Raw genomic sequence first — 72089 nt, forward strand, 5'->3', positions numbered from 1 at the left:
GTCTGTGTTTAATAAGCATGCCCCCCCCCCCCCCCCCCCCAAACTAAATCTAACGCGATGCCCGGTAAAAGAATCTTCTTCAATTAAATTAAAAACCTGAAAACAAGACATTCGGCCTTGTTTCTTTGACCAGGCTGATTCCACTCTGCGGTTGCTGTTGTTTGTTTGGAATATATATATTTATATATATATATATATATATATATATATATATATATATATATATATATATATTAAAAGAGTCACGTTCATGTTACATTTCGATGTTTGTCCCCGCTTTGGCATTTTCCCATGGCAATTTAGTAAATGTAACAAAATCGAAGGTAAAAAAAAGAAAGAAAAATATATATATATTGCCAAAATATTCGAATGAATATGGTAAAAAAAAAATAGGCTGATGGCTCACATGCTATTACACTTAATGCCAGAGTGCTGAGCAATTCCCTACAAAATAAATAAGGTCAAATCGATGCCAAAGGGCTCTTAAAGCTGCGTTGTCTCCCAACTGGCCTCCGGGGGGCAGGCTTGTGCACTATCAGAAGGTTATCTAACAGCCACGTTAAAGAGTCCACGGAGAGTAGGCCGTAAAACGCCCAGCGTCACGCCGTGGTTAGTGGGAGTGGCGCTGGTCTCTGCCGATTGTAACTAGGTGAGAGTGCGGGAGATAGGAAGGCATCAATATGCTCCCTGTGTAAATTGAAGAAGGTCATGATTTATTGCTCCTGGCTATAGCGTACATACATGCTGAATCTACTCTTTCCCCCTCCCTGACGCACACGCACACACACACACACACACACACACACACACACACACACACACACACAGTCCCCTGGCTCAAGGACAGGTAAGGGTGTCTCTCCCCCAGCCCCCCCTTGCAGCCCATCACTATCATGAAGTCAGTGGCACTCTATGATGGACAGCCCCGTGGAGGAGCCTGGCAGATTAAAATGAATGGGTGGGGCGCCCTCTATGGGCGGCCAGGAGCACTGCAGTCAGGCTCCCACTAATGTGATAGTGGGGAGAATGATGAGGACTCGGGAATGTAGGAATGGAAGGAAATAAGAGAAATAAAGAAATAAAGTCCTTTAGGCCAGGCCGAAAAAATGAAACTAAGCATGAGAGAGACTAAGAAAGACAGACAGAGAGACAGCATTGTCATTTATAGTTCAAGAGACAACAACGTGCGTTTCTGCGGCCCCTCGCCTTAATCTCGCATCTTGATTGCCTGTCGCATCGTAGATCAAAAATAAATCCCTGTTCTCTTCTCAGCGGACGGATTCAAAGCGAATCATCAGCCGTTTCTGCGTTTCCTCCGGGCCCCCTCCTCCGACCGCTGTGCAACAGTTGCCCCGCGCTTCGGCTCTCTGTTATGAAACAAAGCGAAACATCAGCCCGTCTGCTGTAAGAACGGTGAGGGAGGCGGTGGTCGTGGAGACGAGCCAACCGGCAGGAAACGAGCGCGGACCTGCCTGTCGTCAGGCGACAGGAAGGCGGACTTAAACGACCACTCCGGAGGAATCAGTACTTCAGCTGTTGATTCACAGGAGGTGGTGAAATGGATTCGAGGGGAGAGAATCGAGGACCTCCTCTAAGTTTCTTATTTATTTGTATGATTTATGATGTCTGGGCCGTCTCTGACGTTGTTATTTTGCCTTTTTGAAGAAGCGAGACATGACAAATGGAGCGCTCATTAGCATTTGACCTCCACATTATGCTTTGTTTACCTGCCTCAACTCACCTCTATATCTCCTCTCCGGGAAAATGGGGGCTTATACACACCCAGATACAGATACACACACAAATACAAACACACACACAGACAAAAACAAGTCACACACACGACATACACAAGATATTAACACACACACATACCCACATACACACATGCACACACACACTTACACTTGCAGAAAGACACACACACACACACACACACACACATACACACACGACATACAGAAGACATACACACACTAACGCAAACACACACACACACACACACACACACACACGACTCTGCGAGCATGACACAGTTCTGTTGCCGGGCGGCAAAGCCATCCTATTTGCATTCGGAAATTTCTCAACAACTTGAGCATGCAGGAGGAGCAGGGATGGAGGAGGGTGGTGGGGTGCAGGGTAAGTGGGTGGTGCTGGGGAGCTGGCATGCTCCGCAGGGACCCAGCCACTCCCAGACACTGTCGTCTAGAGCTCCCATGTTCTGACAGCTGCCTTAAATCCCCTTGAGATCGCGCTATGGTGTGCGTGTGTGTGTGTGTGTGTGTGTGTGTGTGTGGGGGGGGGGATACGAGTACAAGTTTAGAGTAAAGTTGCACTTAACGTATGATGGTTTTAAAGTACAAATTCGTATGCAAGGGGGCGATGTTGCGTTGAAGTTGTGTGTTGTTAAAGTGATTAATTGTCCGTATTCATTGCATCTATTGGGTGGTGCTGGTGTTATGTAACTTGATATTCCGTTGTGGATGTCGCCATTGTCGGGCGTGCGGTCGGTCGGTGTGTGAGAATGTATTGTAAGGATTAAATATAACTTGGGGAAACATGGCCTAGAAAGCCCAGCTAACAAATGTTGTGTGAGGTGTCGACCGAATTTGTGCCTGCCTCCAACTGATCTGTTCTCAGATGTGGGGAGATGAAATATGAATTAAAGTTTGTTTTCGTGATCTCTGAAAGGTAAATGCGGTAGAAAAAAATAGAACAAACTTTATTTTGGTAGCATTTTTACTTTATATAATCAATCTCAATGGGAAATTGTGCAATTTGTAATATCTTTGGTCTCAGAGACCTATCGTGTGAGACTGAATATAGAAACCAGGGGAAATAACGCTACGTAAACACAAAATAAAACTACATTTAAATCCTCAAACTTGTAGTCCTTTTTAACTACTGACGTTAGTTAGAAGGCCTGCTCACTATTACCCTCGAGCCTTTAAGAAAAATTGACAAATGTTTAATCAAAACATCGACATTGGAATCAACATCGAAACTGCCCGATACAACATAGGAAATATGATCATTGTGGGTTTATGGTAATCGGACTCAATCATTGATTCAGTCATTTATTGGAAACCCCCCACCAAGGGCGTAGGAACCAGGGGGGGCGGAGGGGACGTGTCCCCTCCAATATCGGAGACAGGCGCATTTGTCCCACCTAAAAATTATACCGGATCTGTGCGGTTTCCGATATGTGTCCCCCCCAATGTTAAACTCATTCCTACGCCCCTGCCCCCCACAATATCACAACTTCTAAATCAAACGTGGGGACGAAACCTGCGGTCAAATAGTCCTGACTCCTCTTCCTCTCCACATCCATATCCCTCCGCCTAACCCTAATGACCTAGGCCGGGATCAATAGCACAGTTTAAAGCGGATGAACTGTGTAAATAAAGAAGGTAGCTCTTTTTCCGATGAGGCAGCTTCGACCGTTGGGGCTGTCCGAAGCTATCGATGGGATTTGATCACGTCCAACCTGGCTGGAGCTGTCGATAGAGGGGATAAAGTGGTGAGCTACTCTTGTTTGAGGATTTGATGTTTTGGATACTTTATAGGTGCTTTAGGTAAGTTAAGAGCTAAGATTTGAGTGTAATTTGTCACTCATTTTTGATGATTCTGTTCTGGCTGAGAGTAATTTACCATCATCGAAAATCAGGATGGACACTTTCATGTGTGATGTCACTGTAGCGTAGATTTGAAATGGCTTGTAATGGCTGATCAACATCACACCTGCTGGTAATTAAAACTGGGGTAGGCAATTTATTTTAGAGGCCTTTTTTTTCAATATTCGTCTAATTTCTATTAACATCCCAACAGCAATCTATAAATCATATCATTCGGACCGAATGAAATGATTGGCTAGCCGACCTGTCTGACTGCCTACAGACACACACTCTGCCCGTGCGCTCATTTTTGGGGGAGGGCTTTGGAGGGAGGCCGACAGGGGGGGCTGGGATGTTTTCAATAGGATACTTTTAAAACCCTTACTCAGGCTGGTTTCTCCAGATTGCCTACCCCAGCTTTAATAGGGACCCTTTAAGATGCAGAATTGGGCCGTTGCAGTGTAACGCATCTAACATGTTCTGTGAATTTCTATGTACTTGTGGTGAGTCGATGCATACACACAGGTGTATATTAGGGCTGAACGATTAATTGAATTCAAATCGAAATCGCGATGTAATAGAACGTGGTATGCAAATCGCAAAGGCTGCGATAAAAAAAAAAGTGATTTGTTACCGTTACTGACTGGAAATATTATTATTTATTTTTATTTTACAATTAAATAGTTAAATAAAGAAGTTTATAATATAAATTAATCTCAACACATCGGCCTGGCCTAAAGGAAAGAGCAGTTTTTATGTTGACTGCTTCCAATGTTGTGTTGGTCATACTAAAGAATGATTCATTTCTTTTTTAGTGGATAATACACAACATAAGGAACTTAATAAATTATAAAAATCGCACATTAAATTGCAATTGCAATCGCAATATTGGTAAAAATAATCGCAATTAGATTATTTCCCCAAATCGTTCAGCCCTAGTGTATATGCATTGCTTCATGTGTATCTGCATCTTTGTGTGTGTGTCTGTGTGTGTGTAAGTGCGTGTGCTTTTTTGAACTTTTGCACGTGTGTGTCAGCGGGTTGTGACGCTGCATTTTACCATGTGACAGGTGTTCTGTACCTCCGCAATTATTTTTCAATTAGCGCCGGTGAACATCTTTCGCGAACGCCTCTGCCGCTGCCAGTGCCGCTGCCCAATGCTCGCGGTACCCTACAGCTCTCCAGCCTCAGTCCATTAGCCACCGAGAGCCCATAAACCATCTGGCCAAGCTCCTGCTGAACACTATTGCCCACCCACCACCACCCCCCTACTTAATGGGAGTAAAAAAAGCAAAGCAATTAATGTCACATTGGCACATCGCTAATAAGTCCTGCCCTCCAGTATGGCTACTGCTGGAATAATCACTTGGTTAGCAAGTGCTAGAATAATCAGTTGGTTGGTGACTACCACAATAATCAGTTGGTTAGCAAGTGCTAAAATAACTGTTTGTTAGCAGCACTCAGAATAATCAGTTGGTTAGAAAGTACTAGAAGAATCAGATGGTCAGCAAGTTGGGGCCAATATTGAACGCTATTTGTGAACTTTAAGGCTACTCTACTCATTGTCACATGGCTCTCACAAACCCAATTGAATTAGTCAACAAAAACATAATTCAACATTTTTGATCAAAATTTAAAATCTTTGTCCTGGAAAGAACTCAATAACAGAGCAGACCATTTATATAAAAACCTAGCCACACAATGATACTGAATGGATTCCAGACATTTCTAGACCAGAAGTAAACTCTTCAATATGTCTGCATTGTTGGTTGTTGATATCCCTAGAAAGATAAAACCACCCAAGTTTTAGGTCGCTACTTATGGCTTTAACGGTCACAAAGTAATCGCGACTGTAAACTTTGATACGCTCAATAAATGCCATGCATCTTTCTCTCCCTCTCTCTCTCTCTCCCTTCTCTCTCTCCCTCTCTCCCTCCCCCTTCTCTCTCTCTCTCTGACCTCCTCCCAAACATGCAGTTCTTCAGTCTTTGAACTGTGATTTAGCCTCTCTACGACAACAGTGGTCTCCAGAGCTGTGGCAGAACAATGCATGCCCTTTCTGCCGTGACTGCCGTCGAAGCTTTAGGATTGTGGCTTAATTGTTGTCTTTCGCGGGGGTTTAATTATACAGCACCAAAGTGCCAATCGTTGTCGGTGCTGCCTAATTCCGCCATGTTCCGCTAATTATATCGTGTTAATTGGGGTTTTTCTATTATGGCGTCACGCTTATTAGCTCAGCGGTGACACCGGCCTTGATAGGGCAGAAGAGGGCGTTGAGGCACTTTTCCCTGATTAAACTTATTATTTTGTCACAAACATTGACTCAGTTACTTGCCAGTGAGATGTTAATAAATGCAAATAACAGAAATGTCCATTCTGCGCTCTGAGTTATGCAGAATATATTCAGTGGGACCGGAAAAAAATTGTACAGAGAGAAAAAAAACGAGTTTCTAACAACAGACATTAATACATGATTAAGTGAAAACCGAGTTCTTGCTGTAAAACCACTGTTCTACTGCCCTACTTCTCATCGTTTACAGAGTCCTCGACTGATGAACTTCCGCCTTCTTAGCACAGAAAACCACCGCCTCTTCTATCCCAACACGCAAGCCACCACACCACACGGTGCAACACAGTGGCACGTTCTCCATCATGGGATTCGTGTCACCGCTGGTGAGCGCCAACACAACTCTGTAGGTTTAATAAGCACAACTGTAGCGACAAAGAAAAGTGGCTCCACAAACCTCCAAAATGTCAGACACTGCAGTATCATCAGTCACTACAAATGGGCTTCTTCCTCTCCTCCGTCTTTACTTTGTCTTTTTTTGGAGGTGTGGGGGGGGTGGTACTCTTGGGGTCAGCCACATAGCAGTGATGTGGCTGGACTGATATGCAATTATTCAAATCAGCCCTCGGGAAAAAGACACAACATGAGCTTTTTGTTTCCACGTAACCACGGTGGGCAACGGATTGCAGCGCTGAAAGCGAGTGATTTCAATACCTATGTTTGTTTGAACAAGAATCCATCGCAAGCCAATCCCCTTTTTCTGCGATTAAAATGTATTTATTTCTTCTCACCCCCGTTCATCTGCCCACACCTCTCTCTAAATACCTCACAATTAACATGTGAAGGACCTCCAGTTATTATTAAGCCCAAAATAGACTTAAACAGGCTGCATTCCCATCTTCAATACCCCTGGTCCCACACCCAAACATGCCCTCAATTACCCTGTGAGTGCCACATGTGCAACATCATTAATAAGATCCACTAATAATTGTGTTGAGCTCCATTGGCCGTGAGTGAGATTTGACTAATTACTGTAATTGTATTGAAGCGATGCTCATTAAATATGAAAATTGTGTTCTGTGTGAAAGAGGGGCTTTCTCGTGATCCATCTTTTCACAGCCGGCCGGGAAATAAACGAGAGAAGGGTTTCCTCATTGTGCAATTAACTATACGCTACACACGCACACAATCGCCCCCCCCCCCCCCCCCCCCCCCCCCCCCCGCCCTCCCATCAGCCCAGCCCCCCATCCTGCAGGGTCTGAGGGATTCCTGCACACGCTCAGACCGTGGATATTGTGTGAATACGGGGGTTTGTGAGGCATGGGTCTGTGGTCATTGTGTGTTGGAGAATAATTTACAGATCACTTGTTTTAGTTACTTATAAACAGCTATGGTTCAAACATATACATTTTAGACAATATTGGATGCACCTATAAATGCAAGTGTGGTTCATAATTGAATTGGACTATTATGTCATTTTGGCATATCCTTTCTTTGGACGGTGTAGTGTGTAAAATGTAGTGGCATCTAGTGGAATGGACTTGACAGACATTGAATATGTTATTCATGAGTGTGTTTTAATTAATGGAAGATCCCATGAAAACAACAATGGTTGTGTTTTTGTTAGCTAACATTGCGCCTTCATGTCTACATAGGGAGGGGTCCTCTTCCATGGGGGACTCCATGTTGCACCGGTAGTAGGCCGGAATGGACAAATTGGGTGTTGGTTGAAATCTGCAACCTCACTGCTAGATGCCACTAAATCCTATGCGCTGCGCCGTAATCATGGTTTGTATCAGTCTGAGAGAAAATACTGCATTTTGTATCCATTTACTCACCATCCACCATCTTGTCAGTGCTGAATTTACTTTAAAACTAACAATGAATTGCTTTCTTTTTACTGTTTTCATTATATATATCACACTTAAAAGCACTATTCATATTCCTGCTTATCTCAAACATTCAGAGCCAGTAGGCTTATCGGCAGCTTTTATTTTGTAAAGTAATGTGAACCATTACAATGTGGGGAAGAGCTAGAGCTAATGCTAGCTATCCACATTAATCAAACAGGCCACTTCCATCTACAGTATGACACGAAGCATAAACGTCCTTATCGGCCATCCTAATAGTGTGGACGTTCGACAATCAGATTCTCGCTGGCATAGCATACATTTCATCTTTATCACAGCCACCCATCGCTTCTTATGCAGAAGAAATAGTATATTACCAGCGGACATATTTGTGCTTAAAGGAGCCCGAGGCAGTCTATCAGTTTGAGGAATCGTCTACTTTGTTTACCTGTATTTACATATATTTATGTTTTTGTGTCTGAAATACGTACAGAAACACATGATAAATGTATGGTCCACCAGAACAGATTCCAAACATGTTTGGTTTCTTTGAACCTTTTAACCACGTTCTCATCTTTTGATGCTATATTATATCTGAAATGGTTGCATTAGAAACCTTCTCATGTGAGTTATTGTAATAATAAACACCCAGTTATTCACTAAACAGCATTTCAATGCAGTCAGGGCCACTTCAGCATCAGTGGATTTGAAGCGGCCCGAATAAATCAAAGCAAATTGTTTGCATTCGATCAAATCCATTCGAGTACAGCTTGTGAAATCAAAATGGAAGAATATTTCATAAACCTCGCACATCAAACACTTCTACCTCCCTTCTAATTCGGACTCTGCTTTGATTAATTCATTAATATTCCTCTCCCAAGGTCTTTTTATAAACCTCGTCATTAATAAAAGCAGACATTCAATTAGCACACAAATCTTGATTGCCAATTTTGTCATAACCGCCTTCCCTTTCTCTTTTTTCCCTCCCCTTTCTTCCTTTTTTTTACGCCATCGTTAGTGCTCCCATGTCCGCTGTGGTTGGCTGGGAGGAGGAGGAGCGGGAGGAAGAAAAAAATTAACTAATTTCATTAATCTAATTGTCATCGCTTTCAACCATCCTACTAATAAGTACAAATTAATATGATTAATCAATTTGACGACACAAACTCATTCAATTACGATTTTTCAAAGGCAAAGTGGGTGGGGACGGGGGATAGGAGGGGCGGAGGAATGGGTGGGCGGGGGGAGGAGGGGGGAGGGAGGGGTGGTTATGGAACAGCCTGGGTCCTGTGTGGGGAGCAGCCCACCAAATTGAAGTAAAGTCAGGTAATTAGTCACTGGGAGCAATAAATAAATGAGAGATAAAACCTAGAGGGCAGAAACCTTATTATAATTGTTAATATTATTCTTTGTTTATTTCTTATTAAAATGAATAATAATATTAAGCATTATATTCATTTTTTGAAAAATGATTACCGATGATAACTGAATCTATTTGTAGTGACCGTTACCCTTTCCAACCTTTTTATCAAATACTAAATATAGCTACATGTATATCTTTTTCTACTCCCTCACGATAGACTAGCCACCGTGTTCTCTCTGCACACACATGTATTAAGGTATGGATTGGACTTTACTATTTGACTATTGAATATTGAGTTACTTGGCAGGTGCTTTTATCCAAAGAGACGTCCAGCGAATTCCAATACCGCCGGGGCAGGTGGCGGGGCGCCTACAGGTAAGGTTGCTGACACTGGGGATTGAACTCGATGCCTTTCAACTGTGAGTCGACCACACTCGCCACTACCTTGTCCTGCAGCAATAAGGATTTCCTTATGCACCTTTCAACATTGGGCACTAATAAAGAGAATGCTTTTTTTATATATGTATACAGACATATTTCTTCTGAAGACCACAACCATATCTATAAATATATATATATATATATATATATATATATATATATATATATATATATATATATATATATATATATTTATATATGTGTATTTAAATATATAAATCATGTTTTGTGTGATGCAGATTCAATGCATTGGAGGGGTTTCAGATACTCTGGCTTTGATTCACACACGGTATATTTACTCTGTTGAAAGATGTGCTGATGCAGCAAGGAAACGAACGCCCTTTGAGGTATTGTATCTTAACAAGCTGGTATCGGTCTATTTGAACAAATTAGTGGTTGTTGTTGCTGTTGTTAAGAGGGAGAGGGAAGGGTGCGTGGGGTTGTGTGTGTGTGCATGCGTCTGTCCGCGCGTGTTTTTGTTTTTTGCATGTGTGTGCACACATGCATGTGCATTTTGGTGTGTGTATGTGGTTCTTTGTGTGTGAGTGTGCGTGCGTTCATCCGTGCATGTGTGTGTGTTTGTGTGCATGCATCCGTCAGTGCATGCGTGTGTGTTTGTATGTGTGCTTGCGTACGTGCGTGTGTGTGTGTGTGTGTGCCTCTGAGTGTACGTGCATTTTGTGTGTGTACGTGCACATCTCTGTGTGTGTCTATGTGTGTGTGTGTGTGTGTGTCGGGGGGTGGGGGGGGGGGGGGGGGGCGGTGGCGCTGGATGCAGAACAGTTTCAGTGGCATCCCTCTCTAGTTTGTGAAGTGTGGTGGTGGTGGGGGCGTGGGTTAAAGAGGAGACAATTAGACCAACGGTTCGATTGGCGTGTGGAAGCCCGGGTGCTGACAGTGGAGAGAAGGCTTTCAAATGTCATACCAATTAATCTATGCAGCCATCAAACAATATTCAGGAAACAAAGTCAGGGGGGGCGATCAATCCGCATCACTTTTCCCCTGACCGGGTTATGGGAAAATTGATTTGTCAAACAAAGCATTTTGGACGCGGCGCATGGACTTGTACCGGATCCATTAGTGTCCATTGAACATTTTGTTTAACATAGGATTCTCATCAAAGGGAAAGCGCCGTGTCCTCAGTATTGCCGGCCACCACAACTTCCACGGTTCTGGATTCCCGCCCCTTTTACTTGTTTAGAAAGCTTTACAGCTGATTTAGCCATCTCTTTTAAACAGACAAAAAAGCCTTTATTTTGCACATCACAATACACCACCTTCTTCCATAGACCCAAGTGCATCCTCATGAAATAACGTGCCTTTTAATACAACATATCTCACCCCTTCTTTTCTCATTCCACGCGTTAATAAACCGTACAAAATGCATAAACAGCCAATGACTCCTTCTACCCACAAGTGTGAGGGACGCTGGGCCCCCAAAAGGCTCCGTATCATCGCTATATCCCGCCAGGGGCCCCCACGCCTGCTTTGTACAGTACAGTATACGCGTCGGCCCCTAAGCTGTATAAAGCAATCCCCTGCACACGGTATTGTTCTAACACTGAAGTGTATCACATTGTGCCTGGCGTGCTGTTTTAGAGGGGAGAGGGGGGGGAGATAGATAGAGGGAGGAGGGAGAGTGAAGGAGAGGGAGAGAGAGAGCAAGGGGGATAGAGAGAGAACGAGCTCCCTCTGGGGAGATCTCCCCCCCACCCCCCTGACAACGTATCTTTCCCTAAAGGCTAGGCATGGGTGACCTTGTCTTATTCAGTGAGGGCGTCTACAGAACAAAAAAGGAGAGCTGGGTCCTGAATGGTCCATTTCCCCTCTTTTAACACCCCTTTAATGTCATCAGTGAAATATGAAGTCATTAGGCGATATTAAAACACTGCTGACAAACTAATTAACGGGAGACATTAAACGCGAAGGCCTTGATTAATCCGCTTTAACGATTCTTTTTAAGTGGTTCTGGTCAAAATTAATACAGATTTACTGGTGATCTTAAGAGAAAGGAAAAAAAAGCTGGAACAAATACTCTTGTGTGTACCAAAAAACTCAAGGGCAATCTGGCATCATTGGCCTTTTTACCTCTTGGGGTGGATTCCTGTTCGAGCCATGCCCTCTCTGCCTCAAGGCCTTCCCAGAGCAAGGAAACTGTGTTAGGTCAAAACTTGGTACATGTGGTCATCCTTCTTCTGAGAACCTCCTGCTTATTACCTAGGATGGACGATATTGGTTTGTTAGGGGCGTTTGACTCCTAGCCAAAAGGTTCTGGGTTTGATCCCCAGTGTACGCTGTCTACCTGTAGGCCACCTCAAGCAAAATGTCCTAATGCTGTACATGCTCCTTAATGAAATCGTAAAATTAAATTAAATTCATTGTAAATCGCATTGGGTAAAGGTTCCAGGGTCTGATTCTGATGAAATCAAGATCAAACATAACTGCATGCATACATGAGTCTTTATGCCATTAGATAAAATATTTCATGATAGCAGTCAATATAATCGTGACATAATGGCGACATTATTGTTATGATCATTATTATTGGTATGTTATTACGCTATTATTGTAAAAGACTGATGGATGCCGTTCTTGCGTGTTGCTTGTTTCTTGACAAATGTCTCCATCTAGTGGACTTTCTAAGTATGCTTTGAAGATAAAACGTTTGTCATTACAGCAGCCAAAAATATTCGATCTAGCCTGTATATAAATACACTACAATCAAAGATAACACAATTTGGGTGATTTACATTTCCATATGAGGCCTATGAAGTATCTTTCATATCACTTTCATATCGCCTTTTTTCCTAGTTGGTCCAGTCACCCCGATGGACGAACCACTCCGACCCCTTGCGGAAATTATGAGGAATAGTAACCGGATATTACCGACGGACTAGCGGTGTCGCACTTCCGTGCATCCCGAGCGAGGCTGTTTGCATGGCTAGTGGCTAACCATTCAGGCTACAACGGAAATCTCCCAATACACCTAATTTCCCTTTTCTTCCCTCGAAAGTGAAATATTTCTTAACCGATAGCCGTATTTCAAACCCCAGATCTCGGATCGGCATAGCCTCGCGATGCAAACGAGACCGCTGTTTAAAAGATAGATCACGTTTAGCTCGGTGTTCCGATCCACGGACCGGGCCGTATGTGAGCACAAAGGCCCGGCACACCGTCCCGAAGTCAAACATGTTCCCCTCCTGGGGAAACTATGGGGGTCATCAACCGCAGAACTTCGGCGGGCCTGCGCCCCGAAAGCAGCACCCTGCGGGCCAGGCCGCCCCGGCGGCGGGCTTCGGAGCGGCTCCGGCGGGGGGCTCCGCTCTGTTCTCCAGCCTGCAGGAGCAGCATCTCCAGCAAATGCAGCAGCTGCAGATGCTCCACCAGAAGCAGCTGGAGTCGGTGCTGCACCACAACAGCGCGCCGGGGTCGTACGGGGTTGGAGGTGCTGCAGGGTTTTCTGCACCGTCGTGGCAGTCGGAAGCGTCGGGGCATGCGGACAATGTTTTTGATGGTGCCCCGGCCTTTTATAACCAGGACGAGGCCCAGGCTCAGTCCGCAAGAGGGCAGGATCAGCCCCGTCCCCCTCTACCGCAGACCGCCGGGGGGAAGCCGAACCCTCCCCCTCCAGAAGCGCCGTCTGGCGGGGGTCCGCCGAGTAATGACGGCCCTAAGTCGAAAGAGGTACACCAGAACATAATTATAGGACGTATATGCCAGCTCAGGATAGATATGCACAAACCTTCTCAGAAAGTATGAATTCTCAATACTTTATTGAAGATGCCTGCAAACATAGTTAATCGTGATTTTGTAGTAGTGCTTTGCCAGCTACAGTAAAAAGCACATTTGATTTGTAGGTAGTTGACGCGGTACACACACTCTCTCAAATGATCTCTCACACACACACGGTCAAGCTAACCTTGGTGACTTTCTGGCCTGTAGGTTGAACTTACAAGAATCTATCTATGTAGGTGACATTCCATTCTAGGAACTGAAACAACTGGAATGGTTCATACAACCTGTATTATAATTGCCAGAAAAGTTGTTGATCATCTTGAAATGGTTTTATGGACCCAAGACAGTTAGTGTTAACAAATGCAATAAACTGAATATGTAAAGCAGTTTGCACTTCATTGCATCACCTTTATTCTTTACTTGTTATCACACTCCTCAACAATGCTCTCGGTAAACCAATTTTTTTTTTTTTTTTTTTGGTTACCGTGCGCATCAGTTCTGTCAGCCTCCCTTTGAGTGTTGTATTCATCATGCACATTACTATGGAGTAATATAGTCATTTTAGAAGATGCATTAATCAAAAGCTACTCGAACTACATCATTTTGATGCATGCGTCTTAAACGACAAGGTAAGGGCCCGGCTTTTTGCGCCGGCCTGCCAACAGGGAGAGTGGCTGGTCTGTTGACATGATGGGTTGTTCACCTGCAGGAGCAGCAGCAGTACTGGTACAAGCAACACCTCCAGAACCTCCAGAAGCTGAAACACGACGGGGCGAGGCAGAACCAGGCGGCGGGCGACGCCCCTTTCTCGTCCCACGGTCACGCGGCTCCGCCCCTCCCTTCAGAACCACCCAAGAGCACACCACCCCCGCCTCCACCCAAAGAGGAACCCCCCCTACCTCCCCCACCTCCCGACGATGTAAGCATGTCTTTTTTTGTTGTTGTGTTTAAGGGCCCTATCCAGCTGAGGTTGGATGCCATGTTTTCATCGTCTTCGTAAACCGTGATATTGGGGCAGGGCATGCGCTTTCCAGAAATGGAGGTTGTCGCCATTGCTGAGGAAGAGCTTTACTACAGCAGCACTAAGCAACCGTTGCATTCAAGTCATTAAAAACCAAACCTAGGTGTCATTCACCGTGCTATGGGTTACAGTCGACAATAGAGAAATTGGTAAATTACTTGTCAGGTTCACGGCAGGGCAGGCATGTGTTATAACAACGTAATACTGCCTTGTATCAGAAGTAAGCACATGTACATAATGTATGAATTGGATCTTGTGTACAGCAAATATGTACACACACACACGCTTCCTTCAAACCCTTCCTTATTGTATTATATGTATTTTATATTTTTCCTTTTAAAAATATCACCAGTAACGTCGCATCTTTCACCTCCTTCTTTCAGAAGAGTCTTAATTAGTTATTTCCAGTCACGTCGGTGTGTTGGTGAGCCCTCGTCCATTATTGATTCATAATCGATATGCTAACGTGTTGATCTTCCCCAGCCGGACCTTCCCAAGGACCCGGAGGAGGTGGCCCGTCTGCAGCAGCTGCAGGCGGCGGCGGCCCAGTGGCAACACGTGCAGCAGCAGAGGGCGGGCATGCAGTACCAGGCGCTCATGCAGCAGCACGAGAAACTGCAGAACATCCTGGAGAAGTACCAGCAGTTCATCCAGCAACCCGCAAATCTACAGGTAGAGGCCGTTTTCATTAGAATGTTATTACCTGGGTACTGGCCCAGTACCCAGGTAATAACATTAACAATAACAAATAAATTATTAATAATAATAACAAATAAAGCTTTTGAACCTTGACCCAGTACTACTGGGTCAAGGTTCAAAAGCTTTATTTGTCCAACTTGTTGCCATATTAGAAAGTTGTCTTTGATTGAAGGCAGTCTGTTCGCTAATTGTGTGTATGTGGTGCTTGTGTAAGAAGGATGTTGTGTGTGTGTGTGTTTATTGCCTTGGGTATGAATGATTTTTTTATAGGGCTATTTATTTTGGCTAGAGGCACTCTGTATCTTCTGCCTGGTGGAAGCAGCTCAAAACAGTCATGGAGGGGGTGGGCGATTGTTAGTGCTTGGCACTTGGTTCTATGAACTTCCTTATTCTACCGACAGCGATATACTGTTATTCACTTTCTCATGACTAATGTACTTATTATAAGTCTCTTTGGATAATAGAGTCTGCTAAATGCCCTAAACGTAAATGTCTAAATGTAAGTTACGTGCAGTCATGAAAATGTTCTAATAAAATGGCATGGTTGATTATTAATTGTTGCAGACAGTCTCTATTTAAATATCTTCTAGTTAAAACACAGTATTGTATGATGTTGTTTTCTACAGTCGATGTCCAGTGAGATGCAGCTCAGGCACTATGAAACCCAGCAGCAGCAGTTCACCAAGATGTACCAAGACTGGGAGCACACCTTCCAGCTCTGGCACGACCAGTTCCAGACCTACCCTCACAAAGACCAGCTGAAGGACTACGAGCTCCAGTGGAAACAGTGGCAAGAGCAGATGAACGCCACCAACGCCCACCTGCAGGAGCGCACGGCCACCCTCAAAACCATGGTGCCCTACCCGTCCTCCCAGTACGCCGGTGGCATGGCGGACCAGTACGGCCAGTACCCGGGGAAGGACTTTGCCGGTGGTCCTCAGGGCTCCATGTCCCAGGGCCAGCCGTCACAAGGCTCAGCATCCCAAGGCCAGCTGTCTCAAGGTTCAGCGTCCCAGGGTCAGATGCCCCAAGGCTCCATGCTCCATGGTCAGATGAACCAAGGCTCCATGCTCCAGGGTCAGATGAACCAAGGCTCCATGCTCCAGGGTCAGATGAACCAAGGCTCAATGCTCCAGGGTCAGATGAACCAAGGCTCCATGCTCCAGGGTCAGATGAACCAAGGCTCCATGCTCCAGGGTCAGATGAACCAAGGCTCCATGCTCCAGGGTCAGATGAACCAAGGCTCCATGCTCAAGGGTCAGATGTCCCAGAGTCCAATGTCCCAGGGTTCGTCGTCCCAGGGTGCAACTTCCCAAGGCTCCATGCTCCAAGGCCAGATGGCCCAAGGCTCCATGCTCCAAGGTCAGATGGCCCAAGGCTCAATGCTCCAGGGTCAGATGAACCAAGGATCGATGTTCCAGGGTCAGATAAACCAAGGTTCAAGGGCCCAGGGTCCAATGTCCCAGGGCCAGATGAACCAAGGCGCAAGGCCTCAGGGTCAGATGAACCAAGGCTCAAGGCCCCAGGGACAGATGTCCCATGACCAGATGTCCCAAAGCCCAATGTCCCAGGGTCAAATGTCCCAAGGCTCAAGGCCCCAGGGCCAGATGTTGCCCCACGGCCAGATGTCCCAGGGCCAGATGTCCCAGGGCCAAATGTCTCAGGGCAAAATGCCCCAAGGCTCAATGCTTCAGGGCCAAATGTCCCAGGGCCAAATGCCCCAAGGCTCAATGCTTCAGGGTCAAATGTCCCAGGGGCAGATGTCCCATGACCAGATGTCCCAGGGCCCAATGTCTCAGGGGCCAAGGGGTCAAGGGCCCAGGGGTCAAGGGCCAAGACCTGGATTCGGACAACCGTCAGAGCAGCCCTCTAATGCTGTCAGAGGCGGTGCTCCTTCCCCTATGGGAGAAAGACAGATGGGTCCCGGACACTACGGCCCCAGAGGACCACGGTGAGCCATAAGTTTACGATTACTATTACGATGTGATGTATTGTAAACATGCTGGTAAATCTTTGTCATTGTTGCTCTTGTCATAATTATTCCTGGTTGATTCTTTAATTCTTCATATATATTTTTATCGACAGGCCTGATGGTCCGAGAGGGAACGGCCCCAGGTTTGACCAGTCCCAGCAGCGCTTTGACGGTCCTTCCCGATTCGAACGGCCCCCGTTTGATCAGAACCCGAGAGGCTTCGGGCCCCGCTTTGGTGGGCCGACGCCTCGATTCGACCAGCCCCCGAGACAACCCGGACCCCAGAACCGCTTTGAACGGCCGCCCGGACCCCCGCCTCACTTTGAGCGCCCCCAGGGGCCCCAACAGCGGCCCCCAGCCCCGAACCAGCAGCATCCCTCCGCCCCCCATCAAAGGCCTCCGGCGCCCAATCAACGGCTGCCAGCTCCCAACCAGAGGCTTCCCACACCCAGCCAGCACGCGCCAACTCCCCAGCAGCCCCCAGCAAAGGGCCTCAAGCCCAAGACGGAACCCACGAGTACACCACAGACCAATAACCTCTCCAAGACCCCCGTGAAGCCCGGGCCCATCCCGGCCAACAAAGCAAAGGACTCCACGCCGAACAAGGGCAAAGGGGAAGACATGGCGGACGACAGCCTGGACGGCACCACCGGCTTCTTCCTGCCGACCGACCCCATTCCGCAGACGACCCACGGAAAGGAAGACGCTAAAAAACCACCGGGCGTTGGTAACGATAAACCCAGTGTGACGGCTCCTTCGCCCCCGGCGTCAAAGAACGCCGCTCCGGCACAGGCCAATCTCAAACCGGGCGGCCCGGGGTCAACGAACACCCACGGAGCGCCGAACGCCCCCAAGCTCCCGGACGGCAAACCACCGGCCAAACCGCCCGCGACACCGCAGGCCAACTCGGAGCCGCCCAAGCCGCCGCCCGCCATGGCACGGGGGCGGGGCAGAGGCCAGGCTCCGCCTCCGCCCCCCCACCTGCGGGGGCGGGGCCGCGGGCCGGCGGCGGCGGCGGCGGCGGCGGCAGGGCGCGGCGGGTTCAACAGCTTCCCGCCGCCGGACCAGACGGACGGCGCGCCGTTCGGCTACGGGGAGCCACAGGGCGAAGAGATGACGCTGCAGGAGGAGCAGGACGGCTACTACTGGCAGGACCCCGCCTACGAGGAGCCCGCCGACGCCGCGGGGGACGAGGCGGAGCAGCCTCCGGAGCAGGAGCTGTGGGTCCCGGAGGAGCACCACTTCCCCCAGGAGGACGACTACTACGAGGAGCCCGGGATGGGGGGGCCCATGACGGGAAGGGGACGGTTCCCCCAGCGGAGGGGAGGGCCCCCTTTACCCCGAGGGGGGCCCTACATGGGCAGAGGGGGGCCCCCGATGGGCAGAGGGGGGCCCCCGATGGGCAGAGGGGGGCCTCCGATGGGCAGAGGAGGGCCTCCCATGGGGCCCTACATGGGAAGGGGCGGCCCGCCCATGGGGATGGGCGGGCCGCACATGGGCCGAGGCGGGCCGCCCATGGGGAGAGGTGGACCCCAAATGGGGAGAGGTGGACCCCCCATGGGGAGAGGGGGGCCCCCCATGGGCCGCGGAGGTCCGCCTGGGGGCCGAGGAGGGCCCCCCATGGGGATGGGCGGGCCGATGGAGAGGCACTGGGAGGAGCCCGAGTCGGCCGAGTGGGGGGAAGAGGAGCCTTACTGGGAGGACTGGGGACCTCCCATGAGGGGCATGAGACCCCCGTTCCCTCCCGGGCGGGGACGGGCCCCCCGGGGCATCATGCACCCCGGCCGAGGACGGCCCCCGTTCGCCCCGCACGGGCCCATGGACCACGGCCCGCCGGGACCCCCGGCGGACCCCGAGGGCATGGAGCTGGACCCTATGATGGACCCCATGATGGACCCCATGATGGACCCCATGATGGACCCCATGAGGCACCCCATGCACCGGGGGGGCCACGACCCCCGCGGCCGGCCCATGCGCCATGACATGCCGAGGGGCCGCATGCTGCCGCCGCCGCCGCCGCCGCCGCTGGCGGCGCACGAGATGCTGGAGCCGCCGGAGGGGGCCCCGCCGTACGACGAGGACATGGAGAAGGACCCCGAGTGGCACCGGCCGCCGCCGCCGCATGAGCTGATGGACCGGGAGCCCGTCCGCGGGGGCCCTCCCATGGGCATGGGCCGGGGGGTGCAGCACTCCCCCGGGGGGCCCCCGCACGAGGAGGGCCGGCGGGAGGCCATCGTGGAGGACTACGGCCACGGGGAGGCGCGCTACGGCTGGCGCCCGCCGCCGCCCCGGGACTACCCGCCCGACGGCTACGGCCGCGAGCGCCGCTACCACGACCCCGAGCGGGAGCGGGGGCGCTCCACGCCGGCCCGGGACTTCTCGCCCCGCCCCGAGCGCTTCAGGGACGGCGGCTGGCCGGACGAGCGGGAGCGGGCGCGGCCGTACCCGTACGACGAGCCGGAGCGGGCGAGGGGGGAACTCCGGATACGGGAGTACCGGGACGAGGCGCCGTACCGACGCGAGGAGCCGCCCCACCCCGAGTGGGAGCGGTCGGCCCGGCCGGCCCCCCCTCCGCTGCCGGAGAGGACCTACCCCCCGGAGTACGAGACCCCCAGGCCCCACTACGGGGACCGCCGGGGGGAGGCCGCCGCCGCCGCCGCCATGGACGCCACGGCGGCCCTGCAGCCGCCGGCAGTGCCGGCCGGGACTCACCCGGACGGCCCGTCCGACCCGGCCACTCAGGGGGGGGGCGCGGCCGGGGTGCTGGCCCTCTCGCAGCGGCAGCACGAGATCATCCTGAAGGCGGCGCAGGAGCTGAAGTTCATCCGGTGGGTGACCCCCTGGGCTTATGGTGGCGTTGGGGTCTTTTTTGTGAGATGAGCGCCGCACGGATCACTCTGTGATGATCTCACACCTATTTGCAATAGAGTTACTGTCCCACTAGGTATTGACGATGGTTCTAGTCAATCGTATTTTTGATCAATTTATTTGTGTGCAGAAACGAGGTGACTAGGACGAGCATTAATCATCTCTATTTGACCGGGTTATATCTTATATGTGTCGCGCTCAATATGGCAAAAGGCTTTTTTTGGTCAGTTGACGCACGGGACAATATGCTTTGGTTAAATGGTCATTTTGTTGTTTTCTAATGTTTTTTAATCCTCCCCACTCCTTTGACAGAGAGATGCAGGAAGGGGTGACCGAATCCCAGCCCGCCGCCCCAGAAGTCCCTCCTGAACTTCCAGCCGGCCTGCTGGGCCTGGAGATCCCCCCAGAAGTCAGGAACGCCCTCAAGGTCCGACATAGCACTGTTATTATTACTATTTTATTATGGGATGCTAAACCTGTGAGGGGTCAATGGGGCCAACACCATCCCGATAGTGCGAAAGAGGGTTGGAAGAGAGGGTGTGACATGCTACCATCCACCATCGCGATGGTGGATGGTAGCATGTCACACCCTCTCTTCCAACCCTCTTTATTACTCCAAAAGTCCCAAATCCCTAATGGACACCCTTTTTTTCCAACCCTCTTTCTTACTCCAAAAGTCCCAAATCCCTAATGGACACCCTCTCTTCCAACCCTCTTTACAAAAGTCACAAAATAGCGCCTCCCAAATCCCTAATCGTTTGTGAACGTGTATCTCGGTCCATAGGGCATGGTGGCGTCTGCACAGCCAGCGGCCAGTGAGCCAGCGGCCTGGGACAGCATGCCTCACAGCGCAGGCTACCATCCGCCGCCCTCCGCTGCCCCAGCACAACCCATGCTCCCCAAGACGGTGGACTACGGACACGGACACGGTAGGGCCACGCCATTGGCCGAGACGTTTCACAGTAAGGGCAATTTAGCAGACGATTGTGACCAAAGCGACTTACAGCGGGTCCCAGATTTTGGTGGATTGGTTGAGACTAAGGGGTTGTCGTGGCATAGCTACATTACCATCTGGTTGTGTGACGGAGACGGTTTCATCCAAAGCGACTTGCCGAGTTGAGGAAAACTTTGAGAATTTAGTGTTTTTACCTGCCAAACGGTCAAATCTGGCAACCATTGGCGGGTCAATTTTGGACCCTGCATGAGATGCGTCCCATTGAACGGCAGTAACCGGTTCGCGGTATCTGGCGGTTGACCGCAACCTGTCCAATCTACGTCTTTATATTCCTTTACCTTTCCAGAACCAGGTACCACGGTGGAGCGGATCTCGTACGGGGAGCGCATCGTATTGAGGCCGGACCCGCTGCAGACTGACCGGGCGTACGAGAAGGGTGGGTCTCCTGCCGAAGAAAGCCACACAACCTTTTTAGGGGAATAGGGAAAACATAAAGTTTCCCCTTCCGTTGTGTCACGTCATTCCCCCGTTCACTGAGGACCCGTTATTCCCGTTCTCCCATTTCCCTCCAGAACCCCTGGGACTCAGGGACCCGTACGGCCGGGACCCCTACTACGACCGGCGGCCGGACCCCTATCCCGACCGGCGGGAGTACAGCCGGGAGCGAGAGTGCTACCGGGACAAGCCCCCCCCGGACTACGAGAGGGAACGCTTCGACCGGGACCGCTACCCCCCGAGAGACGACAGGTACGGCCTTCCGTTCGCCCCTTCCGTTCGACGGCAGTCTTGTTTTCTGGAAAACCTTCCCGACGTTTAACATGGCTCTCTCTCCGTCTGCTTTCGCCTCAAGCACCCAATCGATGCTGGTTGACGAAAGGTAGTGCATCATGTTGTGTGTGTTACATGTGGTTTTAGTTTAGCCGGCATGTGCGGGCGTAACGGTTTTAGTATTCAAAAGGGACATATTATACCACCAGGTGAGTGTAATTAGCCGTTACAAGCCGTTTTGAAAGTCTGCCTCTTCTGTCATCACAAGTGGGCGTGTCCACCTAGATGTCCCGTGGATGGATCAGTCCACCAGCCTACCCAGTGGACCGTAGTTCTTATTATCCATCATACATCTAGGTGGACACGCCCACTTGTGATGTCAGAAGAGGCAGATTTCCAAAACGGCGTGTGACAGCAAATCACACCATTTGTCACCACTTAATAAAAACAACCGTTTCGTACAAAAAAGAGGAACCTTCTCATTTGCTTTTGTCCTTTTTTCATTCCCTCCGTCTGCAGACCTCCTTTCGGGGCCCACCCCCCCCGGCCGAGCTACCGCGACCGGGAGCCGAGGGAGGACAGCGTCGGGCGGGACCGCGAAGACCCCTACGCCCGGCCCAGCTACGACAGACCCCCGTACGAGCGCACGCCGCTGGAGTGCGGCGGGCCACCGGAGCGCTACGCCCACCGGTCCTCGCCGTACGGTACGTCAGTGATCGGTGGGGGGCGGGGCGTTGTCTGTTATCCCCCCTCCCTCCAGCCTTAGGGATGGAGGGAGGGGGGCCGTGCTCGTTAGCCAGAGGTCGTGGGTTTGAGTCCTGTCTGGGGCGTTATGGAAGGGCCGAGGGCCGTGGTTTGATGTACGCTCTTATTGTACGCACTTAATCTAACATCTGCAGTAGCTGCTAGCATTGCTGTACACGGGGAATGGGTTAGCCTAGCGATTGTTAGTACTTGCAATTGGCTCTATGAACATCTCTACTGTACTGACAGCGATATATTGTTCCACTTCTTGTGACAAATGTACTTATTGTAAGTCGCTTTGGATAAAAGCGTGTGCTAAATGCCCTAAATGTAAATGTTTTGCTAGCGGAGTATTCTTCCGGGCATTTTCCATCTGGGATTAGTGAAGAGTTTATGTTGGCTGCATTTTTAGGGTTTCCTTTTGGGAGTAGACTCTCGCTCGCATCATTTTGTGAATTTGATGCTGTATAAAGGTTCTTCGTATTGTATCTTAAAAAGACATTGTGTTGTTGTAGCAGCTTTTCATTCGTGCCCTGAAATCTTTTGACATTTATTCGAATGTCTGTTTCAAAGATGGAGATTTCTTTAGATTAAGCAATCTACGTATATATTTTCACCTTTCACAAGTGTGCTCTTTAAAATCTGTCCTCTTTAAAATGCCCAATTTTTTAATGAACTTTTTCCTATTGAATCATTAGCAGATGCTTGCATCAAAAGAAAATAGAAAAAAGCAAGTGAATCTTTCGTTTCGGTTGAATGTAAGGATGCACCGATTATGAAATTCTGGGCCGATACCGATGTTTAAAATAACAATTTGGCCGATAGCCGATACCGATGTTTTTTTGTTATTTATTCCCCCTTTTGTGCCAGGGAAACAAACCCTAACCCCCCACGCACGCACGCAGACACGCACCTCGTATACACGCACACACAATGACACAGGGAGAGGCTTTTATGATTTGTATGAAATCAATCTGTTTATTATATATTTATTATATACGCCATCAACATTCAACATCAAAATTATTTCAACGTGGGCTTAGGCAGATAGGCCTACATGCGGCAAAAACAGATCGCTATTTATTTTACTGAACACAGCCTGCATGACGGTGAACTAGACACGTCTTTAGCATATGGAAACTATGGTCAAAGAAATAACTTCACACTTGTGTCTTTTTTTGCGTGTCTTTTTACAATTTATTTGTTACCAGCATTCGTAGTGTTGATCAGCTGAGAAATAGTCCGCCAAAGACGTTGACGTCGCTTAGCAACCGAGGACGCTTGCGGAGTGATACGACAGAAAAAAAAAACAAGTCGCCCGTGTGCATGTGTGGTTTGTTTACCAATAAATGCGAAAGAAAATGCCGATAGGCCGATGGCAGTCAACAACGCAAATATCGGCCGTTACCGATGTTCGTCCAAAACATCGGTGCATCCCTAGTTGAATGTCATTCATTAGTCGAGGTTGGGCACCTTACTCAAGGATGTCCATATGTAGACCAACACTTGGCACGAAGACCCTTGCAGCTTTGTGGTGAAACCCTTCCTTTGTTTCCCATCGTCCAGGGGAGAGGAGGGGCTTCCCCGAGGAGCGTGGCCCGGGCCCTGCTTCATCCCAACCCCCTCCTCCTCATCCTGCCCCCCCACGTGCCGAGAAGAAACCAGAGACCAAGAACGTGGACGACCTCCTCAAACCCCCAGGCAGGATGTCCCGCCCAGAGAGGGTACGCAAACCCACCGCCCGGTGCCTCTCAGTCAGTCTAAAACATGGTTCAATTACATAAATGTTCTGAATGTTTAAATATGTGTACATTGTTTTTCAGATTGTCATCATAATGAGAGGACTTCCCGGAAGCGGTAAAAGTCACGTCGCCAAGCTGATCCGAGTAAGTGGATTTGTGGGGGCATTAGTTTCCAAGATGTTGTTGACATATTGAGGTATATCATATCGTTAGCCTCATGGCATAATTGCATAGTCATATTTGGGCCAAATTTTGTTATCTATCCTCACTGTACTCTCGTAACGCTGCTGATCACTGTGCCTCATTGGCTATATCCTTAGCCAATCAGAATGCTTTATACATTTCATAATCACTATCTGCCGAAGTCATGTTTTTGACCCTGAATGAAAGATCAACCTTCAAATATGACTTAGTCAATTATGCTACGAGGCTAACGGTACAGTCTAGCACACGTTAAAGTTACAGGTTATGACTCACCACCTAACCTTTTACCCTCTGCCCCTGTCTGCCTAACTTGGTGTGTCTCTTCTCCCCGTCCTGCTCCTGAACCTCAGGACAAGGAGGTGGAATGTGGGGGCGCTCCACCCAGAGTCCTCGTCCTGGACGACTACTTCATGACGGAGGTGGAGAAGGTGGAGAAGGACCCCGACACGGGGAGGCGGGTGAAGAACAAGGTCCGTTCTGACCAGTCCTGCCCCATCAAATGTTTGCCCGACAGCCACGCTATATTCCAACAGCTCGATTCGTATTTCTACTTTTTTCTTTTTTTTTTTGAAAATGTGTATTTTTTTAAGGGGAAATTTGAAAGTTCTCAGTCCCAACGTTTTTTTTTTTGGAGAGAAACGCTGAATAAATGCATCATGTTTTCAAACTCAAAAGTAATCATTTGAATAATCGTGATTTCAACATTAACCAAAATAATCGTCCAAAATGGCCCTTCTCAGGTGCTGGAGTACGAGTACGAGCCGGAGATGGAGGACACGTACCGCAGCAGTCTGCTGAAGACCTTTAAGAAGACCCTGGACGACGGCTTCTTCCCCTTCATCATCATGGACACCATCAACGACCGCGTCAAACACTTTGAGCAGTTCTGGAGCGCGGCCAAAACGAAAGGCTTCGAGGTAGGCCGGACGTTTTCTCTTTTGGGGGTCTGGGATTCACTTCACAACACGCGTGTGAGGCGGTGTTCGCCTGTTTTGGCAAAATGGCAGAGAATGACAGTTCCCCTTAATCTACGCTGAGATGATGCTCTGTGATCGTGGCGAGATGTTTGTCAAATGTTGTTGTCCCTGTCACCACAATGGCCACGTTCTCCTCTTAGGTCTATGTGGCTGAAATCACGGCCGACAACCAGACCTGTGTGAAGAGGAATGTACACGGTCGCACACTGAAGGACATCGCAAAGGTCTGTCGCACTTCGGCTCACATAAAAGATTTATATTTGTATTGGTCCATAAGCATACCAATGCATACTTGTTGCTGACTAATGCAGAAGACAATGGTTGTGGAGGCGGTGTTTGGGTGTGCTTTGTTGGTCCTACATGTTAATCCAACAACCACAACGACAGTTTAGACTTTTACTGAACGTTAGCACGTTACGTGCCACCGCCATTATTCACACTCAAAGAACAGCTATCAACCTTTCCGCGCATGCCCAGTAGATGACAATACCGTATTTTCCGCACTATAAGGCGCACTTAAAAGCCGGTAATTTTCTCAAAAAACGACAGTGCGCCTTATAATCCGGAGCGCCTTATATATGGATCAATTCGTGTTTACAAATGAACAAAGTTGTCAGAACGCTTAATAAAGTTTGACTTTGTCTGACTGTTTTGTTGACATTCCCTTTATGGCTGGTTCAGACCACACGACAGATATTCCTCCACTATTAGGAAGGTCACACTATACGATCACAGAGCAAGGAAATCGGGCGGAAGACTGGCCACACTACAAGATTCGAGGGTGCGATGCTCTACTTTGTATCATTCACGTTTGCAAGACATTTAAAAAATCTAAGGTTTGGAACTGCGTAATTGGGTTTTACTTTTTTGTCATAAAGGTTCCAGTTTTATATCTGCTAAATGCAGCAACTCGTCCTCACAGTTGCGTTGCGCGTGACGAGCTATACAATTAGCACAGCTCCATCTAGTGGATGCATAACGCATCCCCAGTCAAACGTTTGACTGCAGTATCTTCTATGCTATGCGCTTTATAATCCGGTGCGCCCTATTTATGAAAAAAGTTCTAAAATAGGTCATTCATTGAAGGTGCGCCTTATAATCCGGTGCGCGTTATAGTGCGGGAAATACGGTACATTGATGGAGGTCGTGTTTAATTTTCCCAGATGTCGTCCAACTGGGAGCTGTCACCACGTCACATGGTGTGCCTGGACGTCCGCTCTCTGCTTCAGGACGCTGCTATCGAGGAGGTAACGTCTCGTCCCTGAGCTGTTGTATCCTGGCATCCAGCACTGTACCCACTTACTGTTCCCCTAGCGTTGTATCATGAGACCCAGTGCTGTTCCATCTTACTGTTCCCCTAGCGTTGTATCATGAGACCCAGTACTGTTCCATCTTACTGTTCCCCTAGCGTTGTATCATGAGACCCAGTGCTGTTCCATCTTACTGTTCCCCTAGCGTTGTATCATGAGACCCAGTGCTGTTCCATCTTACTGTTCCCCTAGCGTTGTATCATGAGACCCAGTGCTGTTCCATCTTACTGTTCCCCTAGCGTTGTATCATGAGACCCAGTGCTGTTCCATCTTACTGTTCCCCTAGCGTTGTATCATGAGACCGTGCTGTTCCATCTTACTGTTCCCCTAGCGTTGTATCATGAGACCCAGTGCTGTTCCATCTTACTGTTCCCCTAGCGTTGTATCATGAGACCCAGTACTGTTCCATCTTACTGTTCCCCTAGCGTTGTATCATGAGATCCAGTACTGTTCCATCTTACTGTTCCCCTAGCGTTGTATCATGAGACCCAGTACTGTTCCATCTTACTGTTCCCCTAGCGTTGTATCATGAGACCCAGTGCTGTTCCATCTTACTGTTCCCCTAGCGTTGTATCATGAGACCCAGTGCTGTTCCATCTTACTGTTCCCCTAGCGTTGTATCATGAGACCCAGTGCTGTTCCATCTTACTGTTCCCCTAGCGTTGTATCATGAGACCCAGTGCTGTTCCATCTTACTGTTCCCCTAGCGTTGTATCATGAGACCCAGTACTGTTCCATCTTACTGTTCCCCTAGCGTTGTATCATGAGACCCAGTGCTGTTCCATCTTACTGTTCCCCTAGCGTTGTATCATGAGACCCAGTGCTGTTCCATCTTACTGTTCCCGTAGCGTTGTATCATGAGACCCAGTGCTGTTCCATCTTACTGTTCCCCTAGCGTTGTATCATGAGACCCAGTGCTGTTCCATCTTACTGTTCCCCTAGCGTTGTATCATGAGACCCAGTACTGTTCCATCTTACTGTTCCCCTAGCGTTGTATCATGAGACCCAGTGCTGTTCCATCTTACTGTTCCCCTAGCGTTGTATCATGAGACCCAGTGCTGTTCCATCTTACTGTTCCCCTAGCGTTGTATCATGAGACCCAGTGCTGTTCCATCTTACTGTTCCCCTAGCGTTGTATCATGAGACCCAGTGCTGTTCCATCTTACTGTTCCCCTAGCGTTGTATCATGAGACCCAGTACTGTTCCATCTTACTGTTCCCCTAGCGTTGTATCATGAGATCCAGTACTGTTCCATCTTACTGTTCCCCTAGCGTTGTATCATGAGACCCAGTACTGTTCCATCTTACTGTTCCCCTAGCGTTGTATCATGAGACCCAGTGCTGTTCCATCTTACTGTTCCCCTAGCGTTGTATCATGAGACCCAGTGCTGTTCCATCTTACTGTTCCCCTAGCGTTGTATCATGAGACCCAGTGCTGTTCCATCTTACTGTTCCCCTAGCGTTGTATCATGAGACCCAGTACTGTTCCATCTTACTGTTCCCGTAGCGTTGTATCATGAGACCCAGTGCTGTTCCATCTTACTGTTCCCCTAGCGTTGTATCATGAGACCCAGTGCTGTTCCATCTTACTGTTCCCCTAGCGTTGTATCATGAGACCCAGTGCTGTTCCATCTTACTGTTCCCCTAGCGTTGTATCATGAGACCCAGTCCTGTTCTTTCCTACTGTTCCCCTACCGTTATAAATGAGACCCAGTACTGTTCCATTTTGAGACCCAGTACTGTTCTCCTACCCTTTTATCATGAGACCCAGTGCTGTTCAATAATTAGCTTGTCAAGCCATGGCAAAGTGCACTCCAACAGGGATTCGATAACAAATGAACTGAACCCCTTTTGCATCGGCAGGTCGAAATGGAAGACTTCAATCCTGAGGATGAGACCAAGGAGATGAAAAGGGAGGAGGAGGAAGAGGGTGACATGGTAGGACCACGCCGGCAATCGCTATTGTGGCCACACAGTCGGCAGTCCCATTTCTCCACCGGTTGATAGTCATGTTCATCACGGGAGGTGAACCCTTAGCCTCCTTCATTTGACTCCACTGGTCAAGCCGATTGTATTTGCATAGCCCTTAATCCCAGCCTCAAAGGGCTTCCCAGGCACACGTTATACAGCCTCCGACACTAAATCCATCAAAGCGTTACAAATAACTGTCGCCTCGAAAATAAGGGCTGTTTTTATGATTATAGCTGAGGCTTGAGACTTTAAAGATGATGTTTCGTCAGTCACAAACAAAAAGTTGAGTTTAAGGTAACTTGTATTGATTGAGAAGGAAAATATGTTGAAACGTTGAAAAAGATATTGTCTATGTACTTTGTAGATTGGCTATTCTTCAGCACTAATGTTAGATTTTTGTATAATTTGTGTCAATGATTTTCTTTTGGCTCTGGCAAAAACTCAACTGTCAGGTGAAAGCTGAGAACTTTCCTCACGTGTAGAAAGAACAGAGAAGCCCAACTCTCTAAATCTAAGAAACACAAATGGCCAGGTTTGACTGACTCAAACCTCAGCTCTGTCTGAAACCCTTGGGCTCTGAGAACCAGGGAACCTGTATCCATGTTTACTGTTGCCATGACGACGTTGATATGTTTTCGCACACTGACCCAAGCCAAACATTAATCATGCATTTCACCCTCAAGTAGCTTTCCACGAAATGCACATTGAACTCTCCATGACGGCAGACAATTTCTAATATGAAAACGTTTTGCCAGTAGAGGTTTTGTGTACAAAATGTGTCATTGAAAGGAACATCATTTAATTTTGAGTTGATCAGTTGTTCATGAGGTAGATTCACCACATTACTAACTTGATGTGCACTCTCCTTCTGGTGCCTCTTAATATCCGTGCTCATCTGTGGTTATTATTACTATTCAATGTTAACTAATGTCAAAAATGTCTGAGCGCTGACGGTATTTTTCCACCGAGGGTACGGTTGCAAAGCATTACAAAATGGACCGCTGGAATCCATTAGTGTGCTGGCACCTGCCTCAATCAAATGCAGCAATTGCAATAATAATCTTTTGTTTTCATACCGTTGGTTTGTACACGTGTGAAAGTAAGAAAACAAAAGTTCGGTCTCTGCATCCAAACGCATAGGATGCACATACAATAACAGCACATACAAAAAGTGGTCGATGGTAGACCAAAGGGTAAAGGGGACGAGTGTTGGAACCAGAGCAGCCCTAAAGCCTCATAAGATTCATAAGGCTTTTATCCAAAGCGACTTACAACCATTTTTATACACACACCGACTGCGGTGTCAACCATGCAAGGCGACAGCCAGCTCGTCAGGAGCAGTTAGGACGAGGTGTCTTGCTCAGGGAAACCTCGACACTCAACTAGGATGAGCCGGGGTTCGAACTAGCAACCTCCCAGTTACAAGTCAACCCGCTTCTAGCTCCTGAGCCACTGCTGTTAATTTCTACTTCTTTGTCAAAGAGCTGCCGTAAGTGGGTCGCCACGCAAACGCTCGCATGCGTCGTTCTGTGTGGTGAGCGTCGTCTGGCGATAGAGTACGTACGTAGACGGCGTCGTATTCACGCACGTGCTGGCAAACATCTTTCAACTAGCCTATCGAGAATGAACTGGTACTCTTCGCGGGAAAGATGAAACGGGCCGTCTGGGCGCGTAGCTACGTTTTCGTTACGAGAGAAGACCCCCTATGGCAGATTTATGACACAAGAACCATGGACCACCAGCAGTGGGTTTTAATCTGATTCAACGGATCACAGGAAAACATCAATTTATTTTAGTAGGACTAGTGACGTAACCGGTAACACCGGTTCCATCTAACACAAATGGTAACACCAAGAGAAATGCAGCGACTATAAGGAGGCTGTCAATCAAACAAGCCGAAAGCAGGACACTAATCTTGGTTCTTGTGGAAGATCCCCTTTGTGGAATCTTTAAACCCTAAATATTTGGTTTATTTTAGGTCTTAATATGACAAAGTAGATAAATGTATCTAGATGTACCAACTGCATTATTTGATTGATGGGCATGATTGGGAATTTATCTAATTGTCAACCTGACCTACATTGTTGAATGAAATACAACGCTGCTCAGGTGGAGCTTCACCATCCAAATACACCCTGGTGTTGCACAACGAGTGTTCAAAAAGCCCAACTTTCTTGCAGACATCACAGTCTACCACTGCCCAGAAAGAGCTCCACACAAACCGCTGTGCCCCTTGACCGTGACGTCAGACCACCTCGGAATAGGTAGTCTGACGTCACGAAAAGAACTGCGTTCACAGCACAGTGGCACTTTCAGTGTTTCAGGGAGACTGGCGGACTTCTTTTAGTAACAGTGTTAAAATGGTATAGATTATAATGTTGATGACCATATCAGGTTTTGGTTTCACTGGCTCTTTAAATGGCGATTACTTTTCCACTGATGGTCATAAACAAAATTAAGATCAGTTTAATGGTCAATCTGATGCTTAAGTTTCCTTCATGTGATTTTGGACACAATGTGATGCTTCCACCCAAGAAAATTTCTTTCAACTAAAAATGTTTGTTTAACTGAGCGGGAAATACGGTTCTCCTTTTTAAACCCCCTCACTGGGCGTCCCCATCATGGGTCATTGATGATAGGTTGAATCAAGTCTGAATAGTTTAACAAAAAATAACTATCTTGGTAGACTGCACAATTATCTAGTAACAATACTTCTAACAGAAGCCAAAGGTTTTTACTTCCTAAAATTACTTGAATAATATGCATACAGAATTCTCTGTTGATTAGACCATATAATCTAGCAAACAGAATTCAACCAGATTTTCAGAAACACTGGCGAATCCAAGCTGTAATCAACAAGTCTTCGGCAAAATTCAGATTTCATGTTCGATGGAAACATCAGAATTTTGCCGAAGTTTTGCATTTGTTAGTTTGTTGTATGGTAATGCAAGGATTTCCATCATGATGAAAAGCATCATGGTACAAAGTTGATTGTCTTGACGTTAATGTGATATTAATTATATCGAATTACTTATTTATTTGATTCAAAATTATGGTAAATATAAAAATTACAACGGTTTTCGAGACTGTTATATTAAAATACAAACTTAATATTTTCATCTTCTGTATATAATTGTAAGTTAATTTCTAATCGAAAACTCTCAAAGAGTTAAGACACATGACTCATTACATTTTGTGGTCACCGTGGTTACGAAGTCAACATGTGATACGCTGGTTAGTTTCTTTGGGAGATTTGGATGAGATTTCATCGTGGCTTTCAAATATAATGAAAAAAAAATATTTTTATATCTTTCATTTGGAGCTATGGATTTTTATATTTTGTTCATTATTTAGTACTTATTATTAAATGACTAAGAAAATGTACCACTGTAATTTTAACACTTAAGTATGCTGTAAAAAATATTCCAACATTTTGATTTTGATGTCAATGGAATTGACAAAATATTAAAAAATATTTTTTGTTTTTGCTTCTTACAACTATTATTGAGACTGGATATTTTTCAAGTGGGGAATCTGAGGATGCTGAGCATACACACTTTGAGTGTTTTTCTATTATCTATAAATAGATATTAGCTCAGATCACCGTGATCTGGCTGGTATGTGTTGTCAGGAATTAAAATGCAAGCTTCAAGACTGAAGCTTGCATCAATATACAAATGCTGGAAACCAGACAATTGGGGTCTTTACCTTATATTTTATCTGAAATATTTGGTGAAATTGATTGCAGAACCAATTCACACCAGTAAATTACAATTCCTGAAATAAATATTGACTGGCTAATATAAATATGAACTAATTATTTAGCTAGTGGAAATTCTAAATCGATTCTAAATGTTTGATCTAACAACCATTTAAAAACCTACTCAATCATAAAAGAATATTCTAAAGGTAAGCTTGATAGACAGAATGTTAAAAATAGCAGAACGGATCAATAATTTTGATTCTATAATCTTACAAAAATACTGCAACAAAGAAATAGATTCCCATAACAGTGAAACATTTTTAAGGAATGTGCACATACCGCCACATAGTTTAAATTACAAACATCATAAATGTTACACATTAGCTGGATTTTATTTGAGAGTTTCTAGTTATTTTGTTCATTACAGAATCCCCATATAAGGTGTTTTCTTAAAGGTACAATATGCAATATGTTTATTTTTCTTTTAGATTCAGATGTTATTTTTCCTGCTTTCACTGCTGGGGAGTTTGTAGAGTAGGCAGTACTGGACGTAGCCTGACATTGCAAATAATGCATATTGTACCTTTTTTAAGATTCTTCACCTTCACTCCGTCCCAATAAAGCATAAGCTATGTCACATTCACTTTATAACGGGAAAGCTATATTGTGGAATTGTTTGGTTTAAATATGTGCCGACCAAAATCCCTTACTTCACTATCCTTGTATATTTGGCCCCAGAAGTCCTTCATCTCAGAAAGGGCCCCTATTTTACCACCACCAGGGGGGCTGGCTAGTCATTGCAAGCCTTTCGTGAGCTGTCAATTTATGATCACATGTGGGCGTGCCCACCAGGAAGGAGTCAACGGGGGGTTGACCAGGGGGTGACCAGGGGGTGGGTCATTCCATCAGTGGATTGATTGTTATGGTTGATAGACTTTTTTGGGGCCAATCAGCTGAAGACCCGGTGGTAAAATAGTGGCCCTTGAACTAAGCAGGAGTCACCGCATCATCCATGTTTGCATGCGACTGTGTTAACATGTCCCCTACAGTGTTAATGTCATTAAATTCCAACATGTCATTGTTGACGTTTTGCTCTTATAACCTCAACCAAAGAATCTTTTGTCTCCTCTTTTCAACCAATCTCTCTCTCTCTCTCTCTCTCTCTCTCTCTCTCTCTCTCCTTCTCCCCCTCTACCTTCTCCCCTTCTACCTTCTCCCCCAATCCCCCTTTCCCCCTGGAGACATTTAACTGCTACAGTGTTTTGTTCTGTATAATCTAGGGTTACATTCCAAAAAGCAAATGGGAGATGGACACGTCTGAGGCAAAACTCGGTGGGTATTTTACTTTTATTGTGCTGAATGAATAACTGGTCTGATACGCTACGAAGAGAATCGGCTCTCGCCTGGGGTTGGTTACCGGTTGATACTGGTTTCGGTACCACTATGGCACTGGTTCCTTTACGACCGGTAAATACCGGACCGGATTATTTCAGTGCAAGCTGCCGATTTAAATATCCGTCATTAGGTTCTCTTAAACCAACCCGCCCTTTAACTGTTGGGCAAGAGCCGAACAGAGGCATAGCTTGTCAACATCACATAATGGATGCTTAGCCAATCAGATAAAAGAGGCGGGTGCAACTGTTAAGTCCAGTTGGTTCTTTTTTAACGTGTAATATGCAAGAAAAATACAATAACAAAACACGTAGTTCCTAAAACAACGTTGCGTAGTAGACATGGTTATTGGTCTGTCAATTTAAAATAAAAAACATAAATTTGCATTTATTTTGACGTTATTAGTATTGTACTTTGTATTTGAGGTTAAATTATTAACTAGATGTTTAAGTAGGTCGTATATATTTATCAATATTTTGTTCAATTTCCTTGCATTTGTGATTTTAAGTGTGATCAGTTCAGGCACTGTTAAGGCACCGGCACCATTTTAAAAGTAACGTCGTAGCACACCGTTATCGGAAAAACGATACCCAACCCTACTAGTACCAGACTTTTTGCGGATATGTTAAGTACATTTTCTAAATCAATCACATTCATGTGTGACTTTTTTAACCTGTTAACTGAATTTTCCAGCTCTCATTCAACATGAATAGACGCTAGATTTTCAACAATCGACATTCTTGAAATTGCATCGGTAACTCTTTATGCAAACTCTGGCAGGGCAGTTGTAAAAATAATTTGAATTCATGAATTTCTAACCACCGTCCATCCTTTAATTACGTTTACGGTTTCGTTCTCCCGTCTCCACAGACAAGCTGGACGGCATCGTTTGCGGTGGGAAGAGGAAGCGGGAGGGTGTGGCAGGCATGGAGGACTTCCTTCAGCTGCCCGACGACTACGCCACGCGCATGTCTCAGCCCGGCAAGAAACGGGTAAGTTGACCCACGTCCTCGTCGGCAGCTGATTGGCTGAGCCCACATAAGAGGATCCACCCAAAAAGTCAGATCTGTGTAGAAATACCAGGCATCCGGTTGTAGTTGACTTCATCCATACGTCTCTCACAATCCCATGAAAGTGGGTATTCTTGAGTTGTGGGAATCAAACCCTTAACCCCTTGTAGGGTTAATACCATAATCTCCCAGATGACCAGGACTGGAACATATCTAAACATACCATCCACAATAATTTATCATGATGGTTAAAAGGGGAATTTGGGTAATTTCAACATTTCATCCCAAAAAATAAACAGAAATATCCATGTTTTTCGCTCGCCCATGACACGTCATCGTTCTCCTTGAAGGTTCGGTGGGCGGACCTGGAGGAGCAGAAGGAGGCGGACCGGAAGCGTGCTATTGGCTTCGTGGTGGGTCAGACAGACTGGGAGCGAATCACAGACGAGAGCGGCCAGCTGGCCCAGAGAGCTCTCAACCGCACAAAGTTTTTCTAAGAAGAGAAATCGGTCATTCCTCTTGTTGTCTCATGGAGAACTGGTACGTACTTTGTCTCCTTGATTATTTCGTGTTCGATAGATAGTTGAGCGGTCGATGGGTATTTTCACAGAGCTTCAAAAGCTGGACTAGAAAGTAAATTGTGCTTTTGAAAAAGTCAAGCTACTACTAGCTTGATTTCATTGTCGCGCTGGAGTCTAGCTCAACTCTTACGGACTTCTTTAGAGTACCGCGATGGATCACAAAGAGGTTTGGACGTTTTGAGACGCCAATATATCTGGAAAGAGACGGGATAATTAGCTATTGTTTTAAATTTTTTCTATCTTGGCTGAAAGGTTTTTGGGGTGTCAGAATAAATGTTCCTCTGCTGTGATTCAGATATCGACCCTGGTGTCATAAACATCAGACCTTAGTGTTAACCAACTTGGTAGCGATTGCACAGACTTTTCATTGATGGCAAATCAATAATGATGTGTTGATTTTGTTACAGATCTCCACTTAGTGAAAGCAAACGACTCGACGGTGGAACATCAATTGATACATTTCTATTTAACGGTCTCTCTGTGATATTTTATTGTGATATCATTATGTGCCAGGCGGGCTTGCGTTGGCTGTTTTATACTCTACGGGCTCTTTGTGTTTAGCTGTAGCATTCTTGTTTTATGAGTAAATGACGAAACAATAAAAGTTTTTTAAAAAATGAACATCTGTTTCACTTTCGCTTTCATTTTAGCCTTATTCCCTTAAAGAATGGACATTTTAAGAAGAACCACGAATCATTGAAGCCGACATCTCGAACCAGAAAGTAAATGAGATGGAGATCCTACCCGCTGGAAAGGCTTTGCATCCAGCCCTGTAATAAAGAGTTGGGCATTGCACAGTATTGCTGTGAAGCATCATTTTGAGCCACACCGCTCCGATAAAAATGCAGCAAATGGACACTTGAATTATTACCATGGTGAATGAGAATGATGAGAAGGGCAGTAATTTCCTTAATGCCTACGATATGTGCTGTTTAATTCACTTTGACCCTGCCCGTTGTACTGACAGTGACATCCACAACATACATCTCTAATGAATGGTATCTCAACACGTTACATCAGTATTAGTCAATTGTAAGTACTGTACATTGAATACAATTCTTGATGCAGCCAAGTATTTTTTGGTATTTGTTGTTTCAGATCTTTCCCAATTATACGGTTCTCCTGTTAAACTTGTCTTGGGACATTTTATCAAACAAATTTGAAATGTGTTTGAATGATGGGTCTAGATCTGTCATGGTATATTGAACATGGAAACAAATGGTCTTGTCCTACTGCATTGAATTGAGCAGAATTCCAAGGGAAGTAACTCTTCTGTCTTAGTCCAGCACTCTCTAACTCCCTCCTTCCCACCTGGTGAAACATGCACCCATTGAATTTTCACATCACATGGAAGGTTGGTTTCGTGAATGGATAGGCTTTATTAGTGTAATGTGTTCTGATGAATTGCAGTACAATCAACGTTGCTGGTTTTAATCTCCCATAGATTAATGCCCATTGAATACTACAATGTAGAATCATGGATTTTTGTATGAAGGGAAAACTACACATAAGGCATGTTGATCGGAGTAAACGTTTAGAGTATTTTGTGAAACTTAACTATAAATGAAGTCTTGGTGAACGAGTGAAATACTGAACTTCAGACTTCATTTTCTAAATATTAGGCTTACTACCTCACGCAGTACATGATTCATGAATAGGGTTTGAAGAGTTAGGCTCACAAATACAGTCCCCAGAACAGAAATCCCTGACCAAAGGGCAAGCATGGAGTCCCGTATGAAACGCAAGGCAACGGTGAACCGCGAGAAGAGGTTGATTTGCACTCAATGAATTGCGTACAACTAAATGGTAAGTATTGCAACTAGTCAATTCACAGGTTGTTGTAATTACTACGGAAATTAAAGCACATTAATGCCACTAAGATGTTAGCGGCATTAATGTTTGACTCCCCAGCTGAAAGGTTCTGGGTTCGATTCCCCAATGTCCAGTCGGCCTGCATGCATCCTTGAGCTAAGATGGCCGACCGCGAGCTGCTCCTTAATGCGGGGTCTGAAGTCGGTTTTAAGTCACTTTGGGTAAAGTGCCAAATGTCAATAGTAATGGTTAAACAAACAATATGTTTCAATGTCTTAGTGAGAGACAGGAAATGTAGTCTCATAAGGCACTCATCATAAGAACCAGGAATTATTTTGGACCTTATTTTGCAAACTTTTTAAAAGTTAAGTTAATGTTAACATACATGATTGTTTAAACGTGTTGTCTTGGCGTCCTGTAAAGGAAAACTTGTATTCTCTGAATATTAAAACCGTTCCTCTCTTCTGTGGCGTTTGACTCTTCTGTGCATCACCTGAACACCAGTCTTCTCCCTGAAAAGGTGTTCTTCATCTTGTCTTTGTTTTTGTATTGCGAATTGGAAACACAATAAGGAAACACTTGTTATTGCTTTTTAATTTGGCTAATATAGATAAAGTAAATCCTGTATAGTTTGTCCATTATCATGGTTAAATCTGATTGTCTACACACTACAGAGCAATGTAAAGTCTAATCATTTAGTGTTATCTGAAAGAGTCATGTTTAGTGCTCATGAAAGAGAAAAACACAATAGCCCATGAGGTCAACAGACTCGACAAACAGTCTTGGGCCGCAGATGAAGAGCATGGCTTGTGATGTACTGGTTGTTAGTCAGGGTAGTGAGCTTTGAACTCTTCGGGTACATTGCTGTCCAGTTTACAGATGACCTTGTAGATAGGCTTCTTCCACGAGGGATCGCAGTCCTTCCCCAGGGAAACGGCCACGTAGAACTCTCTCAGCGTCACCTCCGCCACCTCAAGAAATCTCTCGGGGACCTGTTCACAGAAACATGGAATGAACACAGATTACATGGCTTCATGCACCTGTGAATGAGTGACTTCCCTTCGTAAAGAGTGTGTGTGTGTGTTTTGGATGTGTATTGTAGTATCCATTGTAGGCCTGTATCCATACCGGTAAGTTGGAGGACAATGAAGAGCTTAACCGTTATTTCTTTCAGATCCCTATTGTTTAAACTTGTGGCGTATTGTTGGTTCATCAGTTTGATTCCCAACGGGATCCAAACATTCTTCCATGTATTGTTTAATTTTGATGTTGAAATCTAATCTGAGCAGGTTGCTCTGGTTTAAATGGACAGGTAGCTAAAGCTGAACAGTAAGAAAATTACTTGCGACACAGCTGTAGCTTTATAGACTGGGCATCGATTGAAAGACCATACTGCCATCTATTTTTATTAATAACCGCACATCAATGTCACCACTAGAAATAAAATAGATGCACGCTGCCTCAAATCATTAGTCTCCCCATCCCAGACCTGTCAGCTGTCATTGACTTACCCGTACAACATAACACTTGAGAGACACACACACACACACACACACACACACACCTCTCTCTCATGGGCTGGTGTGTTAATTTGCTGCTGTGATATCTTGTATTGTAATTAACGTCCTATGTGATGTCCACGAGTGGCTATGAATTTCCTCTCAGGAGGACAATGCAACTGAATCTAATTTAATCCAAATAGTTTAATCCAGTGTTAAACTACATGTAGTCAACTCTACAGAGCTGGTGCAACACTAACAGAGAACCATCGGCTCTGGTACTAATGTCCAATCCATTCCCTGTCAAACTACATTAGAGCTATGACTTTATTCTATTATGCACCAGCGGGGCTACTCGATGGCCTGATTATCATGGCTCTAATCACCCTACTCAAAGACATTGCCATGTAATGTTGTGCAGTTTTTTACTGTAGTTTTCTGTAAGGAAAGCAAGTGATGACTCTGCAAGTGATGGCTCCTCCTACAAGCCCAGCCAAACCCAAAGGTCAAGAGTTCACAGTTCATTTGAATTATTTCTGACATTTAGTTCAATCAAATGCAATGTTATAGTCTGTTTGTGTGTGTGGACTTTGCTGCCCTCTGCGTAAGGAGTACAGATTTGAACACTTTGATAGACCATGACCAAGAAGAGAAAAACGCCATTGTGTATACAATCTGACTAAGAGCCCTAACTACCTGGGTTCTGTGAATACATCTCAGAGCGACGGAGGCAGTTCAAGACAAAACAGACTGACATTTTGGGCTTGCTCAGGCTGGCAAATGTAATGTCTCCTACATGTCCATTGGGGAACTGGAACCTCTTTGAATATTCTCCCTGTCATCGTGTTTGTCTACATAAAGGATGCATTCAATTGGAAGTATTTTGCATAATTCATGAACATGTCCCTCATTGTGAGAGTGCTGTAGACTGGGTGGTTTTTGTAGGTTTCTCAGGAACCCATTGAAACAAAATGCTACTAATCCGGCCGGGAATTTAAGATCATACACTATTCATCACACATATTAGAGCTTGAATGAAATAAAGTAAAAAACTTTATTCTATGGATCATCTTGGTTGGCTCGTCTGCAATGTCCTTCATAATTAGCAACAACAAAGAAAAAAACATATGGTTCTTCAACTAATATCTGTCAAAAGACAACTCTTTTCTTTTAAGGGTTTACTGAAATACCGTTGATCCCAGAAAATGTGTCCATTGCACAAAGAACGGATTCATGGGTCGACCATGATGTGAACGTGTTTTAGAGACGATACAAAAACAAAGCTTATAGAAACTCCTGTGACATTGACCTACGCCAAATAGAAAGCTAGAAGCACATAAACAACACAATGTTCAGGAGTGTATTGCAGGAGGATTTATACAGGCTGAGCCACCCCCCCACGTATAACGAGCAGGGACAATCATCCACGGAGGGAGAGATCAGCCAAAGTAACACTGGGATGACTAACAGGGCTGGATTTATCAGCCTTCTAGGCAGGGAATTAAGCTCCCTGGGGAGTAAATAACATTTCAGGAACACTTCCGTCAGAGTGCAGTAAAAAAGAAAATAGCATTTTAAGGGAGTCTTGTGTAGAAAAATGCTGTGACAATGATAACCAATCCCCTTTAAAAACTCCTTAGCTATTTCAGTTTATATTTGTTATGGGCTTGCTGATTTAGAGGCTTGATCACCTTGTTGTTTGTTCATCCCAAGCCAGCCCAGCTCTCTGCTATGGATCCATTCAGAACAGTTCAACAGAGATGAGGGAACACTCACAGCAGGGCTGTTGCTGGTGTTTAAATCGAATCAACCTGTAGGCTCTAACCAAATTCTGTGTTTTTAATATGAACTAAATGTAGTTAAAAATTAGACCACGTCATTATAGTAAGGCTCAGCATTAACAAATGAATACACTGTACACAAACTAACATGAACAAAACTCAGCCTAAAAATGTCACATTTACGTAAAAAGAAAAAGTATTTTTCACCTCTGAGACTAAATACCTGTTTATATCTCCTGTGTTCTGGGTAACAAGTGTGTTCACACAAAGCCATCTTTCCTCCGGGACCTCACATTTCTAAACAGTGCTACAATCAAACACAACAAATTGATCATAACCATGCTAAACACGGATTCACTTGGGCGAAATAACAGAAAACTCTTGTTTACAAATGACTTGCCTCGTGTATAAGGGTGTATAGGGCTAGGGAAAAAAGGACCTTACAAGATACACAAAAGTGACACATTGTCTCATAATTCACCTATGGTTATGATATTGTGACACACCATTGTGATTTTAGTTACACAGACACACACACACACACCGTCTCTGAAACTGTGTCTCACCTGGAAATCACTGGCCTTGTTGTAGTGCATGTTGAGGGTCCTGAACAACTCTGATTCTCTGCCCACAGTCAGGGCCCCGGTGTGGGCCACGCCCTCGGCCACGGCCTGGCGCGCCTGCTTCTCCATCTGGATGTAGTAGAACTCCCGGAAGTTGCTGAACCACTTGATGAGCTGGGAGGTGATGCAGCGGGTGAACTGGACCCACCGAGAGAGAGAGAGAGAGAGAGGGTGAGTCAGCCATACACAATGGGTAAGGTGAGTGGGTCAGGTTAGGGATAAAAGAGATTATGTAATAAAGAGAAACTGTAAAATGTGTAATGTCTGCACCACAACCAGATCTAATTGCTCATTTTAATAATAGTATTATGTATATAATTTATATATTTATCTGTATATTTATTGTTCAGTGATTATCGACTTTGTTTTGATTGTGAATGCTAATAAAGTATGTTTTGAATAGATCTGTTGTCTTTTGTGTACAACTTTATCGATAGTTCGTTACTACCATACTGTATTTAGCAATATTTTATTATAGCCTCCTGAAGAAAACCTTCTTTGCATCAGACCTGATGATATTGAAATAGTATATCAAACATATTTACTACATACTAAATCTATGTAATAATGCGGAAAACATTCAGTCATGAGCTTTTGACAAGACCGCAGGCAAAATCTTTAACTTAGTAAAAGTTACCGTCCCCTTTTGGGCTCTAGTGAAGACTTCTTCATCATGTGGTCACACCAGTGGTTCTACATCACGGCTCACCTGCACGTCGTGGAAGAAGGTCTTGAGCACCAGGGAGCTGGGGTAGCGCGTGTAGAAGAACATGAGTTTGGCCTTCTTCAGGTGGCTGGTGGTCAGACCGTCCTGACAGCGTTAAGCAACCACACCCGCCAGAGAAGAGTCAAACTAGTGTACCGAAGCTCCAATATGTCCAAACACCTCCCTAGCTGTCACACAAAAGCAATGCCAAAAAAATACAGCAATCTGTCCTCTTGAAAACGACATCAGTGTATTTATGTAAGAAATGTCAGACATTTATAAAACATATTTTTCACAATCAATAAGTTAACCCGCCCCCATTGATTCTCGATCAGGTCTTGGACCCGTTCGGGTGAGGCAGCGACTGAAAGGATACATTCAGGGAGAACAGGTTGCTCATCAGTATGCTCTGGGGCCCGTCTGCCCTGGCCTGGACGTCCAGGGGGACGCACAGGCCCCCCAGGAACCCGGGGTCCAACGCAAAGTGCCGGGCCCCTCTGACGGAGCGAGAGTTGACCTTGCACCTCGCTTTGCTCCCCGGGGTGCCGGCCGTCACCAGCACCTCCTGCTTCAGTCCTCCGCAGGGGTCCTTGCCTCGCCCGACTGGATCCGCGGCCCCGCCCTTGTTGCCTTCCGAGCCCTGGGGTTCAGAACGACGGCTGGAGGGGAACGACGGTTCACCGTGGTGCTGGTGGGGGGGTCTGCATAGGGCGTAGGGTCTGAGCCGTGGTGCCCTTTGCACGACCAGAGAGAGGGCTTCGGTCTGAACCTCGGGGAGCGTTGAACCGCAGACCGTCTCGCCGTACGGGGACGTCCCGGGTGGCGTGCCCTGACGGGGACGGCGAAGGGGGGACTCGTGAGGAAGGCCGGTCACCGCGCTCCCCTCCATGACGACGGCGGCGGCAGGGGCGGGAGGGTGGGGCTCCAGGCGGGGCATGATCTTGAAGATGGAGTCGACGCTCATGCTCACGGCGCGCGACAGCTCGTACTTTAGGATGTCGGCCATCAGCGCGGCCGCCGTGTCCGGCGTCCCTGGCGGGCTGCTCCCCGTTCGAACCCGAACCTTTTTCCTCCCGCGCGCTTTTCCGTTCAAAGGGACGTCAAGACCGTCCCCGCAGTGTGGGTCGGCGAAGATGTCGTAGGGGTCTTTGCTTGGTGAGTCACTACCGAAGCTGTGGGTCTCCTCTAACAGGGTCTCCTCCTTCGGCGGGTCAGAGTCCCGTTCCCAGTCCTCCGGGGGTAACCCGCCCGATCTCCTGAACTTCAGAAGCGGTTGGCACTTCACGTTCTGGGGTCGGTTCTTTACCGCCGGGTCATCAGAGCTCCAACACCCTACAACGCTGCTTCGGCCAGCTCTCTGTGCCTGGACGCCTTCTGGGGGCCACTCCCGGGGCCCCTTGTCCCCCTGCCCGTCCTCAGGGGCCCCGTCTGTGTCTGGCTCCAGAGAGGGAGAGAAGGAAGAGCCGGCCATGTCTCTGATGATGTTTTCCACCCTGGCTCGCTTGGCCTGGCGGGCGGTCCTCAGGGGCCACTCTTTGGGGCCGCACGGGGTAGCCGTGGGAGATAGCAGGGGAGGGGGGGCGGACAGCAGGTGAAGGGGTCCCCGGTTCTGGGATGCAGGGTCGGCTCCGTCCAGCTCTGCTCTGCTGGAGCCCATCGTGTAGGGAGAACCCAGGGGGCTAGTGGGTTTGTCGTCGTTGTTCAGGAGAACGGCGATGTCGAGGCCGTCTGTGATCGTGCACAGAGCGCACGAGTCGTGCTTTAGAGGCTGGAGGCGCTCTGGGCTTCGGCGGTCGAGGAACGTGTTGCTAGAGGCGTACATCTTCCTGGTCAAAGGAAACACTTTGGTTTGGTTTGGTTTGGTTCGAGTTGGTAAATAGAGGAGTAAAATGGGAGAAACAGAATGGTGACATCAGTTGTTAAAAAAATTATTGTAATTTTGAGTGAGTTACAATGAAAATCTGTTAAATCAAAAATAAGATAGGATTCAATGAAATATAGAAAAGTACATATAGTTGCCTGTATACTTGTGGGTTAAATAATGATAATAAAAAAATGATTGCATCCTAGATGAAAGACAAAGTACCTTCTATTCTGTGAAAATACCCCTTCCAAAACTTCCAAAAGCTTAATTTTGTAGATCTTGCTTTACATTTCCACTAGACTCCACTAGACTTTAGTTTCCAATAAGCCCACACATCCCGCCATAAAGATTAATTGTAAATCAACGAATTTTACGAACATTTTACCTACCTAAAAGTATTGACCTACCTGTTGCATTCTCGGAGCGGTCTCGTCTCGATGTGAATTATCGGCCGGGGGAGAGGATGCGGTGAGTATTTCTAATAATGACGTGTAGCGTAACACAGGGGGCGTGGTCACATCTGATCACCTATCCCGGATGCAGCCATTTTTAACACAGCCTCCACATCGTTTAAATTAAATGAATAATGTGAATTTAATTATTAACGTGGAAGATTTAAATACATATTTAATACCCAGACAATCTTTTATGTCATTGTGCAGTTTATATTCAAATTTACAGGATGACATCACTCGCCCGGTAGCCAGCCTAAACCGAACGGGGGTAAATGTCTCCCCCTAGTGGAGGACTGCAGCGGTGCGGAACATCTGTGGCTCTGCAGTAGGCTGCCCTAGGGTTGCGGTAGTGTCAGAAAACTTGGGACTGTGCAGTCGCTGTTCAAACACTAACACCAGAGCTGCTATAACCATGTTATCCCGTTCCCGGTGTGCTTCCCGGACCCTCGGCCGCTCGGTGTGCCAGCTGATCCGCCAGGTAGGGCACCCATACCACGGTGAACGCCCTTGTCTTGGTGACCTGTGTAGTTCTAGTGAAGTTAGCCGCGGCTACTTTCCTTGATTTAAATCAAAGCCGACGGGCTCAAAGGGAAGTCGGACACCTATGTGAAGAACTGGTGTTATATCTTGAACACTTTGTAACGTGCTTGACTCGTGGTCAGCTACAAAACGTCGTATTCTTTTGAAAAAGGGGAATTATTTTCCAAACGGCTACCTGCTAACGAGCGCTAGCATCAGGGAGCGTGTGGTCGGGTCAAACCAGGCGCGGCGTGTGTGTGTGTGTGTGTGTCATCAATGACACACTGATAAGACACACTTGAATCGCGTTATAATGTGGTATTATGTAATAGTGTAGTTATTCTTTCCCCGTATAGTGCCCTTTACACTGAAAGCTGAGCTGACAAACCAGAAATAGCCCAGGTCAAGTGTGTGTTCGGAGCTATGGTCCGGCGCTGTGGCGCAAGTCCAGCTGTCAGTGTCACCGCCAAGCCCCCCACTGCGCATGGCTGCGATATGTACAGAATATATACATTAACCTTGCATCTAGTGTGTGTTCTGCAGCAATGTTTGTCATCTAATCTATAACAAAATAGAGATGATAGCCAATTTTAGCAGACTGGATGAACTGGTTTGCTTTAAACGTTGGTCACCACAATGAATTATCCTTCATCAATTATCTCCAGTATGCAAGCTAATTAACTGGTTGTAGTCACTGTGCCTTTGTCAATAGGTAAACAATATTTTGTCACTAATTAATAATAAAAAAAAGTTTTACTCTACATTTTGAACATTTGACCTTTTTTTTAAATTGAATTTAAATAATCCCCAATGGTTTGAATGCCCACATGAAAATAGGTTATTTTAATGTATAATAATGTTCTGTATATGTGTATATTATATAAAAAGAAATATAGGGCAGTGATATGGGTCAAAAATTGACCTAAGGATTCCTGCTCTATTTCCATCCAGCCTACTTGTCTGTCATAAAGAAATCCAGCCCAAAACAGATTAATTCACAAAGCTTAAATGAATGGCCTTGAGCTGCTTAGGTCATCGAGATTGCCTCAAATGGCTCCAGTTTACAAATAAGCACCTTTTTTCATTCTATAATAAATAATGGAGTACGTTTTCTACTTTTTTTCCCAGGGCAATAACAACGTTCTGGTCCGACGAAGTTCATCCGGTGAGTGGCCTTTCAAAGTGCTCTTGAGGGACTTCAGTTAGCGCTCAGCCTCCTCCAATGGGAGTAATTTACCATCCAAGACGTCCCCTTTTGTTTTCCCTCCAAATACCCAAAGCCCTTACACGGGTCATGAAGAAGGGAAAATGGCCGCCAAACAGTCACACACACACACACACAAACCGAGGTGCCTCCGGGTCTCGGTTTGTGTGTGTGTGTTTGTGTGGGGGGGGGGTGTTCTTGGGTGTGTGTGTATATGTGTATTCTTGGTGTGAGTGTGTTCTTGGTGTTTGTGCGTGTGTGTGTGTGTTTGTGTTCTTGTGTGTGTGTGGGTGGGTGGGGGTGTGTGTGTGGGTGTGTTCTTGGGTGTGTGTATGTGTATTCTTGGTGTGTGTGTGTTCTTGTTGTATGTGTGTGTGTGTGTTTTTTCGTGTGTGTGTTCTTGTGTGTGTTTGTTCTTGTGTGTGTCACGGCCCTCTCGAACGACCCTCGCTCGCGTCCTCTCAGGTTATCGGCCGAGCTAATGACGACTTGTTTTCTTTCATCATGGCTGCGTGTGCTTGTGTGTTTCTGGCCGTTGTTCTCTGTCTCATGTCTTCTTCTTTATTCCTCAAGGCCTCTCCGTCTGCAGTCGGACGGTTTACAGGAATAACCCGTCCGCGTAAGTGCTCTCATGCATTCAAAACACAGCGCCGGGGGCATTGTCCACCCGCATGCTTGACAGACCCTGGCCATGATCTCAGACCAGTTATGCAAAGCGCACAGGTTGTTATCGTAAGGCGTCGGTTATGTGTTTAGGTCCTCACCGTGTCTTGTGCGTCATGGTAAATAAAGCAGGAGACGTAGGTTGACATATTCTTGGAGCCTTGTGGGGTTGCCCTGTTAAGGAGAGTAAGGGTTTACCTTATGTTGTGTCTTTGTGATTGTGTAGTTCATGTGTTTTGGCTTTTTTATGTTATAGTAGATCATATATAACATAAGCAAGCCAAAATGCACATGAACCACTACACAATCACAAAGACACCGCACAAGATATTCAACCTTGAATATCTTATGTTGTGTCTTTGATTGTGTAGTTCATGTGCGTTTTGGCTGGCTTATGTTACCGTAGTTTTAAACCTTATGCTGTGTCTTTTGATTGTGTATTTCATCTGCGTTTACTTTGTTCACGTTGCAGATGTCCGTCTTCGTCAGCCGGTGTCTTCCACACAAGATACTTCCAGACGTCAGCCAATCACAGTGAGCCCTGACCCTAAACCCAATCGCTTCCTGTTTCATCCATACAAGTTCATTCTGTTCTGCTCTATATTTTACTACTCTATTACATGGTGTTGTTGTTTTATTTCTTACAGGGGACGAGCTTCTCACCGTGAAGACCCCTGCCTTCGCTGAATCGGTCACAGAAGGGGACGTCAGGTGGGAGAAAGGTTGGTACATTCGTAACTGAACACCAACACACTTCTTCTGCACCAGTTCAGCATGTGTCTGCCAGTGTGATGAAGAGCCTTCCCAGCATTTCACACAGTTTAGCTTCTGCACAATTTAGCGAATATACGCCAAATATCTGCTTGCCAACATTGTAGCGGAATATTGTTCCCCATATATACTGGAAGTCAACTAGGGCTGACAGCTGCTCCTATACCTTACGTTAATTACTTGGTCAATGATACAAATGAATGGATAACAATTATTTTATTTGTTTTTATTATTATACACACTCATGACCTGTTTCTTTCAGCCGTCGGCGACACTGTGGCTGAGGACGAGGTGGTGTGTGAAATCGAGACTGACAAGGTATCACTAACCCTAACTTTCATTTCATTTAATTGAAGAAACTTCCGTAGAGCGCTAGTCCTCTAATTGTTGTTGTTATTGTTGTTGTTTCCACCAGACCTCGGTGCCGGTCCCCTCCCCCGCTGCGGGAGTTCTGGAGGAGTTGCTGGTAGAGGATGGAGGGAGGGTGGAGGGGGGGATGGCTCTCTTCAAAATCCGCAAGGGAGCAGGTGAGCCTCCTTCGTAAACCTCCCTGCTGCCCCTTACTCCTCCTCCCTCCTCCTTACCCCTCCTTAAACCTCCCTGCTTCTCCTTACTCCTCTCTACTCCTCCCTTTCTCTCCCTACTCCTACTTACTCCTCCCTACTCCTCCCTACTCTTTCCTACTCCTCCCTTTCTCTCCCTACTCCTCCTTACTCCTCCCTACTCCTCCCTACCTCTCCCTACTCCTACTTACACCGCCCTTCTCCTCCTTACGCCTCCCTGCTTCTCCTTACTCCTCCTTACTCCTCTCTACTCCTCCCTTTCTCTCCCTACTCCTACTTACTCCTCCCTACTCCTCCCTACTCCTCCCTCCTAGATTAGCACGCTTAAAGGTGCTTGAGGTCAGATGTAGGAGACATCCTTGGGAAGAAAAGAGGGAGGAGACTTTTCTTCTGTGGTTTAGTTTTAAATCCTTTCTCTCTCCACAGTTTTAAAGTCAGGCTTCTCGTCTGAACATGCCTCAGCGTGTCAAAACAACATATCAATCACTAGGGCTGGGCAATAATTCGATTACGATTATTAATCGCGATAAAACTCACATCGATTACGACGATAAGCATTAGACATAAATGCTCGATATTAAAAAAAGAAAGTTCTGATATGGATTTACCTAACAGCCAATCACACAGCAGAAATAAACCTCTAAAAACATTTGAGATTGTTGCCTCCCTGCCAAAGGAGTTTGATGTGATAGTCACTCACGGATCTTTTTAGTTTTAAACACATTATTTTATGCAGCATAATATCAGGTTTTACAATGTTTACATTTTGCAAACATTGTAAAACGTAAGCACTTACGTAGTTCATATTTTATATATTAAAGTTCAGTTCATGTGCCAGGGCCTTTGTTCATCCACTTTTTAACTTTTTATGTGTTGGTTGTGCCTCTACAAGATTTAAGATGTTTTCTGAAGCCCTGCCAAAGGAGATAATGTGAAAGAAGTCAGAGCTTTTATTTTTATTTACATTATTTTCAATAGGTTACAAGGCAAGCTACCTTAAATTATTCTGTTGGGGGCAGATAAAACATGTTTGTGAAGTTAAATGTTTATCTTTAAATGTGATTAAATGTTCACTTATCACAAATATGGTAATAAACAAAAGTGTATGGTTTAACTAATGAGCATTCTGGTTTCTTCAGGCTTCAGCAGTATCAAATTATATATCGTGATTAATATCGATATCGATCAATATCAAAAGAATCATCGTGATAATAATTTTTGCAATATCGCCCAGCCCTATCACTCACCTCCCCCACCCTTTGTGTTTTCCCCAGGTGGAGCAGCCAAAGCGGCCCCTGAAGCAGCAGTGGAGCAGGCTGCACCACCACCACCACCACCACCACCTGCAGCCCCCAGCCCCACCACCATGCCCCAGGTCCCCCCAGTGCCCACTACGCCCGTCCGGGCCACGCCCGGTGAGTGCCTTCGCTTGGTGTCATACCGTCTGTCCTTCAATGACCGTACGAATAGGTCACTGATGGTGGTCAACGGATACCACTGAGCTCGGTTGAGATGAATTATTGCACGAAAACATCTGCTTCCTTCTTTCAATGTATGATTTCGTTCTACTCGTTTCTGAGCACTAGGGATGTAAGTTACCCTTGGCTGAGCCGCGCCACACGGGAAAGATCAGAGGAGGTTGAACTCACCTTTAGGATCCTGGGGGGGGGTGGTATTTAAAATACCAAAGACCGGATGGACACGAAGAGAGAGGAGTAGGATATGTGTTCTAGAGAGAGAGGAATGATACTTGTTCTAGAGAGAAGTATGATGATGTGTGTTCTGGAGCGATTGATGTATAAACCCGTCTCTTCATTTGGGGTGTGATCGTACGTGAGGATTCAGAGGAACGCTAGCAACACGTTCGTGCGAAATGATCCAAGGGTATTGGTAGGGCTGGGCAATTAATAGAATTTCGATGTTGATTTCGATTTTGGCGTCAAACGATCAAAAAACTAATATAATCGATTTTTTCGATTAACAGAACAGCTTGATACATATCTGTACATTATTTTAGATTTGAACATTTTCTTTTTGACCATTTTGTGTATTTCTTTAAGGCGAAATTTCAAAGTTCTCCGTTACAAAGTGTTTTTGGGAGAGACTGAATAAATACATCATGTTTTCAAACTCAAAAATAATGGTTTGAATAATCGTGATTTCAATACTGACCAAAATATTCGTGATTATGATTTTTTTTCCGTAATCGAGCAGCCGTAGGTATTGGATCTGATACACCCCGACTGAACAGATAGAAGATCTCCTGTTAGGAAGAGGCTTTAGCGAATGCTGCGGGCGGTAGCCCAACCAGGCGTCTCATTCAGACGATCTTTTCTTAGCCCAGCAGTCGTGGTTGTTGTTGTTGTTGTTGTTGTTTTGTTAGTTTGTCCGCCATTGACGCGCTTTTTCCAATCTTCCGGTTGCAGTCTCTGCCGTCAAGCCATCCGCTCCTGCAGCCGCTGCTCCGGCAGACATCCCAGCGCCAGGCTCCAGGACGGAGAGCAGGGTAAACCAGTGACCTGCCATCACTACTAGGGGGAGGGTCCACCACGGGATGCCTACCTCCTCATTGGCCTCTCATGGGTCCTTTCGTTGTCACTCACATTGCTACTACTCTTATTGTGTTCATTGAAATGTTTTTCTGTATTTGTGTTTCAATTATTTTTTTAAATCTTGTTTTAAAGGGGTGATATCATGCCACCGGGTGTGATTAGCCAATGAAAACAAAGGGAAAGGCAGATTTTAAAATGACTTGTAATGGCTAATCACACTCACACCCGGTGGCATAGTATCACCCCTTTAATTTTCTTTTCTTTTATTTCTGCTACTGTCCTGTACTTTGTGCGGGAGACAGCCTAAGGTCCCCCCCACGTGGGGGCTGTATAAAGCAGCATCTATTCTCCGGGGGTCTCCAAACTGCTGTGAAGGGGTTCCGCTGAGGTGTAACCGTCCCCTAAGGTCCCTCCTCTGTCCTCCATCCGCAGGTGAAGATGAACCGAATGAGGCTGAGGATCGCCCAGAGACTGAAGGAGGCCCAGAACACCTGCGCCATGCTGACCACCTTCAACGAGGTGGACATGAGGTGGGCACCTAGGACCGGACTCTAGACACTTTAATGTGTTGGGTGTTTATGTGTGTTTCAATAAGGTGGCATATACGATACGATACTACTTTATATGTCAGTAGGGCACTGAAATTCATTTTGCATCCCTGGGAAGGCCTAGGATATAGTTCTAGGACCTCAACTGGTTTATACATTTTACATTTACATTTATACCTCTGTATTGTGTGTATAGTCATATATGTATGGTCATATTTCCACATTATGTATTTATTCTTTGCTTATGTCTTTATGTTTTCCAAACAATAACTGCATTGTGGCATCAAGTCAACTTTAATTATATAGCAAATTTCATACAAAAGGCAGACTCAATGTGGTTCACATAAAAATACACAATAAATCATACAATACAGTAAAATAAAACAAGATTTCAAAGAATGCATGTAAGACATTTGAATAAATAACAAGTTCAGATTGCATTATAGTTTACTAGAAAGCAAAGTTGAACATAAACGTTTTTAACCTTGTGTAACCAATTATGTGTAACCCAAGCTAGACACAACCGTCACACAAACCAGGCATTTTAATAATAAATAATAATAATTCCTAACCCTATAATATTTATAAAGTTAGAAAGAACAACAACAATAATAAAAACAAGAACAATTTTACATTAACGGGATGAAGTGTGTGACAACAATTTGACGGAGTAAGGAAGTTTAAAAAGATGTGTCCTGAGATGGGAGCTGAAAGTCGAAAGATTTCTTAAGGGTTTTCCAATCTGAACGACATGGGCTGCTCATGCTAACAACGAGCTTACCGATACTACCCTCTGTTTGGCACTCAGCAACATCACGGAGATGAGGGCGTTCCACAAGGACGCCTTCCTGAAGAAGCACAACATCAAGCTGGGCTTCATGTCGGCATTCGTCAAGGCCTCCGCCTACGCTCTGGCTGACCAGCCCTCCGTCAACGCAGGTGGGTCTAAGATGGCCCGGCACAGGGTCTCTTTAACCGTCCAAAACGGGCCCCTCTACCTGCTCATTAGCAGGAGACTAAGCAAATTATTGGTGTGGCGGCAATACATACAAAATAATTGCAAAGACTTGAATAGGGGAAAATATAACCGGGGTCGCAGTGGCTCAAATGGAGTGGCGCTAACAAAGCAGTTCACGTGAATTCCACTCGGGCAAACTCATACACGTGTTCGATGTAGTTTAAATATTTAAACTTGGGCACGTCTCTCGCTTGATGCTGAATCATCGAGAAATGTGAGTCGGATATTAGCTTTGCTTTTGGTTTGAATGCACATTAAGCACCTTCAGAACAACAAAAAGTTATGACTGAAATCGGTTCCCCTTCAGGTCCCCCTCCCCAGAACGATTCCTAACGTATCCCAGCTCCCCCGATCGTCTGTACTGCTCTCGTATGCTACTCTCGCTCTTTAACTGTCTGTGATGTCTTCTCCTGCCCTCTCCCCAGTCATCGACGAGGCCACCAAGGAGATTGTGTACAGGGACTACGTAGACATCAGCGTGGCTGTGTCCACGCCCAAGGTAAGACCCTCCTCTGGGTGGTGTACAGATCTCCCCCCCCCAACGCACCTGTTACTGTGTTTCCATGAGTGCAGAACGTGTCAGTGTTTTGTGTGGAAGGCTCTCATGGTTCCCTCGCTCTGTTCAGGGACTCGTGGTGCCAGTGATCCGCAACGTGGAGACCATGAACTTTGCTGACATTGAGAAGACCATTAATGCCCTGGGAGAAAAGGTGAAAACACACAAAATATGTTCATATTTGACATATGTTATTACACTTTTTACAGAAATCATACTTAAAAAAAATCATACTTGTTTAAAAAATGATGTAGATTGTGTGCAGTGCAGTACTACAATTGTCACGCCTTGGACCACTGGCATGGCTTTTGTGTATAAATAATAAAAATGAATCGTCAGTTAATCCATAATCCCCTCAAACCACATAAAAAAGCTTAAGTGCCACGTCCACTCCAAACAAAGCCTCTCCTTTTAAACCTTTATATATAAGATTATTAAAATTCTTGTTGTTGCTTACAGCTTCTTTCACTCTTCCTGCCTTTCTAAAATGTGTTTATTGTTAAAAAAAAAATGAGCCTCATTATAGATGAACCGTTCAACAATGTTGTGACCGCCCCTCAGGCGCGCAGTAACCAGCTGGCCGTGGAGGACATGGACGGGGGCACCTTCACCATCAGCAACGGGGGCGTGTTCGGCTCCATGTTCGGGACGCCCATCATCAACCCCCCGCAGTCGGCCATCCTGGGCATGCACGGCATCTTCCAGCGGCCCGTCGCCATCAACGGAAAGGCAAGTCTGCCGGCCCGTGGGTCTGGTCCAGGGGTTAGGGTTCCACTGGTCTAGGGATACCCTAGGGAAGCCGAACAAACGATTTATTGATTACTCATGAAAGGGAAAGCAGAACGCTTGTTTTCTTCGGTCGAGGGAGTCTATCAAAGTGCAAGTCTTTTCTATAATCTCTTATAAAGGATCTAGTTAATGGTGTACACCTGTAGCTGGATCCCAGCTGACTCAAGTAGCATTAAGGGGCCCCTATTCTACCACCAGGTGTGAGCGTGATTAGCCATTGAAGGCCGTTACAGAATCGGCCTATCGCTGTGCTTTTAGTGACATCACGAGTGGGCGTGTCCACCTAGTTGTACGCTGGGTAAACCTGGTGGTATAACAGAGGCCCCTCGAAAAGCTGAACATTATCTGCGATTGGCGCTCAACCTGTTCTACACATACCATCTCAGAAATACAGTGTAAACGCAGAACGAAAACACAAGTCATCCATCGATGCCACGCCGCCCGGTTAACCTGACGCTGTGTCTGGGGTCGCAGGTGGAGGTCCGCCCCATGATGTACGTGGCGCTGACCTACGACCACCGGCTGGTGGACGGACGTGAGGCCGTCACCTTCCTGCGCAAGATCAAGGCCGTGGTGGAGGACCCGAGAGTCGTTCTGCTGGACATGTGATCTCTCTCTCCCTCTCGCCACTCTGCAGGGCTCTCTCTCTTTCCCACTCTCTCTCTCTCTCTCTCTCTCTCTCTCTCTCTCTCTCTCTCTCTCTCTCTCTCTCTCTCTCTCTCACACCATTCTGCAGGGTTTTCTCTCTAACCACTCTCTCTTTTAATACTCACTCGCCCGATATGAACATCAACCCTCCAAAGAAATCGCACATCTCCGAAGGCCGACGTTTCCGCACACACAGTCCACGTTGACGAGGTTGATCGTGGGAGAGATGGAAGACGCTGCCAAAACCGACGCATCGTTCTGCTTAGAGGGGCCCTCCTCTGAACGATTTGTAAACTTCTGTTTATACATTATAGGAGTCATACTAGTTTTCTTAAAGATGGTGATATATATAAATAGTTGTTATTTTGCTGCCGGTGCTCGCTTATAACGCACATTATATCGACGTTAAGTACTACGCACACTTTTTATGTAATGGCCGACCGTTCCGCTCAGGTCTTTACCTCGATTTTCTTCCTCTGTATGATGAGGAGGAAGTGTTGTCCGTTACAGCCATGGCATTGCTTGTCTCCTTGGGTCTGTGTACGTTTTGCGTTCTGGTCACCTCTTCTGTCGGAGCAGCCCATTGGGAAATAAGAATAACATCGTTGGTGTCCCTTAGAACCGGTACCTTTTCTTTGGAACCTGGCAACGCACAACCCAGTAATTACAGACCCATACTAGCTTTAGAGAGACCGCTTTTAAATGGATTATAGTTAAAAGTATTTAGCGTTCTGTTTTTGTTTGGCGACAAATCAAGTTAAATGAGATGTCCAATATCTAAAGAGTACAAGCAAAGACCCCGATTCATCAGCGGAGAACCTGCAGGGTCCAGCGAACACAGAGTGCAGTCTTTACCATGAGCTGTGTTTTGTGTTTCAAGATCGATTCAAAGACGCACATTTTCTCAACGTGTTTTTGTTGTTCACTCTCAATGCCTGGGAACCAGGGCTTCCTTGTTCTCTGTGAACTCAATTGCTTGTGTCTATTTAAAGAAAAGCCCAATTTTAAACCACATTAAACATCCCAAAGGTTTACGTAAAAACACTGTGATGAAGAGTTTTCCTTTTTTCCGGGAAGCCTGTCTGAAACGCCGTCCTGCACGGGGACACCCTTACACCCTAGCCCTGGCTGCATGTGCATGTATCGCCTGTTCGCTGGGGTACATTGATCCAGCCCGACACAGTATCTATTACGCGCGTCACACCCCTCTTTTGAAAAGCACAGAAAAAACCCAACCCCACTAAACATCGAACGCACCAAGATCAAAACCATCGAAAATTCTCGGTGGTTAATATTCACCGGGAACATTTTATCGTGTGCCAAGATCTTTCCCGTATCTCCCTCGCGACGGCCCTCGTGGTTGAAACCCGTGCCAAAGATTGATCTTCAAAGCCTGTGATTCGAGCCTTGCTCCGGGGCTCTCGAAGCACTGACAATGAGGTGATGGTTGCTGACGGGAGTCTTGAGGGTTGCTTAGCCCTTCCTCTGGCCCCTCCAGGCACACTGGACTGGAGTGGCTACAGCTGCTGCCCCAATGTTTCTGTTTACTTTAATAATCGCGAGCCAACAATGGTCCCCCCCGCAATGTAAGTCTTTGTTTCTCTGCCAGCACCCTACACAAATGTCTAAACAACAGCGAGGAGGTGGCGGAGAAAAATAAATAAATACAGAGTTGATTACGCATAATAATAAATAAATAAAAAGGGCCCGTATGTTTTATTAGCATGAGAATACTGCAGCTTCTAATGGGCTTGAATACGGCGCACAATGATGGCGGACGTTCTTTTAATTAAATTATTTACCTTCATTACCTCTCAAGATTCCATTAGCCTTTTGGAGACGGTGCTAATTGGCACTTTGCAGCCTCTGGGTGCATCGATATCTAAGGGCCTTGTTTGTGAGCAGGTTTTTGTTTGAGTTGGGGAAATTTGGCCAAATTTGCGAATGAGCAATTGGGGGGGACTGCTCAATAAGATGCGGGGGTCCAAGTCTTTGTGTCCATTCACATGAAAGATGGCCATTAAAAACTGGCAGCTCGCTGTTTGTTTTGATTAGGCCAGATCAGAGGCACGATTTACCTAAATTATTCTGTTATTTTATTTTCTGTTTACCCTGTTGATTTTTATTACTCGTAATCTTAAATAATAAGCCATCTATTATTTCTCTTTTTTTAATCACTGATCATAGTGATTCGGGGACTTGAGGGTGGTATTTAGCGTAGATAGAAACAAGACTGAACCACATTCACAAATTTGCAGCCATCCCAAAACACATTCATAAACACTCTCACAAAAAATATAGTGTTATACTACTAAAATAATAAAATGCAGCTTTTGACCCGACGGGTAATTGCAGTCTGATGTCAGACGCCCTCGTCAGATCAGGTCCTTTAGTCAACATTTGGCCCTCGCCGTTTGGCTGGGACACAGGGCTGAATGAGCTGTTTAAGCAGAGAGAGAGAGAGAGTGACTCCCCGGCCTGTCCTTTGAACTGGAATCCTTGCATGACTGTCCAGAAACAAATTGACTGTGTGCTGGAGAGCACCACGCTGGAACATCTTTGATTCATTTGAGATTTTTGTTGGGAAAATATAGAAACAAGGGAACAAGGGCTTTGTTGATTGGGAACAGGGGTTTTGGTGATCTCTCAAGTTCAATTCAGCTAGTGCACTTAACCCCTCAGTGTCTACACCATTGTGCCAGCTAAACCAGCACAATGCTGCTGAAAAATAAAAAACTTTTATAATGTTTAAAGTTCTTATTAGTAATATCTTCAAGAATGAAGAGTAAAAGCAATGTTGGGCTATATGTTTTGAAGCCTTCATTGTGTCCAAGTTAAGCCGTTCTGTCTGCACCTCTATAACCTTAGCGTCAGAAACGTGTTCTCGTCTTATAAAGGGGCTAAAGCTAGGTCAATTAACCAATGAGCCATTTTATGAAGTACAATGGCACTAATAGTATTGATGTCATCAAGTAAAGGTGGATGTGACTAGAATGTACCTTAAAGATATCAAGAAGCCAATATTTTCAAAATAGTTTTCATATCGTAATGTGTAATTATAATGATTTCTTATCTTTAATAAAAGAGAAATATAATCTAGTTCAGGCGATTGATGGAGCTTATGGGGTCTTATATCTATTTCTGAACGTTAGGTACATGAATCGTATTCTGAGCCTATCCAAATCTTCTAACCAAGTAACTATTGCACTTTTAAATACGAGAGCAACCTTTGGACACACTATAAACCTGCGGAGAACCTGCCATCGCTTTTATAATCCATCTCGACTCTGACTCGATCGATGATCGATCGCTTCATTTCCGTACTCGAACCTTTTCTTCTCCTGAACACATTCCTGAGCCACAGAACTCAAAGAAACAACCAAAAACAAAATGGACTCTCTCCCCAACATACCCAACAGCGAGAAGCGTACTTTGACTCACGTCACGCGCTTTGTGTTTGAGACCGGGTCCGGTGGTTGCATAAGTGATGTGGGGGGGAGGGGGGGTGCGTCCGGCGGGGTACGCATGCATATTCACACGCCATTTGTTCCCCTTTGCAGATGAATCCAGAGCCCTACGTGGGACGGGCTCTGCATCTGGCTCCATTCTTCCTCCCCTCCCTTTGATATGGGAGCCGGGCTCTCCTTTTCTTCCCCTCGCTCCCGTTGTCATACCACAAGATTAATTTTAGACAGAGAGAAAAGGACCCGGGATGCCCCCCTCCCCCCCCCCCCCCGAAATCCAGGTGCGCTGACACTGACGCAGGTGCAGCGAGTGTGCCAGGTTGGGGGTCAAAGGTCACAGCGTTGGGGATAAAGCGAAGCGCGGTTAGGCGAGCGGTCGGTGACGTCACCGGAAACGGCTTCTGTCGTTATCATGGGATGTTTTTTTTTCCGATCGAGCCGTCGCCGTGTCACGTGACCTGGTCGTATCGGCGTGTTGTTTCCTTGGCCGTGGTTTTGAGGTGGTAGAAGTCTCATTGCCATTGGAGCTACGCCAGACCTCAGGTGGTGTGTGATGGGTGGTGTGCGTTGCGTGTTGCGTGATGCGTGCTGAGAAGTGTCGCTTCGTTCGTTTTTTGGGTGCGAGGAATGGATAGCAAGCATTCACCGTCCCGCTCGTTCAGGCTTTTTATTCAAAGGGTTTTCCCCGCGTTGTCGACCCGCGTCATGGAAGGGCACCAGGAAGGTTCCTCAGCAGCTCAGGGAGTGGACTAGAGAGAGGGAGACGACCGGAGGAAAGCAGGAGAACAGAAATGAACAATGAGAACATAACAGAAGGTGTGTGTCTGTGTTTTGGGTGTCGGTGTGGGTGTGGGGGGGGGGGGGGGGGGGACCTGGTCATTGAGGGAGGTGGATGTCTCCTTGCTCTTCCTGTTGCCATAGGAACCCAGGACCCCCCCGTACCGGACCTTCAGAGGGGACCCGTCACCGACCGCTTTAGCCAGCAGCTCCACACACGCCGGGTTCACCCATATGGTCTGTACACACAGACACACACACACACAGACACAAGGACACACACACAGACACAAGGACACACACACAAAGACACACACATATGCATAAAGACACACACACACACACACACACACACATACACACACAGGGGTAGGAATGTCTGGTTAGAAGGTTTTCCACCCAAAAGGTTCTGGGTTCGATTCCCTGACCCCGACATGTCCCCAGTCCCTCCCAACATGTCCCCAGTCGACCCACAGTATGCAGGCCTCCCTGAGCAAAGGTTCCCCTTACGTTGTTAAAGGTGACATGTCATACCACCAGATGTGAGTGTGATTAGCCGTTACACGCCGCTTTGAAAATCTGCAGCTTCTGGCATCACAGGTGGGCGTGTCCATCTAGATGTGTGCTGGATAGATCAGTCCGCCGGCCTACCCAGTGGACTGTAGCAAACGTTGCTCATCTGTCCGTCACACATCTAGGTGGACACGCCCACCTGTGATGTCAGAAGCTGCACATTTTCAAAACGGCGTGTAACGGCTAATCACACTCACACCTGGTGGTATGACATGTCACCTTTCAAACTAAAGAGCCTGAATGTATAACTGCGCTGGGCGGACCCACCGTGAGGTCGATGTCCTCGAGGGCGGACTGGGCGTTGCTCCTCACCGTCCTTAACAGCACCAGGACCCCGTCGGCACTCAGAGGGTTCTGGGCGAGCTGAACCAAACAGAGCCTGTCATTGGTCAGAGGGTTCTGGGAGAGCTGAACCAAACGGAGCCTGTCATTGGTCAGAGGGTTCTGGGAGAGCTGAACCAAACAGAGCCTGTCATTGGTCAGAGGGTTCTGGGAGAGCTGAACCCTTGACCAATGACAGGCTCTGTTTGGAGCCCAACAGAGCCCTTCCTTTAGACCCAGAGACGAACCCGACCCACCTCGCCAAGAGAGATAACCGTCGATTCGTAATGATGACACCGTTTATTTACAGTGCTTTTCTAGGTATTCAGACTCTTTCCAAAAATACATGAAAACAAAAAAACATTTCAATGAACACTTCAATTAAAACAGTAATGAAACCCATCTAGACGACAATTGGTCTCTCTACGTGCTAGCCTGGGTATACCCATGCTGCCTTGAGCGCGATTTTCATTTCACGCTGCTTGGCAGCCTGGATTCCATGGATCCGAATTTCGCCTGAGATAGGGAACCAATCACAGAACGGGGAGGGACGGCAAGACGATGACGACGTCCATTCGATACACCCATCGTCCTCATCGAATTTCGAGTTTCTGTCTCTCTACATACGTCATCTGGTATAATTGATGCGATTGGCTATGAGCTACCTACAGACTCATATGATAGACATTCGTAGCGCCCAATGAACGGCTCCGGGCAATTGTAAACCACGCCTCAAATACGAGAAAATGAATGTGTGGTTCCCAGACTTCGTCTCAATGTAGATTGAGACGAGGTCTGGCGTTAGCCAGGCTACTATTGGGCCGCTAGACCATAGCGATTCCTGACTTCACACAAGGGCACCTTATAAGACGCAATTGTTTGATTTGATTTTGCCATGAAATAACGATCAATCTTTTTCTGGCATTGCCACTGATCCGCATTGGACTGAAACAATCCATAATGACATTAATGTTGATCGGGCAACCAAAGAATCCTAACCCCCCCCAAGCCATTCTCCTCTCTTTTAACCCGAAGACCCTGTGAAGTCGAAGCCTCCAGTGTTCTCCGAACACGCCATCGATGAGCAAGAAGGGGTTAGGACGCCGACAGGTAGACCACAGACATAGGGGTTCGAACCCACAACCTTTTGACAACCTTTGGAGTCCAACCACCTCCACCACATCCACCACCACCACCTCCTAAACCACCAGCACCACCACCACCTCCTAAACCACCAGCACCACCAACCCCGCCTTCACCACATCCACCACCCCTTTCTCCTCCACCTCCTCCTCCACCACCACCCGCATCACCACCACCTCCTAAACCACCCCCTCCTACACCTCCACCACCACCAACCCCGCCTCCACCACCACCAACCACCACCTCCTCCACCACATCCACCACCACCAACCACCACCTCCACCACCTCCACCTCCTCCACCACATCCACCTCTTCCACCACCACCACCTCCTACACCTCCACCACCACCAACCCCACATCCACCACCAACCACCACCTCCATCACATCCACCACCACCACCTCCACCTCTTCCACCACCTCCACCTCTTCCACCACCTCCACCTCTTCCACCACCTCCACCTCTTCCACCTCCACCTCTTCCACCACCTCCACCTCTTCCACCACCACCACCCCCTCCTCCTCCTCCTCCCCCCCCCCACCACCTGGGCCCTGACCCGTTGGGGTCTCCCCGGGTTCGGCTGGTGCCTCGTGGACCACCTCACCCTGAGCCCCTGCAGGCTGGTGTTGGCGGCCAGGCCCTGGCCCAGTAGGGCCAGCGCTGCGTTGTCCAGCCGGTTGCTCCGGAGGTCCAGCCGCAGCAGACTGCTGTTGTGCCTCAGCGCGTCGCCCAGCGCCCCGGCCCCGGCCCGGCCCAGGCTGTTCCAGGACAGGTCCAGGTGCTTCAGGGCTGTGTTGCCCTGGACGACAGGGAAGGGGGGGAGATGTGTGAGAGGCCGTTGGTTCCTCAAAATGTTCCGTCCCCCCATCGTCTGATCCCATGTTGATGGGATCAGGTGAGGGGAGGAGGTTTTTTTTTTAAACATCCACCTTGGTCCAGGCTACAAAGTATTGCCCTAGCCTTCAAGACATGCGCTAGCGGTGCAAATGTGCTAGCCGCTATGTAAACAGCACTCGACCGGGAATGGAAAACCGGCTGGCCACTATGAATCATGGGAAATAGAAAGGTCGCGGAATAAGGTGGATATTTGTATTTATTCTCTTATAGACATCCTGTGTGTGGCTTGAAAGGGAGAATGAATGACATGTATGGGGCCGATGGTCTTATTCGAACCGTGGTCGCTGTGAAGCGTTAGCCTATGTGGCTAGCACGTTAGCCTATGTGGCTAGCACGTTAGCGTGTATAGACACCGGCCCACCAGGTGAGGTGCTCTTTGTTTCATGTTTGCGACCCTTAACACATCGTTGGAACCCTTCCCACATGACCGTGGTATCAATATCTCCAGAAACGTCTAACGTCGTACATCGCACCACTTTTAAGTTGTACGTGTGCATGCATGACGTGTTTATTTGTGTGTGTGTGATACAGTGGAGGTTGTGTTGATGATGAGGATGATGTTGATGATAGATACTTTATTAATCCCCAAGGGGAAATTCGAGGCCCAAGTAGCTCAAAGACATCACACATAACATACACATACCACATAAAAAGGATTATAAAAAAGAGATCTACATGAATACTATGGACAATAAAAGATACTAAATAGAAAGTCCACATGAATGTACTAAGGGCTGTATAAGCTTGCAGTGACAGGGCAGGGACTGACCCTGTGATGCAGTAATATAAACGTCTTGCATCGTACATCGCACCACGATTAAGTTGTGTGTGTGTGCGCACAACGTGTTTATTTGTGTGTGTGTGATACAGCGGAGGTTGTGTTGCATGTGTGTTACCCTGAGTGCCGCACACACAGACACAGCCCCGCCCAGCCACAGGTGATTCCAGCTCAGGTTGAGCAGCTCCAGGCCCGAGTTGGTCTCTTAACGGAAGAACACGTCCAACACATTTCCCAGATCAGCCTAGTGTTGTGTACCAGAGAATGGCTGCTGTCATGCTACGAGATGTTCCTCCACCCTAACTAGGCCAACTAAAGCAATACAACTTAAAGAGCTGAGGTCGGAGCAAACCATTTAAGGTGAATCTTAAATAGTATTTTACGTGCTTAGAAATCTACATTTCAGAATTTCTGAGGAAAAAATAAAAGTATTGTATATCATTCTCGTTATTAGGAAAGTACAGTTTTGTAGGTCTGTGATTTATCGGCCCAAAGTGTTTGTTATTATTTTCTTGCTCTTTTTACTACTGTGCAGTCACTCCTTAACCCTACCTAACATCTGTCCCAGGAGTTGTCCTCCACACACACCGAAGCTGTTGTGACTGAGATCCAGCTCCCTGAGCACAATGTTCCACTGAAAAATAGCTTTCACGTTTACAAACCACCCTTTTTTTTCTATTACATTTTATGTGAATCTCTGACCTTTGGTGCTGAATAAACGGGGGACAAGAGATATTGGATTACCTGGTTTAGCCTCGAGAAAAAAATGTGTTATTTGGTATTGCCCTTGAAGGTGAAAATTAGTTTTTTAGTGTGCATGCAAACGTACCGAATGATAGAACTTACCTCCAAAGCATCAGCAAAGGATTTTGCATCTGAGTCAGTGAATTCGTTTCCTAATAAGAAACCAAAGTTAAAATACTGTAAAGGATTTCATATAGGAGGGCCAGGATAGTGCAAGGCAGCTCGGGTGTTTGACACCCTAGGTAAACATACTGGGTTCCATCCCTAATGTTTGCAACCTTCTTAAAGACCTAACGTCCCAACCTTGACGTACTTGGTTCCATCCCCAATGTCAGCACCCTTCCTAAAGAACTAACCAGCTCCTTATTGACTTATATCAGAATTCCCTGTGAGCTGAATTTGGATAAAAGAGTCTAAAGAATAGCGGATCAGATGGAGATAAACAAGTTGTTTTCTCTCAGAGAAAGAGGATGGTACCTGAGAGTTGGAGAGACTTCAAGGAGATGTTCTCCATCAACATCCGACAGATGCTTCTGGCTCCCGCCGGCCCAAGAGCATTGTGGGACAGGTTCTGGAACAGAACGAGACACATGCAGTGGTTGTGAGTCTTTCTTTTTAACTTGCTATCATACAAATCAGTTGTATGACATTGGGTTCCCAGAAATGCTATGTGCTAGGCGGTCTTTACAGCAATATGACAAATATATGATAGAGATACATTTATATATTACATATATTTTCTTTCTCTTTAACCTTTGGTCAAATCCCACCAAAATGGCAATCCGGCACAAAGAGACACATATAGAAAGAGATAATAATAATAATAACAAGATAATACACAGGCCAATAGGCTGGGAAAGCGGGTAATCTTAAAATCTTAAAACAGGTTAAAATGTGACTCAAGTCATTATACCAGACTCTGGATGCAGGAGTTTGTTCTGAGCAGGTCTGTGATGTGGCGTGCCCCCGCCGACCCCAACGAGTTGTCTTCCATCTCCACGTGAGTGATGTCCACGTTGCTCTGAGTTAAATGCATGAACAATGAACATACATGTTCCATAAAACAACCCTAAAGGTACTGATAAACGCGGCCCGGAGATCTTACTAATCTTCCTGTCAACACTTGGCCTGCAATTCTAAGAACTTTTTTCATTGGCAGGTAATGTATTCATCTTTTTTTTTGTTATTAATTTCATAACAGAAAACCCAAATTAATGTGACATTCATAGTAGCTTGGGTCTTTTTATGACATTTTTTGTCTAACAGTATCAGTCTTAAAAAGCCAAAATCTACACAAAACGTACATGTTAACAAATTTAGCTATGTTATTGGGAATTTAAACAGATTTTTTTTTATTCTTCTTGTGTTGTTGTTTTTTATCTTGTGAAGCACATTGCATCTTACGTCACTAAAATTGATACTTATAAACTAATCAATCACTCAAATGAATTTAGAAGAAGAATAGGATAGAGAGATAAGATGTAATGACAGCCGATCACCACTAGAGCAATGGCCAGGGCCTTGGCCCCCTGTGGCCCCAGCCCACGGTGGTTGAGGGCGAGGGGTCCCTGGCCCGAGTGATGGAGGAAGCAGGAGACGGGCGACGCTCCGGTCAGACGACAGGCCCGGAGGTAGAGCTCCCTGGGGGCCAACGCCAAGTCTTCACTGGCGTCTAAAGAAGAACACATCCACGGAGGGTCAAGGGTCGAACCAGAGAACCGTTGTTGGTAACTTAAAAAAAAATGGATGTTTTTTTTACGAAAACCCATTTAAAATTTGGACGAAGAAAGTTGATAGAAATATGACGTTCAATGCGGCAAAAATGGCCACTTTTGTTTTCTGTATTTTTTGTCTCTCCACCTAGGCTATGATTCGCTCCTCGCTTTACTAATCATCTTATAGGCCTACTACTAATTATTCCAAATCGCGTATACTCGCGTATTTCCCTTTATCGCACTCTTGACGACAACATGAGTGAACTGCCTCAGATCCAACCATGGCTCTCTAGATCCGTGTCCCAGTCCTCCTCTTCCTCCGCCCCGGACCCCCTGCCTCTCTCCGGGCCGGTCTCCTGGCTCTCCCCCTCCTCCTCCTCCTCCTCCTCCTCCCGGTCCGGGTTGTCCAGCGGCTGGACGGACGGACCCCTTGACTCCTCCTCCCCCTCCACCTCCGTCGCCACGTCACGTCCTGGGGTCCCGCTGCTCGGAGTGGGCTGAGCCATCCTAAGTGATGGAGATCTTCAGACACCGTCCCCTGGAAGGAAGCCCACGGTGTTGCCAAGACAACTATTCACTAAGGTCAGTGGTCGTTCATGCCAATTGACTGCTTTTGTGCCACACAAGTTAAATCAATATCTAAAAGTTTAAAACGGAGTAATCCAGCAATCAAAGGCGTTATATTTGACCAGAATCAGGGTGACACGGCGTTTAAAACCGTTAGATTAATCCACCAAACATAAGCGTTATATTTAGTGTTATAAATAAAATTAGCTTTATGGCAGATCATTTGATTCGTTACTAGTTATTCTTTATCATTCGTCTATAAATGGCATTATTGTGTACAATTTACAGAAAACACGCTCATATTGCCTACCAGAGTATCCCCTCTTCGCCAGACACTGAAAAGTAATACCAACTTCAAATTCAAAGAGTGTAACGAGATGAAAGCAACGAGCTGGAAGAACGTACCTTCTCATATAAAGTAACGAGCTGACAGACCGTTACCTGCGTTACTGCGTGTGCCTGCTATGACTATATTTTAAGAACCTACTGTATCTATTTTTTTTTACGGAGTTGCACCAGTACATCTGGATGCTATTGGAGTCAGTCGTCCCGTAGACCTTGAATTAACGATAAACCCTAGAGACGGTGCAATACCTCCGCCTAGCGGCCAAAGTACTGAAACTGCACCCATATACCCTGTCTTTTCCATCCATGTTTTTCCAAAGACGCTTCACCGCTAGTCTATCATAATAAATTAATGGGGTGATATCATGCCACCAGGTGGAAGTGTGATGAGCCATTACAAGCCGTTCACGCTCACACCTGGTGGCATAATATCTCCCTTTTAACCACTGGACCTAATCGTCCCCTATACAAATTCTCTATTTTGTAGCTTGGACCTATTCTAATTACTATAAATGACGCAATAACATATCTCATAGTTTGAAAATAAAATTTATTCCATACAGACTAATAAAGATACATAGTAGGTGCAAGTTGAAAACATTGAAATTGAATTTCTGCTCAGCGGATTACGATTTCTGCTTAATTCATTACGTCTGTTTAACAGCGCAATAAAAACACAAAAGTGGACTTAAGAAAAACAAAAAAAAGAGTAGACCGTAATAATAAAGTTTAAAACTCGATCACATCAAGTGACCGACAAGCATGTCATAATATATGTTTGACGTATTGTCATGTATAAAGCCGTATAAAACAGGTACAATAATGGACAGACAACATGGCCGAAGGAACACGCGTGTAAACATTCCATGTGTTTTAGTATATGTGCTTTGTCGTGACGCCTGCGCCAACACGCAAGGACTGGTTCAACCGTATCGTATAAAACCAACCACAACATTATAAAAACCCGAGCAGAGATGTCGCCTCTCTCGCTCGCTCTCTGTCTCTCGCTCTCCCTCTTTTCTGTTTTGGTGTTCGAGTATCAAATGCTTAAAAAAAAACGCATGAATATATTTTACTAGAATACGAAGGAAAACCGCGGAAACACTTTGCCTTGTTGGCTCCTACAGACACACACACACACACACACACACACACACACACACACAGGCAAACGCAACCACACACGCATACGCACACACACACACACAAACACACACACGCACACACACACCCCTGACTCATGCGTTTTGTGACAGAGCACCGTCTTGGCGTTAGTGTGTCGACTCTGTTCGGTTTCCAGTCGTTCCACTCTCCTCCCTGTGTGTCCCATTGTGTAACCACGGTTACGGTAGCGATGAGGCACGGCGGGTTTGTCAACAAAAAGCCAACCAGAAAGTACAAAAAAAGAAAGGAGTTAATGCAGATAAACAGGGATGGGAGGGGGAAGGGGAGGGGGGAGGGGGGGGGGGGGTCCTCCTAGTCTTCTGATTGGATAGAGCCAGCTCGTGTGGCGAGCCCCCCCCCCCCACACCCTCTGAGGTCTCTGTGCCCCTGAAGGCGAGTCTCTGAATGCTCCAGCTCAGAGCTCAAGTGCTTATGTAGACAAGTGTGTCCGTTCTGTCCTTCCTCTCTCTCCTCCTCCTCCTCCTCCTCCTCGTCTTCCTCCTCTTCTTCCCCTTGAGTCACAGAAAATGGCCGCCGCAGTAGTGCTCGATTGAGGGTTTGCTAGTTTCAGTTTTTCAGTTTGTTGTCGTTTTGATTCAATCGATTTCGATCAAGGTGCCTGTGTTGTCCTTGTTGTTGTTGTTCTTCTTCTTCTTGTTTGTGTTGGTGTGGTCTGCTTCACTTGGGCGGGGTCCGGGCCAGCTGCTCCAGCAGGGGGTTGGCCTCCCCGTCGGGGGTCTTGACGCTGTCGGTCCTCACGATGCAGGTGGGCCGGTGCAGGTTGAGCATCACCATGAGCTGCTGGCGCTCCACACGCAGCTCCTCGATCTGGGCCTTCAGGTCGCAGTTCACCGTCTCCAGACGCTCCGACTCCTGGGAGACAGGGACACAGGGAGGGGGACCGTGAGACAGGGCCGCAGGGAGACAGGGACACACAGGGAGGGGGACCGTGAGACAGGGCCGCAGGGAGACAGGGACACAGGGAGGGGGGCCGTGAGACAGGGCCGCAGGGAGACAGGGACACACAGGGAGGGGGACCGTGAGACAGGGCCGCAGGGAGACAGGGACACACAGGGAGGGGGACCGTGAGACAGGGCCGCAGGGAGACAGGGACACAGGGAGGGGGACCGTGAGACAGGGCCGCAGGGAGACAGGGACACACAGGGAGGGGGACCGTGAGACAGGGCCGCAGGGAGACAGGGACACACAGGGAGGGGGACCGTGAGACAGGGCCGCAGTGAGACAGGGACACACAGGGAGGGGGACCGTGAGACAGGGCCGCAGGGAGACAGGGACACACAGGGAGGGGGACCGTGAGACAGGGCCGCAGGGAGACAGGGACACACAGGGAGGGGGACCGTGAGACAGGGCCGCAGTGAGACAGGGACACACAGGGAGGGGGACCGTGAGACAGGGCCGCAGGGAGACAGGGACACACAGGGAGGGGGACCGTGAGACAGGGCCGCAGGGAGACAGGGACACACAGGGAGGGGGACCGTGAGACAGGGCCGCAGGGAGACAGGGACACACAGGGAGGGAGACAGTGAGACAGGGCCGCAGGGAGACAGGGACACAGGGAGGGGGACCGTGAGACAGGGCCGCAGGGAGACAGGGACACAGGGAGGGGGACCGTGAGACAGGGCCGCAGGGAGACAGGGACACACAGGGAGGGGGACCGTGAGCCAGGGCCGCAGGGAGACAGGGACACACAGGGAGGGGGACCGTGAGACAGGGCCGCAGGGAGACAGGGACACAGGGAGGGGGGCCGTGAGACAGGGCCGCAGGGAGACAGGGACACACAGGGAGGGGGACCGTGAGACAGGGCCGCAGGGAGACAGGGACACACAGGGAGGGGGACCGTGAGACAGGGCCGCAGGGAGACAGGGACACAGGGAGGCGGACCGTGAGACAGGGCCGCAGGGAGACAGGGACACACAGGGAGGGGGACCGTGAGACAGGGCCGCAGGGAGACAGGGACACACAGGGAGGGGGACCGTGAGACAGGGCCGCAGGGAGACAGGGACACACAGGGAGGGGGACCGTGAGACAGGGCCGCAGGGAGACAGGGACACACAGGGAGGGGGACCGTGAGACAGGGCCGCAGGGAGACAGGGACACAGGGAGGGGGGCCGTGAGACAGGGCCGCAGGGAGACAGGGACACACAGGGAGGGGGACCGTGAGACAGGGCCGCAGGGAGACAGGGACACAGGGAGGGGGGCCGTGAGACAGGGCCGCAGGGAGACAGGGACACACAGGTAGGGGGACCGTGAGACAGGGCCGCAGTGAGACAGGGACACACAGGGAGGGGGACCGTGAGACAGGGCCGCAGGGAGACAGGGACACACAGGGAGGGGGACCGTGAGACAGGGCCGCAGGGAGACAGGGACACACAGGGAGGGGGACCGTGAGACAGGGCCGCAGGGAGACAGGGACACACAGGGAGGGGGACCGTGAGACAGGGCCGCAGGGAGACAGGGACACACAGGGAGGGGGACCGTGAGACAGGGCCGCAGGGAGACAGGGAAACAGGGAGACAGGAGCGCAGTGAGACGGGGTGCAGTGTGACAGGGACAAACAGGGAGACGCAGTGAGACAGGGCCGCAGGAAGACAGGGACACACAGGGAGACGCAGTGAGACAGGGCCGCAGGGAGACAGGGACACACAGGGAGACGCAGTGAGACAGGGACACACAGGGAGACACAGTGAGACAGGTGCGCAGTGAGACAGGAACGCAGTGAGACAGGGCAACAGTGAGACAGGGGTGCAGTGAGTCTGAGACGCAGTAAGAAGGGGACACAGTGAGAGAGGGATTTGAATAAAGTAGCCCCAAAAATGTAAATGTGCCCTGTCTTCATTCGATTTTCCAAGCTAGAAAGATGAGCTGGATTGAATAGTTAAATGTTGCTCCTTCAGTAACTTTGGCGAGTTACTTAGTAACTTGCCAAAATGGACGTGTGTGCATGCTCATAGGCACTAGCGACAATAGGCCCCGACATAAGTAACGTCACTCTGTATTTCTACCCTCGCCCTTCTATTTATTTGACTTTATGTACCACCGGTTGCCACGGTGATGTAACATAATGCAAAAAATGTTCCACCTAACATCTGATTTGCATTTAGAGGAGAGCAGGAAGTGCGAGTGACTGGAATGAAAGATGAGAGATAATTTAGGTAGAGTTATTCACAGGGGGAACACTGGTAACATCACACAAGGAAGTCCAACGTAAGAACTAAAGGTAGGCGTCTCCCTACTCTGTTGTGATGTACCTTTGGAAGGAAGTCAAACATAAGAGATAAAAATGAAGGGCAAACGTCCACCTCTGTGCGTGTGTTTGTGTGGGTGCGTGCACGCCTGTGTGCTGTGAAATACCTATGGAAGGAAGTGTGTGTGTGTGTGTGTGTGTGTGCGTTGTGATGTACCTTTTGAAGGAAGCGTGGGTGTGGGTGTGTGCATGGGTGCTGTGACGTACCTTTGGAAGCATGTGTGGGGGTGTGTGTGTGTGTGTGTGTGTGTGTGGGTGTTGTCACATACCTTTTGAAGGAAGTCCGTCCTCTCCTTCTTTTTGTTCCGGCATCGCGCGGCGGCCACCTTGTTCTTCTCCCGCCGTCGTTTCCTCCTATCGTCGTCCTCGTCCATCTGGACAGACGGCGGTTCAGGGGTTATTTTCTAACGCAATCTTACAGGGGTCAGGTTCAAGTCCCTAAGGACCCTGTTGGTTGGTCAGGGTGTCTTACTCTAGGATGCTTCAGGTTAGGCTGCAGGGATACAAGATCCCTTTTATCCTTTCAACACACCTTAACATACCTTCAGGCCAGGGATTGCGATATGCTATTTATTTAAACATATTGTTTCGGAGGCAGCAGATGGCGCCAGAGTGAAACTATCATGTCTGCTGCAATTTGCTGCAAGTTTAAACCGCGCAGGTAAATACGTTTAAATTTAGTAAAAACTCATAAGACACCGATGTGCAAACCTGTGCACTTCAAATTAAGAAAATATATCCTCCCCCCTCACCTCTGTCTTGATGGCCAGCGGCCTCTCCCCCCCCCCCCCCCTCACCTCTGTCTTGATGGCCAGCGGCCTCTCCCCCCCTCCCCCCCACCTCTGTCTTGATGGCCAGCGGCCTCTCCCCCCCCCCCCTCACCTCTGTCTTGATGGCCAGCGGCCTCTCCCCCCCCCCTCACCTCTGTCTTGATGGCCAGCGGCCTCTCCCCCCCCCCCCCCATCACCTCTGTCTTGATGGCCAGCGGCCTCTCCCCCCCCCCTCACCTCTGTCTTGATGGCCAGCGGCCTCTTGCCCAGCCGGTCCAGGAAGTGCAGAGGGTGCAGCATGGCGCCCAGCTGCCTGAAGTCGGCGTGCAGCTTGAGCTGGTCCGTCAGCGTGGTGGCCGAGATCCCGGCCAGCGGGCCCAGGCTGGGCAGCGAGCCCGGGGCTAGCGAGGGCTCCGGTATCTGACCCGGCATCATGTCCTCCACGCCGGCCCCCTCCGGCCGCTGCGGAGGGGGGAAAGGTCAAAGGTCAGGAAGGAGGAGAGGGAAAGGTCTCGGGGTCGATCGCGACGGCTGAAGGGATGGATCGTCCCACGTGCCACAGAGAAGGAGATATGGTTTATTTAGAAATAAATACATTAAAATATTAAATATCATTTGAACTGAACTAAAACAAATAAAACAACACAAGTTTTAGTTTGAATCCTGGATCGGGCGGGTGGGGGTGAGGATCGATCAATACATAGTCAATAGGTAAATTAATCACAAAGCAACATGATTGAAACGCATGATTGTGTGTCCACCTTTGATCGGTATTGTCGTCATTGGGAGGGATGATTGAGAAAATCAACGGAAACCGAAGTCGAAATCAATAAGTGTTTAAGTGTCAAACTGTGTTTCATTGGCCGCTGAGACCTGTTCATAGAAACCTGCATTCAGTCCCATTTGAGGTATTTCTCTCCCATATCCATTCCCCTACCTTCCCACGAAGTCTCGCCTGTTAGTTTTTCCCCCCACTGTCATCCAGCAGTAGTGAGTTATATGATCCAATGTACCGGCAGCAAAGCCCATGGGCAATACGCTATGCAATAACATGTGTATTTATTCCCTCTGCCTGTGCCCGGTGACATCCAATACTTTGTACAGCCACTCACCGTAACCAACACATCACGGGTCAAACGGCTTCACAGCTTAGACAGCTGGCCTGTCTGTCCCAGCAGGGGGCCGCCGGCCAAACAAACACTCAGCTCACTAGCTTGTTTACGCTAGGCTACGTAAACCCCCGCCCCCCCCTCCAAAATCCGGGGGCGTGATTTACAAAAGGGGAGCTGGGAAGATTTGGGAGAGATGACCAGATGATTATCACACACTTAAGAAAAATATTTGACGCAAATAATCTTTGTATTTTAAGGTTTAACCACGTCGAAAGATTCATTCACTTTTAAACTATTCGAATGCAGTCGTACGGTTGTTTCCGAATCGCGGGGGCCGCGACATTAACTCAACTGTTTGGTTTGGTGTTCTTCCCGCTGAACGCGCTCCGGGGCGTTCGAAGACTTCCAGAGTCCTTTATTGTGGAACATACTTTTAATAAAAGCCGACCGTGCCGCCACCGCCACGCACCGACCCGCTGCCAGGTCTCTCTGTCTCACAGAGGGTTCAACCGCAGTCCTCCACTAATGCAATCAGGGAGGAGGGAGAGGAGGAATGAAAGAAGAGGGGGCAAAAGGAGAGGGAGAGTTTGTGCAGGCCCTGAAGGGGCAGAAGGGGGAAGTGGCTGGAGAATTAGGACGTCTCTCTCTAATTACTGGAAGGCTTTGGAAAAACCTCT

General features: G+C 47.2%; 3 protein-coding genes across 3 annotated transcripts in view; 2 read left to right on the top strand and 1 right to left on the bottom strand.

Annotated features, from left to right (window-relative positions):
- The first annotated feature begins 12484 nt into the window (after positions 1–12484).
- Positions 12485–35781, top strand: ylpm1 (YLP motif containing 1). Its single transcript, XM_079753445.1, has 21 exons — positions 12485–13239; positions 14000–14209; positions 14795–14983; positions 15637–16961; positions 17096–19810; positions 20163–20277; positions 20635–20779; positions 21152–21241; positions 21378–21552; positions 22093–22277; positions 23884–24041; positions 24141–24203; positions 24614–24733; positions 25004–25180; positions 25381–25464; positions 26404–26487; positions 28413–28487; positions 33504–33555; positions 34486–34607; positions 34976–35165; positions 35614–35781. The coding sequence occupies exons 1-20, from the start codon at positions 12745–12747 to the stop codon at positions 35120–35122; spliced, it is 6726 nt and encodes a 2241-aa protein (XP_079609571.1). The 5' UTR covers positions 12485–12744; the 3' UTR covers positions 35123–35165; positions 35614–35781.
- An 8476-nt stretch (positions 35782–44257) lies between these two features.
- Positions 44258–54819, top strand: LOC307087799 (dihydrolipoyllysine-residue succinyltransferase component of 2-oxoglutarate dehydrogenase complex, mitochondrial-like). The gene is made up of 15 exons (XM_079753446.1): positions 44258–44424; positions 45594–45630; positions 46243–46288; positions 46805–46866; positions 46980–47054; positions 47366–47421; positions 47519–47630; positions 48941–49081; positions 50093–50172; positions 50651–50748; positions 51575–51705; positions 52210–52283; positions 52411–52494; positions 52902–53069; positions 53604–54819. The coding sequence occupies exons 1-15, from the start codon at positions 44359–44361 to the stop codon at positions 53736–53738; spliced, it is 1365 nt and encodes a 454-aa protein (XP_079609572.1). The 5' UTR covers positions 44258–44358; the 3' UTR covers positions 53739–54819.
- Positions 54820–65634: 10815 nt separating this feature from the next.
- The window catches only part of LOC307088095 (jun dimerization protein 2-like), a 17062-nt gene continuing 10607 nt past the window's right edge, over positions 65635–72089 (bottom strand). The window contains exons 3-5 of the mRNA XM_079753890.1: positions 70538–70762; positions 69800–69904; positions 65635–67138 (exon numbers count right to left, since the gene is read on the bottom strand). Coding sequence (XP_079610016.1) covers positions 66944–67138; positions 69800–69904; positions 70538–70735 — 498 coding nt within the window. The 5' untranslated portion in view covers positions 70736–70762 and the 3' untranslated portion in view covers positions 65635–66943. The remainder of the gene's footprint in view (positions 67139–69799; positions 69905–70537; positions 70763–72089) is intronic.

Source organism: Pollachius pollachius (assembly GCF_949987615.1).
Source record: "Pollachius pollachius genome assembly, chromosome: 16".
NCBI classification, from domain to species: Eukaryota; Metazoa; Chordata; class Actinopteri; order Gadiformes; family Gadidae; genus Pollachius; species Pollachius pollachius.

Coding starts and splice junctions, on each gene's coding strand:
- ylpm1 (XM_079753445.1), top strand. CDS start 12,745: ATGTTCCCCTCCTGGGGAAACTATGGGGGTCATCAACCGCAGAACTTC. Junction 21,553..22,092: donor TACCCCCCGAGAGACGACAG/GTACGGCCTTCC, acceptor CTCCGTCTGCAG/ACCTCCTTTCGGGGCCCACC. Junction 25,465..26,403: donor CACTGAAGGACATCGCAAAG/GTCTGTCGCACT, acceptor TAATTTTCCCAG/ATGTCGTCCAACTGGGAGCT.
- LOC307087799 (XM_079753446.1), top strand. CDS start 44,359: ATGTTATCCCGTTCCCGGTGTGCTTCCCGGACCCTCGGCCGCTCGGTG. Junction 46,289..46,804: donor TACAGGAATAACCCGTCCGC/GTAAGTGCTCTC, acceptor TTCACGTTGCAG/ATGTCCGTCTTCGTCAGCCG. Junction 52,284..52,410: donor TGGCTGTGTCCACGCCCAAG/GTAAGACCCTCC, acceptor CGCTCTGTTCAG/GGACTCGTGGTGCCAGTGAT.